Raw genomic sequence first — 72,089 nt, forward strand, 5'->3', positions numbered from 1 at the left:
ACTTTGCTGTTTCTGCTAGAACAAGTTTGAAGACCTATTTAATTCCATGTTGATATCTGTGAAAGAAAGACAAAGAGATATTCCATAAATTACATTTAAATATATCAGTAATAAGTTTTTAAAATGTAAACTTCTTGACCTACATGCCTTGTCTTCCACATAACAATCCAATAAAGCTCTTCCAGAAAATAAAGAGGACAGATTGTTAAATTATTTTCTAACATAGCCTTTCAAAGTATGAAGTGATAAAAAGGTTGTAGAAGAGAAGACGACTTTCCAATATTCCTCATTAAAACTTGAACTAATATTGGCTAATTTAATTCAATAATATATATAAGATTATAATATCTAGTAAAGTGGTATTTCTTATGCATAATTAACTTTGATTTAATATATAATTCTAAATCTCTACAAACATGGTAAAAATGAAGACGTTTTTGATAACCTCAAAAAATATTCCAACACATTTGAAGAAATTTCATCCATAATCATGATAAATGCTCTGTCATTTTAGAGAACCCTGATATCTCCTACTCTTGCTAACAGATTTCTGGGTTATATCATAAGGTCATGATTAGTCACTAAATACAATATTATCTTCCGAAATTCACGAACAGAACAACAACAACAACAAAAAGATGTCCTCTTGGTCTTTTCCATACTACCTAGATGGGATTTTCAGATCAATCAATTATGCAAGAAAAACAAGATGATAATAATTTTGAAAGAAACAGCGTAGATATTTTATAATGTAACAATATGAAAAACTCAAGTTACTTACAAACAATATCAAACACACACTTAGTGTGTGAGTGCATCTATGTGTATGTCGGTATTAGCAATCACTCATAGAGATTAAATATGAAGGAATATAACTTAAAATAACAGTTAAAAAACAGAGACTGGAAGTAGAGAAATGGTTCAGTGTTTAAAGAAACTGGCTGCGTCAGAGAGAAACAGGGTGTGATTCCCAGAACAGACATTAGGGCAATTCATGCACATGGTACACAAACATACAGGCATGCAAAACCTCCATAAACACACAATCAAAAGCAACAACAACTATTGTATGGTGAAGCATCTTTTGGGTATACAACCAGGAGAGGCATAGCTGGGTCTTGAGGTAAAGCTATTCCCAATTTTCTGAGCAAGAACCAGATTGATTTCCAAAGTGTTATAAAAGTTTACACCCACAGCAGCAATGGAGGAGTGTTCCCCATTTCCACACCCGCAGCAGCATGTGCTGTCACTGAGATTTGGATCTTAGCCATTCTGACTGGTTTGAGATGAAATCTCAGAGTCATTTTGACTTTCATTTCCCTGAGGACTGAGGAAGTTTAATTGCTTCTTGGACATTTGAAATTCTTCTATGGAGGGCTCTCTGTTTATTTCTGTGCTCAGTTTTTATTGATTATTTTGTTTTATTGGTGTTTGACTTCTAGATATCATTACAGTTTTTTTTGGATATTAGCCCTTTGTTGGATGTAAGATTGGTGAAGACCTTTTCCCAATCTGAAGACTGTCATTTCATTCTATTGACAGTGTCCTTTGCTTTAGAGAAGTTTTTCAGTTTCAAGAGGTCCTATTTACTAATTGGTCATCCTAGAGCCTGAGCTGTTGGTGTTCTGTTCAGGAAATTGTCTCCTGTGCCAAATAGTTTGAGGCTCTTCCACACTTTCTCTTCTAATAGATTTAGTATACCTGGTGTTCTGTTGAAGTCTTTGATCCACATGAATTTGAGTTTTGTGCAGGAAGATAAATATAGATCTATTTTCATTTTTCTACATGTAGTAGAAAATCTACATGTAGACATCCAGTAAGACCCACATCATTTGCTGAAAAATGCTGTCTTTTTCCATTGTATGCTTTTAGCTTCTTTTTCAAAAATCAAGTGACCAAGGGTATTTGGGTTTATTTCTTTTTTTTCATTAATTACACTTTATTCACTTTGTATCCCCCCCATAAGCCCCTTTCCTCCTCCCCTCCGATCCCACCCTCCCTCCCCTTTCTGCATGCATGCCACTCCCCAAGTCCACTGATATGAGATGTTCTCCTCTCCTTTCTGATCTTAGTCTATCAGTTCTCATCAAAAGTGGCTGCATTGTCCTCTACTGTGGCCTGGTAAGGCGTGGGTTTGTTTCTTAGATTTGATTCTTTCCCATTGATCAACCAGTTTGTCTCTATGCCAGTTTTTATTACTATTGCTCTCTAGTATAGCTTGACTTCAGGAATGGAGATACCTTCAGACGTTCTTTGATTATATAAGATTGTTTTAGCTAATTTGGATTTTTTTCATTTTTCCATATGAAGTTTATAACTGTTCTTTCAAGGTCAGTAAAGACAGGTGCTGGCATTTTGATGGGAACTGTGTTGCTTCTGTCGATCGCTCTTGGTAAGATGGCCATTTTTACAGTGTTATTCCTACTGATTCATGAGCATGGGGCATCTTTTCACTTTCTGATACATAATTCAATTTCATTCTTTAGAGATTTGAAGATCTTGTAATACAGATGCACCATAAAACAAGGACACTTGCTGAGCTATGTTCATAGCAGCTCTGTTCCTAATAGCCAGAAACTGGAAACAACCTAAATGTACCTCAGCCAAAGAATAGATAAAGAAACTGTGGCACATTTACACAATGGAATACTACCCAGCTATTGTAAACAAAGAAATTGTGAAATTAGCAGACAAATAGATAGAATTAGAAAAGATCATCCTGAGTGAGGCAACCCAGAACCAGAAACACACACATGGTATATATTCACTTATAAGTGGCTTTTAGGCATGTTGTACAGGATAAGCACACTAAGAGGCACAGATCCGAAGAATATAATATAGAGGATACAAGGGAGGATACATAAATCTCACTGAGAAGGAAAGATAAACTAGACAGAGGTGGTATCTGAAGAGACAAGGTAGGAGAGGTGGTGCAGAGGGATAAGAGGATGAAGATAAGACCTGGAGAGAGCAAGGGAGAGAAGCCAGAAGGCCTGTAGAACAAAGAGAAACTGAGGTATCAAACTGGAGATCTTAGTCAGGATAGGATCCTGAGAGGATACGAGAGGTCTTCAAGCAGAAACTTATAGTAACAGAGGCCATAGAGATGGAAGAGGACACCACTAATTAGACAAGTCTCCTTGCAAAGGAGGGGAACACTAACACACCCACAAAAACTTCAACCCAAAATTTACTCTACCTATAATATTTGCATGGATAAAGATAGAGCAGAGATTGAGGGAACACCCAACCAAAGACTCACCCTTTTGGAGAGTGCCAACCCCTGACACTATGAAGGATTCTCTGCTAAGCTTGCTGAGCTTGCAGACAGAGTTGTCCTCTGAGAGGCACTATACACCACTGCCTCAAAACAGATGCTGAGACTCACAACCAAACATTGGGTAATGCATAGGGAGTCTCGTGGAAAGTAAGAAGAAAAAGGTAAGGATCTGGAGGTAATAGGAGCTCCACAAGAAAACCAACAGAGTCAACTAAGCAGGACCCAGAGGGGCTTGCTGAGACTGAAGCATCAATCAAGAACCATGCACGAACCAGACCTAGGCTCTATACAATGATGTAGCAGCTGGGCAGTTTAAGCCCCACTTGGGTCCTCTAGTAAGCGAAATGGGAACTGCAGGGGACAGGGACTCACTTACAAGCTTTTTGATCTCTCTCTCCTGCAGGACTGCCTTACCAGGACACAGGGGAAAATAATCTGCTCAGTTCTGATGCAGCTTGAACTGGGATGGTGAGAAAGGGAACACCCCTTTAAAAAAGGGGGGGGGGAGAAAGAAGGACGAGAAAGGAAGGGTGTGACTAAGAGGGTAGGAGAGGAGTTTGGGTGAGAAAAGCTGATTTGAACCATCTAGCTAGAATTCAGAAAGAGCTAGAAAGGGTGAGCTTATTCAGCAGTAAGCCTCTGAGATGACTCTTATATCAGGCAAAAAAAAGTTACTTTTGCAGTGTAATATCTTATTATTTAACACTACTCCTCTTCCATAGTTGTCACTGAATAGAATCTGCTGTACAACCCAAATGAGCCAAGAGCCAGATGTGAATACAGCAATGACATATGTATTACTGCTAGAAATTATTTGATATTGTTAGCATCCATCTTGGCAGGTTTTGTGGGGTGGTGATGGACAGAGATGAGTGCATTTTCCTTTCTTTCTTTCTATTTAAGACAATCTTCTCTCCAGTTAATAAGTTTCAGTGTTGTAAAGCTATAAAGCTCTGTGGATAAAAGGTGGAAACAATTCAAAAGGTACTCATCCCCTCAGTGAGTCCTAAAACTGCATCTACATGCATTATTAGCAGCTAATGGTGCATTTCATGTTCTCCAATTTTGCTGTGCTAATGGCTTCCTTCAGGGACAATTCAGACAATTAGAGAGAAGCACAATACAGAATAATATCACTCTTCAACACCTTGTGAATCAGGGAATAAACTCAGCATTGTCATTAGCAGAGAGGAGAGAATTTAATTATCTCAGAGAATCTTAAATTACATATCTATATGAACCCATACACATATGTAAACTTAAGTAAGAATTCTTAGTACTTTTCTTATGTATATCACATGTTAAAGTTATGAGATAATTACTATTTACATCTTGCACATAGTAAAAAATACTAAACACTGAGATGTTGGCTTAATGCTCATTTGACTTTCAGGCTGTTCAATAAAGATGTGTGAATATAGGAATGGAAAGGCAGCTTGGATCCAAACAATAGCTCTTTTGTGATTAGTTTTATTTATTTAATTTAAATTTAAATTATTATTATCATTTATTACAATTTATTCAATTGTATCCCGCACTAGCCCCCTTCATTTCCTCCCAGTCCCACCATCCCTTCCTGTTCAGCCCCATGATCCCTCTCCTAGTCCACTGATGGAAGAGGACCGCTTCCCTACCACTTGTCCCTCGTATAAAGTCCAGGTGGATCAAAGACCTCAACAGTAAACCAGATACACTAAATATCTTAGAAGAAAGAATGGGGAAGATCCTTGAATGCTTTGGCACAGAAGACAATTTTCTAAACAGAACACCAACAGCACAGGCTCTAAGATCAACAGGCAATAAATGGGACCTCATGAAACTGAAAAACTTATGTAAAGCAAAAGACACTGTCATCAGAACAAAATGGCAGCCTACAGATTTGGAAAGGACCTTCACCAATCCTATATCTGATAGAGGACTAATATCCAGAATTTATATAAAAATTCAAAAGTTAAACACCAACAAACTAAGCAATCCAATAAAAAAAATGGGGTATACAAACATGGTTGAGCAGATGTCCTTTTTTATACTTGAGCATATTTTGGATATATGCGTAGGAGTGGTATAGCTGGATCTTGAAGAAACACTATTCCTAATTGTCTGAGAAAATGCCATATTGATTTCCAACATGATTGTATAAGTTTACATTCCCATCAGTAGTGGAGGAGGGTTCCCTTTCTCCACATCCTCTCCAGCATGTGTTGTCACTTGAGTTATTCATCTTAGCCATTCTGATGGGTGTAAGGTGAAATCTCAGGGTTGTTTTGATTTGCATTTCCCTGATGACTAAGGACCTTGAACATGTCTTTAAGTGTTTCTCTGCCATTTGATATTCCTCTATTGAGAATTCTCTGTTTAGCTCTGTATCCCATCTTTAAATTGGATTACTTGATTTGTTGCTGTCTATCATCTTGACTTCTTTATATCTACTGGATATTAGGCTTCTATCCGATAAAGGGTTGGTGAAGATCCTTTCCCAATCTGTAGGCAGTCATTTTGTTTTGAAAATAGTGTCCTTTGCTTTACAGAAGCTTTTCAGTTTCATGAGGTCCCAGTTATTGATTGTTGCTCTTAGAGCCTGTGCTGTTGGTGTTCTGTTCAGGAAATTATCTTCTGTGCCAATAAGTTCCAGGCTCTTCCCCAGTTTTTCTTCTAACAGTTTAGTGTGTCTGGTTTTATATTGAGATCTTTGATCCACTTGGACTTTATTTTTGTGCAGGGTGATAAGTATGAATCTATTTGCATTTTTCTACATGTAGATATCCAGTTAGACCACCACCATTTGTTGAAGATGCTATCTTTTTTTCCCACTGTATGGTTTTGGCATCTTTGTCAAAAATCAGGTATCTGTAAGTGTGTGGGTTTATTTCTGGGTCTTGTATCTGATTCCATTGATCCACCAGTCTGTTTCTATGCCAGTGCCATGCAGTTTTCCTTTTCTTCTTTAATGCTAATATTGCACATATTTTATTACTTATCGCTCTGTAGTATAGCTTGAAATCAGGGAGTGATGCCTCCAGAAATACTTTCACTCTAAAAGATGGTTTCTTTTTTTGTTGTTGTTGTTTTAACTTTTCAAGACAGGATTTCTCTATGTAGTCTTGACTATCATGAATTTGCTTTGTAGCCCAGCATGGCTTTGAATTAACAGAGATCCACCGTCTTCTGCCTGCCTGAATTCTGGGATTACAGGCTTGTGCCAGTGCATTAAGCTGTGCAAGATTGTTTTATCTATCCTGGATTTTTTAATATGATATTTAGTATTGTTCTTTCAGGATCTGTACAGAATTGTGTTGGAATTTTTATAAGAATTGCATTGAATCTGTAGATTGCTTTGGTAAGATGGCAATTTTTACTTTGTTCATCCTACCAGTCCATTAGCATGGGAGGTCTTTCCATCCTTTAATATCTTTTTCAGTTTCTTTTCTTCAAAGATTTGACATTCTTACTGTACTTGTCTTTCATTTGCCTGGGTGGAGTTACAACAATAAAATCTGTACACCTAAAGAAAATAATCAAGAGGGAGGACTCTTGCTAAAATGCTCAATCCTTATCCACAAAGTCAAAGAGAATGGACATCAGAGGAAGGAGAAAAGAGGGAACAAGTCAGGAGCCTGACACAGAGGACCTCTGAAAAGCTCTACCCTGCAGACTATCAATGTAGATGTTGAGACTTATGGGCAACCTTTGGCCAGAGTGCAGGGAATCTTAGGAAAGAAGTTGGAAACAGTAAGATCTGGAGAGAACAGGAACTCCACAAGGAGAGCAACAGAACCAAAAAATCTGAGCACAGGGGTCTTTCCTGAGACTGATACTCCAACCAAGGACTATGCATGGAGATATCCTAAGACCCCTGCACAGATGTAGCCCATGGCAGTTCAGTATCCAAGTGGGTTCCATTGTAATAGGAACAGGGACTGTCTCTGACATGAACTGATTAGCCTGCTCTTTAATTACCTCCCTCTGAGGGGGAAACAGCATTACCAAGCCACAGAAGATGACAATGCACCACTCCTGAGGAAACCTAATTGACTAGGATCAGAAGGAAGGAAAAGAAGTCGTCCCCTATCAGTGACTTGGGGAGGAGCATGCATGCAGAGGGTGGAGGAAGGGAGGGATTGGGACAGGAGGAGGAAGAGAACCACAAGGGGGGATACAAAGTGAATAAAGTGTAATTAATAAAGAAAAAAATTGAACCAAAAATAAAGAAGAAAAAAGATTATGCATTATTATTTCTGAATATTATGAAGGTTGTACTTTTATTAATTTTTTTCTCAGCCCCTTTATTGCTTGTATACAGGAGGGATACTGATTTTTTTTTTTTTTGGAGAAAATTTTTTAACCAGCTCTTTTCCTTAAGATGTTGAACAGCTGTAGAAGTTTCTGGTAGAACTTTTGTGGTCACTTATGTATACTATCAAGTCATATGCAAATAGTAATACTTTGACTTCTTTTCAGAGATTGGGAGATTTGTATCTCCCAATCTTCTTTAGTCATCTCAATGCTTTAGATAAAACTTCAAGTACTATATTGAATAGATACAGAGAGACAGATGCCTTGTCTTGACCCTGCTTTCACTTGATTTGCTTTAAATTTTTCTTTATTTAATTTGATGTTAGTTATTGACTTGCTACATATTGCCTTTATTGTGTTTAGGTATGTGCTTTTTTCCCTAATCTTTCTAAGACTTTTAACATGATTGGATTTTGGATCAGTGTGTCAAAGGCCTACAGACCTACACACAGGTCTTGAGATCGAAACCAAACAGAGATAATGAAACTAAAAGACATTATGAAACAAATGGATGTAATATATATCTACAGATTATTTCACCAAAACACAAAGAATATATATTTTTCTCAGCACCTTACAGAAATTTCTCCAAAATTGACCAAATACTCACTCACAAAGAAAGCTTCAACAGATACAAAAAGAATTGTAATGACCCCTTGTGTCTTATCAGACCACCGTGGATTAAAGCTAGACTTCAACAACAACAGAAAACTTACAATAGAAAGCCTTCAGTTAACTCAAGGAAACTAAACAATTCTCTACTTAATGACCAGTGTGTCCAGTAAGAAAGAGAGAGAGAGAGAGAGAGAGAGAGAGAGAGAGAGAGAGAGAGAAATTGAAGACTTTCTAGAATCCAATGAAAATATCAAAACTTATGGGACACATGAAATCAGTGCAAAGAGGAAAGTTCATAGTAGTCCTAAGTATCTGCATATAGAAATTGGAGAGAGCTCATACTAGCAGATTAACAGTAAACCTTAAAGATCTAGAACAAAAAGATTCAATCACACCCAAGAGGAATAGATGGCAGGAAATAATCAAACACAGGAATGAAATCAGCAAAATAGAAACCAACAGAAAAAATACAAAGAATCAACAAAACCAAGAGCTGGTTCTTTGAAAAATAAAGATAGACAAACCCTTAGCCAAACTAACTAAAAGGCAGAGATCAAATCCAAATTTACAAAATCAGAAATGAAAGGTGGACATAAAAACAAATACTGTCCAAATCCAAAGAATCATAAGTTCTTAATTCAAAAGAGTTAGTCTGATAGGGAAAGGATAGGAGCTCCACAAGGACCAAATATATCTGGGCACAGGGTCTTTTCTGAGACTGACATTCAACCAAGGACCATGTATTGATATAACCTGGAACCTCCACTCAGATGTAGCCTGTGGTAGCTCAGTAACCAATTGGTTTCCCAAAGTGAGGGCTACAAGGACTATTTCTAACAGGAACTCAATGACTGGATCTTTGGTCTCCCCACCCCCGAAGGGAGGAGCAGTCCTGTTAGGCCACAGAGGAGGACTTTGCAGCCAGTCCTGAAGATACCTGATAAAACAGGATCAGATGAATGGGGAGGAGGTCCCCCCATCAGTGGACTTGGAAAGGGGCAAAGTGGAGATGAGGGAGGGAAGGAGTTACTGGGAGGGAATGAGGGATCGGGACACAGCTGGGATACAGAGTTAATAAAAATGTAACTGATAAAAAAAAATAATAAATAAATAAATAAATAAATAAAAATTAAAAAAACCAAAAAATGCAAAATCTAGTGAAATGGATGATTTTCTTTACAGATATCACTTGTCTACAGAATCAACTCACCTTAGCACATAGGGGCTCACAGAGACCTAACCACCCACCAAAGAGCATGCATGGGATAGAACTAGGTAGGCCCTGTTCTCATATGTAACAGATATGCAGCGTGGTCTTCACATGGATCCCCTAACAAGAGGAGAAGAGGCTGTGTCTGAATCTTGCCTGCCTTTGGATCCCCTTCCTCTAAGTAGACTGTCCTGTCTAGCTTAAAAATAAGAAGTTGTGCCTAGTTCTACTGCATCATGATGTGCCAAGCAAGGTTGATATAAATGTCAGGCCTCTCCTTTCCTAAGGAAAGGAAGGCAGAAATGAGGGTAAGGGAGAGGATGGGGAAATGGGAGGAGAGGAAGGAGAGGAAGCTGTGATCAAATGTAAGGTTAATTAATTAAGTAAGTAAGTAAGTAAATAAAAAAGATTCAGAAAAGAAACTGAGGAATATATTTGTCCTGAACAAAATTTTATTTTATTTTCTTGGAAGAGGGCAGTGTAGGTTTAAGGAGTATTTATTTCACTTTTGGTCTTCAGCTGCTTAAGAGGAATAAGTAACTTATGAGTAGTTCTGTGATAGGAAGGCTTTTGCTCTGTATTCTATGTGCTCTCTGAGAAAACAAGCATGCATTTATATCAACTTTTCAACTTAGTTAAAATTATTCAAACAAATATTTAAAAAATGTTTTGGCCTAAAGAGCTTAAAAAATCAGAAAAATGGATTAAACATTTTTTTTCCTGATTTTGGGTAATTCAGTTCTGTCACAGTGTTTAGGCTTTCCTAAATTGAATAAATATCAATTTTTACCAAACCAACTTTTACCAAAAACATTTCAAAGAATGTCTTTCGTGACCTACTGATATTTGGATCTAGAATTCATAGAAATGAATTTATTTCCCGACCATATAGAGTTCCCTTCAGGATGAAATAATTACAAGAAAATTATAATAAGTGATGGTTTTACAAGAGTGCTTTCAAAATGCAGAGAACACTGTCTACATTTGTTTCTAGCACTGGTCGCTCAACCCAATCTCACTTCCTTAAGTTGAAGACCACTATGTAGAACACTTTCACCAGCAAATACATGTAGAATAAAGGTAGACACAGTTTGAGTGGGGATAGTTTTTACACTGTCATCCACAAGAGGTTCTCACTGACAGTGGTGGTATATAAATACACAAAATCATCCATTCAATTTATGGTCACTAATATAGATGTTTATTGGTGAGTTCTTCCTGTGAAATTGGGTACTAGGTTTAGAACCCAAAGAGAATTGAAAACTATATTCTTCCTATTCATCTTTTTTTTTCTTTTTCTTCAATGGACAAAGAAAAGGAAAACAAAGTGGTCATTGCTGCAGAGAGTAAGTCATATCGAAGATTGGTTAGAAAGATGAAGCACTGAGATCTTTGTGCCTTCGTAGAATATCAAGTGCAAACCAGTCTCACCCAAACCAGATTTTACTGTAGTGAGTTTTTCTACAATGATGTATGAGTTCTTTACCTTCGTTAAGTTAGAAAATAAATTAACAAACAGCAGCAACGACTACAAAAAACAAAGCACTATCAGAAATGAGCTCTGATTTCATCCACTTTACAACTGCCGCTGTTATAACCACTTTGAATCTGGTCATTTAAACGTAAGACATGTAGATATGTTTCCAAATATATTTCCATTAAAGTCTAATTGTTATTATTCTTAAAGGCTACTGGGATATTTGCCATATGCCGTTGTATGCACCCACTCGTCCATGATGGACAGCTCTAACTAAACTTAGTGAATTATTTTTTAGAGACATGAATTTAGTGGGCAAAGTCTGTTGGAGGATATGTAGTAATTGAAGGATGAAAATGGAGGCAATATATTCTTTGTATATATGCATACAATTCTCAAATATAAAGAAATAAATATTGCCTCTAACACAGAGAGATATTGTAATTATAAACTATAAATATGGCCTTTCTTTTTGGAAAAATATTCTCAAGAAGTATTGACTCATTTTCATAATAAAATATTCAAAGAATATATATATATATATATATGAACTATTCAAAGAACTCCAATAAAATAGTCCTATATTTTTCTTTCCAATATATAATTACTGTAGCAATGTTGACAACAAAACAGTGTAGACTGCCATTTTGCTGTTCAGTGTTTCCCATGATGTCATCTGGGCAGTCAGCAGCAGATTAATGGAGACAGTTGGCAGTGCTTCTGGAGATGCTGGAGTGGCCACCTTATCTTTCTGTTAAACACCTTCCCCTATTTCTCCCTCCTCTTTCTGACACTCTTCTTGCTGTACTTCTCTTGACAGAAACTTGTGCTTCTGCTTTTTATATGCAATGCCAGAGGTACTTCCTGTTTTTCTTTTTTTCAAAATCAGCATCATATTCTAAACTTCTCTCTTTCTCGTTCACTCTCTCTCTCTCCACACACACACACATACGACACTATACACATAAAAATATTGAACGGACCAAAGCTATAGGACTTTTACACAGCACTATATCATTTTGACTTAGGTCATTATATCAAATTCAAAAGACCTAAAGTTTTAGAAGCAAAGACATACCTAGTTCCTCCAAGGTTTTTATCTAAGTTTGATTTTCATCTCTGAGTTGCTGGTAAATAGAAGAATGCTAGTATCAAACTTATCTGAATCCTGCTATACAATCACTGTTCTAATTCTTCTAAAGACTGCATCACTGGCATCAGAACTTTCTACTGGACAAGAGAAATATTAAGATTGATGCAGTAAATTCTCATAATGGCTTTTATTGAAAAATATAGCTTCTTTATCTTTGATCTTATCTCACTTGGATGATTTTTTTAAATGTGTCCTATTGTGATTAATGAGAATTTTAAATAGAAATTTCTGTTTTAGAAAAATGTTCCAACCTCAATTAAAAAATCATCAAAGCCCAGGTTCCCGCCTTGGTAATTAAATACAAATATAGCATAACTATGATGGTAGTAGTGCTTAAATTATCTGTGTCTATGAGTGTGCAGATGCCTGCTTATACCCAGGCTCATTACAGTGATCTTATATTAGAAGAATATCTTTTATCCAAGGAATCACTCAACATGACAAAACTGATTCTTAAATATCCAGAGATATGTGAGATGAACCCTGATAGGAATTACACAGACATTCAAATTGTTAGAGTTTTTTTTTTTTTTAGTCACTTACCACCCAAATAAAATAATAAACAATATCTGTGATTCTGCCATTTGTCATTATCCCCTCCTCTTGAAAACTCTCTCTCTTTCTCTCTCTCTCTCTTTCTGCCTGTGTATAAATAATATGACAGTAGGAAACAGTCCCAAATATACAAAGAGACGACTCGTTGATATTTGAAAGTATTCAATTAGAATCACCTAATTTGTGTCGCTGACAATTCTATCTTATTTGGCCAACTACTGCTTAGCATAACAACGCAAAGTGTAACAACTTTTAAAGAAAAGACATTTTTTTTTCTGTGTCATGGCAGGAAAAATCTCCCTGTCCAGAAAATCAGATGATCACAAAAGGACCTTCTTTATTTACCGAATGTCAGATGTAACATAATAGATAATATGAACAAGGAATCAAAATAAATTATTTTGAAATAACATTTTGGCAATACTCACAAAGCACTTCAAGTAATAGTAGGAAGAAAACAGTGGAAATATGGAAATATGATAATTTCTTATTATTTCTTGCTAACAGCTCATTACATTTTTCTGTAAACATTTTAAAATGTCTTTTCTTCTGTTCCTTGGTTGTGGCCAATAATATATTTTTAGAGACTCGGGCTATTTTTTTTTCTGTGTCATGTATCTAAATTCAAATTGTAACAAGATCTGTAATGTTGTTAAATAAAAGAACAATGGAAAGCACTGAGCTAAGAGCTATTGCTTGTTAAGCTCTTTAACTCATTTTTTCTTTTTTAATTTTATTTTCTTTTTTCTGTTTTTTTTAATTTTTATTAATTACAGTTTATTCACTTTGTATCCCCACTGTACCTCCCTCCTCCCCTCCCAATCCATGTCTCTCTTCCAGTCCACTGAAAAGGGAGGTCCTCCTCTCCTTCTATCATGGGAGTGTCATCTTAAGGCTGCTACCCCCTCAGCGGGAGGTGATCAAACAGCAGGCCAATCAGTTCATGTCAGAGACACTCCCTGTTCCCAATACTATGGAGGCCACTTGGCTAGTGAAAAAAATGGGGTACAGAGCTAAACAGAGAATTCTCAATAGAGGAATATCAAATGGCAGAGAAACACTTAAAGAAAAGTTCAAGGTCCTTAGTCATTAGGGAAATGAAAATCAAAACAACCCTGAGATTTCACCTTACACCCATCAGAATGGCTAAGATGAATAACTCAAGTGACAACACATGCTGGAGAGGATGTGGAGAAAGGGGAACCCTCCTCCACTGCTGGTGGGAATGTAACCTTGTACAACCACCTTGGAAATCAATCTGGTGCTTTTTCAGACAATTAGGAATAGCACTTCCTCAACATCCAGCTATACCACTCCCAGGCATATATCCAAAAGAGGCTCAAGTACACAATAAGGACATTTGCTCAACCATGTTTGTAGCAGCTTTATTTTTAATAGCCAGAAGTTGGAAACAGCCCAGATGCTCCTCAGTTGAGGAATGGATTCAGAAATTGTTTTACATCTACACAATGGAATATCACTCAGCAATAAAAAATGAGGAAATCATGAAATTTGCAGGTAAATGGAGGGAACTGGAAAATATCATCCTGAGTTATCCCAGACTCAGAAAGACATACAGGGTTTATACTCACTCATAAGTGAGTATATTAGACATATAATATATATACATATATATATTTTTTATAGTATATATATATATATATTTTATAGATTTTAGTATGTTTATCCTATATTATATGTCTAATATATGACATATAATATATGTCATATATTATATATTATATGTCATATATTATATATGCTCTACCCTGCAGGGTATCAAAGTAGATGCCGAGACTTAAAACCAAACTTTGGGCAGAGTGCAGGGAATCTTATGAAAGAAGTGGGAGAGAGTAAGACCTGGAGAGGACAGGAGCTCCACAGAGAGCAACAGATCCAAAAAATCTGGGCACAGCGGTCTTTTCTGAGACTGACACTCCAACCAGGGACCACTCATGGAGATTGCCTGGAACCCCTTCACAGAGGTAGCCCATGGAAGTTCAGTGTCCAAGTGGGTTCCATAGTAATGGGGACAGGGACTGTCTCTGACAAGAACTTATTGGCCTTCTCTTTGATCACCTCCCCGTGATGAAGGAGCAGCCTTACCAGCCCACAAAGTTAGACAATGCTGCTACTCTTGATGAGACCTGATAGAGTAGGATCAGAGGAAAGGGGAGGAAGACCTCCCTTATCAGTGGACTGGGGGAGGGGCACAGGTGGAGGAGAGGGAGGATGGGGTTGGGAGGAAGGGGGAGGGAGCTACAGGGGGATACAAAGTGAATTAACTGTAATTAAGAAAAATAAAAATAATTAAAATAAATAAATAAATATGTTGTGCAAAATAAAAAAAGAAGAGGAGGAGGAAGAGGAAGAAGAAGATTGATCAATGGGATAGAATTTAAGAATCAGAAATGAGTTAACATTCCAATGAACAGTTGATTTTTGACAAAAAATATGTCAAATACCTGCAAAGGAAAAAATCATATTCAACAAATGCTATTGGCTTAATTGGACTCTTGCATGCAGAGTAATCCAAATAGATCCGCACTTACCATGCTGCATAAAAATCAAGTCCAAGTGGATCAAATACCTCAATATAAAGCCAAATATACTAAATTGGGTAGAAGAGAAATTGGGGAATAGCTTCGAACACATTGTCACAGGAGACAACTTCCTGAACAGAACACCAACAACTCAGGCAGAAAGATCAGCAATTAATAAATGGGATCTAGTGAAACTGAGAAGCTCCTGCAAGGCAAAGAACACTGTCAATGGGACAAAATGGAAGCCTACAGAATGGGAAAAGATCCTCACCGACCTTTATTAGACTGAGGACTGATATAAAAATATATTAATTTGCATTTCCCTGATGGCTAATGAGGATGAGCATTTCTTTAAGTGTTTTTCTGCCATTCGATATTCCTCTGTCGAGAATTCTCTGTTTAGCTCTCTTCCCCATTTTTTAATTGGATTACTTGGATTGCTGCTTTTCAGCTTCTTTAGTTCTTTGTATATACTGGATATTAGTCCTCTGTCAGATAAAGGGTTAGTGAAGATTCTTTCCCAATCTGTAGGCTCTTTGGTCTCCCCACCCACGAAGGGAGGAGCAGTCCTATTAGGCCACAGAGGAGGGCTTTGCAGCCAGTCCTGAAGATACCTGATAAAACAGGATCAGATGAATGGGGAGGAGGTCCCCCCTATCAGTGGACTTGGAAAGGGGCACGGTGGAGATGAGGGAGGGAGGGAGGGACTGGGAGGGAATGAGGGATCGGGACACGGCTGGGATACAGAGTTAATAAAATGTAACTGATAAAAAAATAAAAACAAAACAAAACAAAAAAAGGCACCTGAAAAAATATATATATATATTAAGCACTCAATAAATTAGACACCAGTAAAACTAAATAAGCCAATTTAAAAACGATGTACAGAGCTAAACATACAATTCTCAACAGAGGAATCTCTAATGGCTGAGAAGCAGTTAAAGAAATGTTCAACATCTTCAGTTATTATGGAAATGCAAATCTTTTTTTTTTTCCTGAACTATGCACAATAGAGTTTTATTTCAAATTGATCCCTCTTAAGAATAGGCAGTTCAGGGAACTGTTGTAATTTTAATTAATTTATTTTTAATTAGTTATAGTTTATTCACTTTGTACCCAGCTGTGTCACCCTCTCTCTTCCCCTATCAATCTCACACTGGCTCCCTCATCTCCTCCCATACCCCTCCACAAATCCACTGATAGGGGGTTTCTCCTCCCCTTTCCTCTGACCCTAGCCTATCAGATCTCATCAGGACTGGTTGCATTGTCTTCCTCTCGGAGAAACAGTCAAAAGAAAAGAAGACATTGAAATTAATTAAAAGTTCATTGCTGACCTTCTATACCCAGAAATGACAGATGGATTAATTGCAACAATGTCTAAATAAAAAAAAAATGCTATTTTATATAGAAGATGCTACTGAATCACACACACACAAAAACAAAATGCAGATATTGACAAAAAATGTGACCAATCATAGCTGAGATAAATTCCAAATACAGGGAATGAAGTGGCAGATATCCCTCATTAAAAATGAATTAGAGAAAGCTCAGAAAAAATATTGGCAATTAACATCAGTGATTTACTTGTCAGTATTCAAAGAACTTCATTTTTATTATTCTGGGAAGAATAAAACATGATAGTCAACATGATTCACTGTTGTAGAAGCTTGGATGTTGTCTAATCAAAATGACTATCAGATGAAGAAATGTTTTTGGTGCTTCAGACACTGGGACACTTAGATAACTGGGAACTATTGGAATGGTCTTTCCTGGCCAGTGGATATGAAGTAGTTCTTGAGTAAGTTTCAACCTGTAGATGTTGTGGTTTGACAGATGGCATGGGTAAATGGTATTACAGTTGTACATATGTGTAATATACATTATATAGCTGTACATTATATTTGATATATTATATATATTTAAAATTATATTCATATATAATTATAGTCACATATATATATATAACTTTTAAATGTGATTTGTAACATGTTCCAATATGACCTGAATATCAATATGTAACCTGATCTCATCTCTAACACTGAATCCTCCTGCCTCAGATTCCCAAGTGTTGATAAGGATAAGATAGACATAGGCCAAGTATTGCCAGGTTTTCAAATTATGCGAATGAATTTTAGTGTTTTAAATACAAGAAAAGCCAACATGATGTTCTATTACCGAACATGTATGCTATGAGGTTCTCAAACATATCTTAATGTAACACATAGATTAAAAACTCAAATTTTACTTGAAAGTTCACAGAAAATAAGAAATCATTTTAATGACTTTTCTCTTTAAGAAGATTTTTTATATTATTTTTGTGTTTCTTCTTTTTTTTTTTTTTTTTCAATGCAGTTTATTCAGGAACATTGAACAATCCTCGGACCCCGGGGAAAGCCAGCCCACAGCTTAAATAGCCTCTGGGTAGCCAACCCAGGCATGCCACGGGGGCAATGCAGATAGGTCCACATACATGGAAGCAAGCCAGATCCTCGGCCTTAGCCAAATGTGGAGTTGTTCGTGACAGAGAGCACTCACCATCTGGAAGGTGGAAGGCGGAAACCAGCTCCATCTTTAAGGCATAGCATTCCGCAGCTCTCTACAGTTCCCCCTTTTTGTTTTAGACGCATCAGGCAAGAGTAGAGGTCTGATCTCTGATATTAGAAATAAATTGGGACTTTGTACTGATGTTCATTTAGGTGTCATCCACCCAAAGAGCATCAGACCAGTCCGATACCTTTTTCTCAGAGGCGGGACCTGGGGCATCAACCCGCATGCAATCAGACATGCTCTTCTCTGGGTCCAAAGCGGCTGACCCTGAGTGCAGTGCTTAGCCTCGCATCCTGAGCGTATCATTTTAGCTTTTTATGGTATCCAACCATGCTTGGGGAGAATGTCCTGCTTCAATGGCTGTAAAGGCCTGAATGATCATGGCTGCATCACACTGTTGTGAGACTCTAATCTTGCATATATACCACAGGCAAACCAAGGAGACCAACACCAGAAGGCCTGCTAACACTCCATGCCCGCCCATTCCTTCAGATGATTCATGGCTGCAGCAATCCATGATGATAATCCTGTGGCTAGTCCTGCGTCCACTCTGGTAGAATTTACTGTGACAATGGCCACTCTCAGCTGCTCCATCGTAGTATCGAATTCTCCAGTCCAATTACCTAAAATATAGCTCGACAATTGTTTAGACAGATTTGCAGCGCAGGAAAAATTCTCATGTTGTATGCTAGTGACACAAAGTCCAGCATACTTTCATTGACAGCCAGGTTGAGCGATTTGCCATAGGGTATCAATTTGCTCCTGCAAGAGGTCAATCCTCTGATTGAACACCATCAAGCTTCCTTTTAGTTGAGCATTAATTCCTTTATGCACAACATTGGCTAAATGATTATTCAGGGTCTGAGCAGTCTGTCCAGTATGACTCATGGCTAATGCCCTGGTGGTAGCTCCAACAGCCGTCAATGAGATGGTAGTAACAATGGTGGCTGTAGTTCCAAGATCCCTTTTCTGTCTGAAGAGAGTCATAGCGTGAGGGGCATCAATGGGCATAGGCACCCAGTGAGGCATGCGAGTAACCAGGGCATACCTAACTTTACTAGCATTCCAGCATTGGGCAAAAAAGCAAGTATCATTACCACAATTACTTGGCTCTATCTGGCTAATAATGAATAAAAATGGGGGATATAGACAAACAGGTGTGGGCTTATAGGAAATATTATGAGAAGCCTTAACCCCTCGTTGGAACATCCTGCGTCAGTTCTAGAACTAGCAGTGGTGGTGTCCGAGGTCTGAGTAGGTTCAGGAGACCATTGCCCCCAGGGGCGAGACGTGCTCCATGCCAATTGACTAACTCCAAATGCTCAACCTCATTAGCCATTAGGGAAATGCAAATCAAAACAACCCTGAGATTTCACCTTACACCCATGAGAATGGCCAAGATCAAAAATTCAAGTGACAACACATGCTGGAGAGGTTGTGGAGAAAGGGGAACCCTTCTCCACTGCTGGTAGGAATGTAAACTTGTACAACCACTCTGGAAATCAATCTGGCGCTTTCTCAGACAACTAGGAATAGCGCTTCCTCAAGATCCAGCCATACCACTACTGGGCATATATCCAAAAGAGGCTCAAGTACACAAAAAGGACATTTGCTCAACCATGTTTGTAGCAGCTTTATTTGTAATAGCCAGAAGCTGGAAACAACCCAGATGCCCCTCAACTGAAGAATGGATGCAGAAATTGTGGTACATCTACACAATGGAATATTACTCAGCAATGAAAAATAAGGAAATCATGAAATTTGCAGGTAAATGGTGGGATCTGGAAAGGATCATCCTGAGTGAGTTGTCTCAGAAGCAAAAAGACACACATGGTATATACTCACTCATATAGACATACAACATAGGACAAACCCACTAAAACCTGTGCATCTAAAGAAACTAAGCAAGAGAGAGGACCCTAACTAAAACGTCCAAACCCCATCCAGAAAGGCAAAGAGGATGGACATCAGAAGAAGAAGAAAACAGGAAACAACCTAGGAACCTACCACAGAGGGCCTCTGAAAGCCTCTGCCCTTCAGCCTATCAAAGCAGATGCTGAGCCTGATGGGCAACTGTTGGGCAGAGTGAACGGAATTTTAGGTAAGAACTGGGAAATAGTAAGAGCTGGAGAGGACAGGGTCTCCACAAGGAGAGCAACAGAACAAGAAAATTTGAACATAGGGAACTTCCCAGAGACTCATACTCCAACCAAGGACTATTCATGGAGATAACCTAGAACCCCTGCACAGATGTAGCCCAGGGCAGTTCAGAGTCCAATTGGGTTACATAGTAATGCGAAGAGGCACTGCCTCTGACATAATCTGATTGGCCTGCTCTTTGATCACCTCCCTCTGGGGGGGGGGGGAGCAGCCTTACCAGGCCACAGTAGAGGACAATACAGCCACTTTTGATGTGAACTGACAGACTAAGATCAGAAAGGAGAGGAGAACCTCCCCTATTAGTGGACTTGGGGAGTGGCATGCAAGCAGAGGGAGGAGGGAGGGTGGGATTGGGATGGGAGGAGGGAGGGGCTTATGGGGGGATGCAGAATGAATAAAGTGTAATTGATGAAAAATTTAAGAAAAAAAGGGAAAAAAGTAATTTAAGAACCTTAAATGACTTTCAAAATTGGAGGAAAACATGGAGTTTACAAATACTTTTACTAGAATAAGATGTGTAGCAGAAACAACCACTTGATTTTTGGCATATACTTACATCACATACATTTATTTGGATTTGTGGCATAAGATATTTACTAGAACTAAATTATAGAAGAGAGACATAGATTAAATGTAGAAATTTTCAGTTTCAACACAGACTATTACAAAATCATCTGAGATTATTCAGGGTGACAGGGTATACAAAATCCTGACATATAGAAATATTATAGAAATGCTTTCATTGATATGTACCACAATAATTAAAATATGTCAGCGTATCTTAAGAGCAATAATCAAAGGATGAGAAGGAAAAATAATCATGAGAGAAGAAGTAAGCAGGCCTGTGGTATCGGGAGCCAAGAATGAAGTGATTTGTGGAGGAATGACTAAATCAAATACTGCTCAGCATTAGGGGGACATTTCCAAATGATCATGCAAGCCATAACACCTGAAAGGTGAAAGAGGGTGCTATAAGTAATCCAGGAAAAGCTAGGATTTGTAGTCAGACTATTCGAAGATCAAGTGACATCTTCTTTAATAATTATGTTCAACAAAGTAGAAGTCTTAATCATGAAAAGAATAATTTCAAAAATTTTGTAGTGAAGAATATTCAAGGACAAATGAAAAGATGTGAAAGGTAGTAGGTACAGAGTACAGATAAATCCAAACACACGAAGAAGAGAACGAGCTGACATTCAGGCTGGTGGGTGTAAACACAGAAGGAGTGCTTTCATATAGGTATGTATGGTGTATTTATGTGTACATATTTTTCCCACACTAGACACCAGAGAAACGCAAATAATATCTGCATTGGCTTTCCATCTCATGTCATTCTTTTCTTAATTGAAACAGCTAAGCTATTGTTTCTACCTTCTAAATCAGCATATACTGTAAGCCAGCAATCATACTGTAAGGCAGTCTGTGCCCAAGAGGAGTATAAAAGTGAAAAACTTCCATGGGCTTCCCAAGGCTAAGAATCTGTATTTCACATGTGTATGTTTTAGTGCTGGGAACTTGCTCAGTGTCATTTGGAATATTTTGTCCTTTACCTCTAAACTAGAATTTAGCACCTTGGGAAAGTTAAAGTTCTCAATGTTTTTGGAACCTAAGATGTTATTGCTCTGATATGAAAGCTTATCCCATGGACAATATAACTTCCCAGCCTGACCAGGAAATATCCATTAATCACTCTTCACATGAATGCAGAAGACCATGAATACATACTCCAGACAAAGTTTAGAAGCTGGCATTTTATCAGCCAGCTGTTGATGACCTAAGGCGAGCTTGAAAATCTCTCTGCTTCATTTCAGTATTTGTTGCAATAACAGATGTTATCCTATAAGGCACTTAGAGCAATGTGTAGATTGTGATTGACGTGGACTACAGTAATTCATGTGTTAATCTTTAAGTAATAAATTTGGAAACTAATTTATTTTTTAATTAAATTTTTATTTTTAAATAATTTTTGTTTTTATATTAATTAAAGTTTATTAAATTCATATCCCAGCTGTAGCCCCTTCTCTCATTCCCTCCTAATCCCACCCTCCCTCCCTCATCTCCTCTCATGCCCCTCTCTAAGTCCAGTGATAGGGGAGGTCCTCCTCCCCTTCCATCTGACCCTAGCTTATCAGGTCTCATCAGGACGGGTGGCATTGTCCTCCCCTGTGGCCATCAAGGCTGTTCCCCCCTTGGGGGAGGTTGGTCAAAGTGCCCACCACTGAGTTCATGTTCCCTTACTAGGGTACCTATTTGGATACTGAACTGCCATAGGCTACAACTGAGCAGGGGTTCTAGGTTATATCCTTGAATGGTCCTTGGTTGGAATATCAGTCTCAGAAAAGACCCCTGAGCCTGGATATTTTGGTTCTGATGCTCAACCTTATGGAGCTCCTGTCCTCTCCAGGTCCCACTATTTCCCCTTCTTTCATAGGATTCCCATCCTGAGTGAGGTATCCCAGAAGCAGGAAGATACATACAGTATATACTCACTTATAAGTGGATACTAGACCTATAATATAGGATAAACATACTAAAATATGTACACCTAAAGAAGCTAAGTAAGAAGGAGGTCCCTGGGAAAGACAAATGGGTTAGACATTTGAAGCAGGAGAAAACAGGAAACAGGACAGGACCCTACCACAGAGGGCCTCTGAAAGATTCTACCCAGCAGTGTATCAAAGCAGATGCTGAGACTCTTAAACAAACTTTGAGAAATTAATTTCTTAATGTTTAATAATGATGTAATTTGACCTAATCATGAAAAACAGAGATAATTGTGTTTATTCTATTCTCTTTGCCCCATCTCCTTCCTAATTTACAGTCTCTGAAATCATCAAATGTGTATGACTTGAGAGACCAAAAGATAAAGTAGCAGCGAGTAGCAGTGATCTTTAAGACGGTAGAGTAGGTGCGGTAAAGTAGTTAGTAAATGCCCTGAGAGGGAGAGCTACCTCGCTGCCTTCTTTCCCCAACCACTAGAGATACAGTTGCTAGGAAACTGGACCCTCCCCCTAGGGAGGGACACCTGGTCATTAATGGTCTGGGAACCTTCTTATAGCCAATCGATTCAAAATGTAGCATCTTGACCAATAGATGCTTGCCAGGCAGGAATTGCCCCTGCCTTGGGCATGCTGGGATGGATCAGAATCTATATATATCACCCAACTAACCTGGGGCAGCGCTCAGCTTCCACCGCTTCGGTGGTGGGTCTGTGTAGGCCCAAGCTGCAGCTTGTAATTTACAATAAAAAGACCCTCATGTGTTTTGCAACGGAGTCGATTCCTGGAGATCTTTTGGGGGCTCGCGAACTGGGTGTAACAGACCTTTCAATTTGAGCTGAATCTCTTTGGGTCTATGCCACACTAGAAGACGTGCCCGAAGAGGCCACTAGAAGAAGTTAGACTCATTGTGATTTTACAGGTGAGAAACCAAAAGATTACAAACGGCTATTTTAATGTTTAAGGCCTGAACTAGCTAGGTGGGTCATTTCCAGTAATGCCCTTCTTTCTTTTCTGGCCCACTAGAGATAAAGTTGCTAGGAAACTGACCCCTCCCCCTAGGGAGGGACACCAGATCATTAATGGTTTGGGGACCTTCCTATAGCCGATTAATTTAAAATGCAACATCCCTTTTGCCCAATAGATGCTTGCTAGGCAGGAATGGCCCCTGCTTTGGGCATGCAGGGAGGGACCGGAATATTTAAATCACCCAACTAACCTGAGCACAGGGCTCTAGGCTCTCACTGCTTTGGCAGTGGGGGGTGGGGGGGGGGAGTGAGCCCAAGCTGCAGCTTGTAACTTATAATAAAAAATCCTCATGCATTTACAGCGGAGTCTATTTATTCCTGGTCTTTTGGGTTTCACGAACTGGGCACAACAACAGGATGTTGTGAAATGCCATCATAGTTTCTCAGACCCAACCTTGGATTATCTGGAAGAACACCGTGGCTTAAGGGCTAAGGCATCTCTACATACCACAGGTATTGATTAGTAAGTTGTCTGTGACATTTTGCAAACTTGCAATCCTGTTCTTTTTTGATTTGCTTTGTTTTAAATTTAAGGAGCATGTATTTTGCAGAAACAAAAGCATATAAACTCTGAAAAGAAGTTTAATTTAGTTTCAAAATGTGGCTTTACATATAAAGGAGCAATACTTGGAAAACATGGAGTTAAACCAGTGTTAAAATAATAAAATACCAAGTTGGTAATAAAAATATGGAAGGAGGAGTTAGGGGAAAGAAAGAATGTAATAAAAACTCTGTATAAAATTTTAAATAGAAATTAGAATAATAAAATAATTAATAATAATATATGGTTGAATTATGATAAATAGTGCTGTTTCTGAGAAGTAAAGAGAAAATAATTTGAGTTAAACTGTACATGGCAAGTGGTCCTTGTACACAGGGATAAGCACTGAAAAAGGCAGGCAAGTTAAACAGGCAGGCTTTACTCTTCAAAGGATGATGTTTACCTGAAATCCAGCCAGATTACTGGGAAAGGAGGTAGTTTATCACCTGCTGATCATTTGTTATCCATAGAGCAAAGCCTCCCTCAAATCCCCCCAAATACTTGTTTGTTTATTTCAGAATCACCACTGTATCTTAAGCATTGCTTCTTAGTCCATAAAATGCATTCTTATGAGAAATATCACTTGTACTTTACAACAGCATAAGTAACTTTTGTGTTATCTGTAGGGCCCAGGTAATCCTCACTCCAAAAGGCATTATGTTTACCTCAGTCATCATTAGTAGACCCCTCTCTTGGGCATTGTTTCTGAGCCAACAGAACCCATCTTTATAGAAGAACCCATATATTCTTTGTAAACAGTTTCAATGTAAGCATGTCTTAAGCTTTGATGTATACCTGGTCCTCAGTTAATTGTCATAAGGAGTCATTTTTTTTTGTTTTTATTTGTTTGTTTGTTTTTTCCAAAATTGTGCTGTACTTAAATATGGCTAAAATTAAACATTTTGTGTCATACTCCAATAGTTTGGTCCAGCAGCAGCTCATTCAGTTAGGCTGAATTACATTTCATTCTTGCCTCACCTGGATCGTTTCCCCTTCAACCACGGCACTTGAAGCGAACCCCACATGGAATAACAGGAATTAAAAGTTGGTGTCTTGATAATCAACAGGACATTACTCTTTAGATACTGATGTTCTATAAGAGGATAGATGATATCATAATTTAACCGAGGATTGGAAATCACAAAGCACATATGTTGTAGACCACCCGTTGGGGAAGCTGGAGTGTATGACTAGCTTTTATCACAACTCTGTCCTCATCTACATCTCATGCTTTCCCAGGGTTTATGGATATCTAGTGCTAATTATATCATCCTATTTCTCACCTCCAATCTCTGTCCTCTCCTCTTTATATATGTGTATGTATGCATTATTGTACATATGTATTATCTATCTATCTATCTATCTACCAATCTATCTATGTATGTATGTTTCAATCATCTATCTATCTATGTATCTATCATCCATCTATCCACGTTTATCTCTGTCTTTCCCATTTTACTCCTGTTAATTCAACTTCAGGGTATATATTGCTTGCATAAGTATCTTCCTTATTTTTAACTATTTATTTATTTTACATGTATATAAATGTGCCTGAGTGTATGCATGTGGACCACATGTATGCAGGTATCCATGATAGAGTTGGAGTTACAGGTGGTTTGGAGCTGCCTGGATGCTATGAGCCAAACCAGGTTCTCTGCAAGAGCATCACGTATCTTAATCACTAAGCCACTTTTTCAGCCTCAACTATGTTTTATTCTTTAAATGTGTTTACAAAATAAACCATCTAATATTTTTGCTGTTGGGGAGAGAAATTTAACTAAGGTTATGGAAATTATAAAAAAAATTAGTCATTGAGTTGTTTTATACTCAAAAGAATGCCTCAGCCTTCATATTCATATTTTGAGGACATGATCCTTTTTTCTGGCTACACTGAAAAGTATAAAATTAACAGACAACCTAAAAATTATTGAATTGTAATTATATTCATTATACAATCTGAAACTTGTATTATCGTTTCACTATGTCTTTAGTAGGCAATGTGAATAAAACTAAAGATATAGACAAGAATTGAAGAAGTGAAGACTAACATATTCTAATATGGAAAGGGTATAACTCACTGGATATTAATTCATATAAAAAGTGCTGTAGGTAACTAAGAACTGCCGAGAGTGGGAAACAGTCTTCCTCAGAGACTGGTTATCTGATCTCAAGTTTTCAGCCCTGAAATCATATACATATTAGTAACTTAAGTCACACAAAATGGAGTGATAAAGAGATCTCTCTGTCATAAAATAAGTCTGTTTCAAGCCCAAAGAAAAAGAAGACAGCATGGCATCTCATAATAGATAAAATGCACTAAAATTAAAAGCCTGAGGAAATTCCCCAGAATATACATAATACAGTGTAGAAATTTTTCCGCAGATAGATGTCTAAGGAATAATTAGGTAGTACCCTTAACATCTCAGAAGAAAGAAAAGTTATTTAAAGATGTCTTCTAACTGAACCAGCACAGCACTAACAGGACAGAAGAACAAGAAGATGATGATCAAGACACAAAATCTAAGCTGGATAAGATGACCGAATTCCTTGGAGAAACTCTGACCAGAGAAGGAAAGAAAGAAGGTCAGGCCACTGGAGACAGCATCATCCTCCAAGAAAAACCTACACCATTTCATGACTTATAAATTGGTAACTTTTATTAAGTTCTTTTGTTAGGACAAAACTGACCCCAAATTTTATTTTATTTTAGTTTAGTTTAGTTTAGACTGAAAGCTACTGTTTATCTTCTAGATTAGTTGTGCATTGCTGAAAGTTTCCATTTTGTAATAAAAAAACAACAAATGAAACAAAACAAAACAAACAAACAAAAACCAAAAATACATGCTGCCTTCTGAGTGAGTATTACAAGGTGAACTTACTCATTTATTTTTCAAGCTATCAACAATTGATAGATTATGGGAGAATGGAAACCAGATTTCATTAACGATGAAGTTTGCTTTAGACAGCTAAAATATTAGCTGTGTAGAACAGCTGTGTAGAAAGCATAGAGAATTATAGTGGGAAGAGACTTCTCTGTGAGGCAGGAGAAAGGTGACAAGATATTGGGATATGCTACATCCTTCATTTCCCTGTTGGTATGTAACAGAGTTATATAGACAAATTTTTTGTTGACAATATAAAATATTATCTTGCATCAAATTCCATCTCCATGTATTTCTTTGATGATAAATCCTATATGTGACTATCCAAACGCTCAGATGAACTATGTAAAGACCATGACCTTAGGAAAACCTTGCCTACAAACTATGTAAGAAAATAATTATTAAAAAAAAACTAATAATTTCAATGGCAAACAAAAATAACACAAATTTTAAGATTGGTTTGAGATTAAAAATATTATATATTTACTGTTTGAAACTTATTAAGGTAACACATCTAAACAAGAAATGGTATTCTGTATTCTTAACTTGTATTTTCCTAATCAATAAACTTTTATTTGCTCATTGAATTGTCTATTTAAAGTACCTGCTCCTCCCCTACTTTCTGACCCTAGTCTGTCAGGTCTCATCAGGACTGTCTGGATCCTCGTTCTCTGTGGCCTATTAAGGCCACCTCACTGGGACATAGGGGGACTGTGAGCAGATATGGGAGGACCATATATGGAAGGTCAACCAGGATACAAAGTGAATAAATTGTAATAAATAATAATAATAAAGAAAATATTAAAAATAAGACAACTAACTAAATAAGTAAATAAAACAAAAAAGTACCTGCTCTATTAAAAAGAAATTAGAGTTTGCATATTCACACTTTCTTTTCTGCAGCTGTGTTCAGGCACATCGCTAACTCAACATATAACAGCATTTTCTCAAGCTACCATTTCTCTGGTTTATTAACATAGTGCCATGGTTTTTCTAATGTAGCTCTTCAAAAGCACACCAATTTTATGATATTCTTTTGAGTTTCAAAGTAGAGCCTTGCCTTTAAATACTTGATTAATGAATTTAAATATGCCAATTTCCTGATTTTATATGACACTGTAATAATTACTGGAACACTTTACATAATAAATGCAAGACAGATTAATGGAATTTACACATACATTGATTTTCTAATACACTATATTTTCAGTGAACGCTAAGAAATCTGTGACATTCAATTTGAGATAAATAAATTGTCTCTTCTTAATTTATACAAATTACTTGAATGGATTTTTCAGTGACATAAATCATCATCAATATAATTTGGTCATGAGGACAAGATGTCATATATATGTACTTATATTGATAAAAGAATAAAACTTGGAATTATTAAAAGAATGCAGTCTTCAGACCTCATCTTTACATGAGTCCCTATCACTTTTTCTTCTTCAATAGTTTATACAATCTTTTCTTGAAGCTGCCTAGTTACCATGGTTCCTGGGCAGGTCAGAAGTGATTTACTATCATACACTATGGCAATGTTATATTCTGAAGACTTTCTTTAGTTCTGGAATCTTATAAATGAATTGGAAAGAGAAGTTAACTAGAATGAATCCAGAGAGCATAACAAGGATGTCAAGAAGAGTGTCTCCTTTTTGGCCTAGCTAAAGGAATGTAAAGTATTTAACTTCTAGAAGCAATGGCTCAGTTCAGATGATAGCTAATCAGAGACACTGTCGTTAAAAGTTTAAGCTTATTCCAAATCTCCAGAGACCTCAAGAAAAAGGGAGATAAGGAATTTAATATATGTGTCAGTCCTCTAAATGAGGACAGACAGTGAGGAGTGGACACAATAACTGGTCATGTTTCATTAGAGTTCAGTAGCCATCTCACTATTCGCTGGAATGTGAGATGCATCTGTGAAGACTCATAATTTGAGAGTACATGTGCATGTTTGTTTGTGTATGTGTGTATGTGTTTGTATGTATGTATGAATCTGTGTGTGTGTTTGTGAGATAGAGAGAGACAGAGACAGAGGCCTTAGAACAATAACACTAATACTTTAGCTTGTTTTATTTAACACTTCTTTTGGGTTTGGTAATGTGAATTAACTTACTTGGTAAGAGTTAAGCAATAAAAAACTAAATTAATTAAAATAAATAAATAAAAATAAACAAAGAATTAAGCAATATTTCTAGACCTGTCTTATACCACCAGCTCCATTTAGAGTGTGAATGAAGCCAGACCACCCTGCAATTACACAGAAGAGATAATCCCATAGAATTCCAATACCATTGTTACATTGGTGAGCTAGTGACATGGGGCATGAGTAGGAATGTGAATTACGAGCTTCACAGATTAGCCTAGACAAATTTGCCAATGTTCAGAATTGAGGATGAATCAAGGATTATTTCTTTAAAGGGCTCTGTTTCGAAGTTGTTTGTTTTGCAAAGATACAAATGAAGGATGTATTTTAAAAGAAACTAATAACCATATGTGGAAAATGTTGTACATGGACAGAGATGGAGAGAGTGGTAACAGACTCCAGTGCATGTGAGAGAGCAAGTGCTTATGCTGGACCTCGATGGAAGAGCACAGCATGCAGATGTCACACAGCCAGGAACACTATGGACAACATGACTCAGTGTTATCTATTAGCCGAACGGTGGTCAACCTTGGTAACAGCAAATGTAAAGTAGGATTTTTTTTTTTTGACAGGATATAGAAAGTAGTTAAAAAGTGAGAGGACAGATAGAACAAACTGTCCCTTCAAAGAGCACCGAAGTAACAAGATTAACCATGAGGATCCAGGTGTCAGAAATCAAAAATACTCCCTTCAGTAACTCACATAAGTGGTTAGAGAGGAGACACAAATGCAGTAGGCTCTTCCTTCAAACTGCTTTAGTCTTTTCACGGGAAAAGTTTTAAACTTTTTCTTAAATCTGGAGCATACCAATTACTTCAGTCTCTATTTCACAAAATCCTTAAGAACGAAGTATAGAAAAATATACATGTTCGCATGTGTCATATGCACATATACATACACACAGATACATACATATACACTACCACAAATACCTCCCAAAGAGAAACACCATCACCAACAAGAACAAGAACAAGAACAAGAACAAGAACAAGAACAAGAACAAGAACAAGAACAAGAACAAGAACAAGAACAAGAACAAGAACAAGAACAGGAACAAGAACAAGAACAAACACCACCACCAACGAGAGTATTTGGAAGCATCATGTCCTTTTAAAAGGTTAAAAATCTATAAATATATTCTTCAAATTTTAAACCAGTGCCTATATATTATCAAAATACTCATTCCTTGTTAAGTCAAGTATTAAAATTCCTTAAAATCTCTGGGATTTGCAAACACTGCCTTTTTTTATTTTCTTTTTTTTTAGGTAAATTATTGAACAACGTCTCTTATCTGGCAGGTTAGGACAACACGTACAGCAGCTGACAGGTAACAGCGCAATTCGCCCTCTACAACAATGAATGTTTGTCACAAATTTAAGATATTTCACAGTGGAAAGAAGAGTCATCATTCTTGAGGGAGACAAAAGAATATAAGCCATTTAAAAATGGAAATTTTTACAATAGAAATAAGACCGTTATAGGATATGGCTGCAATGAAAGAATGTATTCGTTTAACACGTTTTCTAAAGATATCAAAAGCTTGTGTCAAATGAGGCTACACCCCAGATGGATGTCCAATGATACAGCAAATGTAATTAGTTTCCCACTAAGCATTAAACAGATTCATCATCTAATAATCTGTTTCTGTAAGCAAAGACCTTTGATTCTAATTTGTGACCTCCATGGAGAGTCTGGTGGTGCCACCACCTAACTTTGAGTACAATAGTTATTTTTAATATTACAAATATTGTTACACAATGTTGTTATGTAAAATTTATTAACCTAAGTGAAAATATATGATACTAAAATAACTTTGTTCTTTCTTATTTTCTTCATTTTTGTTATGTTTATATAATTAATATCTACAACATTTGTAAATTTTGAGCATAAACCTCAGAATACTTAGTTAATATTAGATTATATAGTTATCTAATATAAGAAGAACTATGATAAAGGTTTCTAGTCAAAAATTTTCGTAGTGTTTTTTAACTTGATGTAACTTTTTAAAGATTCTCACCCTCTACTATTTGTATATAATATCACAAGTAAAGTCAGATGTACATGAAAGACAATTATTACCACTATCTCTCTAAAGAGGCTGGCATTGGTTTAGATTATGAATGTTGGCATGAGGATGAAGATTTTATTTTATTACAATACCATACACCACTCATCTATGAAATACACATAAATGTGAAAATTATTAAGTGTGCATAAAAATCTCTATCATTTTCAACTGTTGTTTGAGTAAATATTACACAGTGGTTACTCTTTTAAAAATTTAAACAATTTAGAGCCTGATATGAGCCCCCTCCCCCTCTCCACGCAGGCCTACCCCAACACCCCTCTTCTCCCATTCCTCGTCATCTGTCATCTTTTTTTTTTTTTTTTTTGTGGAAGGGGGTACCAGCTCTCCCTAGCACCTCAAGTTACAGCAGGACTAAACATATTATCTCCCACTGAGGCCAGACAAGGCAGCCCAGTTGGGGGAAATAGACCCAAAGGCAGTCAATAGAATCAGAAATAGCCCCTACTCCCATTGTTAGAAGACCCACATGATGACCTTGCTGCACACCTGTTACATATGTGTAGGGGGTCTAGGTTCAGCCAAAGCAAGCTCTTTGGTTGGTGGTTCAGTTTCTGGTTGGTGATTAGTTTAATCTGTAGGTCTTCTTCTTTTGTCCTTGAAACCTCAAATCCCCCAATCCTTCCTCCCACTATTCCACAAAACTCCCTGAGCTCAGTTTATTGTTTGGCCATGGGACTCTGCATCTGTTTCTATCAGCTGCTGGATGGAACCTCTCAGAGCACAGTTATTCTAAGCAGCTGTCTGCAAGCATAACATAGTATCACTAACAGTGACAGGAGTTGGCCCTCTCCCATGAAGAGGTTCTCACGTGGGTTCCCCACCTACTTCCATTCTCTCTCTCGTGGTACTCCCCTCCCAGTGTGGGGAAATCAGTGATTACTTTGAAATTATCATTAAGCAGTATATATCTATTACATGTGACTTAAGTCAAATTAATTTTTTTCTTTTTTTCCAATGGAAAGATAGTTTTTGGAGATTATTTCTTTTACTTTTGAGATTAACATAATTAAATAATTTATAGCAATTATTATTTTTTTCCATACACTCTTATATAGCCTTTCTTATTCTCTTTCAAATTCATGGTTTCTTTTTCCATTAATTGTTGCTACATACAAACATTTATATTAATATTTTCATAAATATAACCTGTTTGGTCTTTATGATGTTACCAGTATATATGTGTTCACAGTCGACCATTTGGCATTGGATAAGCAACTGTATAACTAATTCCCCAGAGAAGTCAATTTCTCTCCCAGCATTCCTTAGATGTCTATAGTTCTATGTGAGTGTTGAGGCCTTGCGGTCTTTCTCCTATCCACTCAGGCATGTCAATTGCTGTTGAATTTTTGTTTAGGAGGTTCATCTGGTGAGATTTTTATGGCTGTATCTTATGACATTATAAGGAGACAGTCTCATGGCCAAATTCCTGATCATGTCCATTCCCTCTTCCACAACGTTCACTGAGCCTTAATGCAGACATTGTCTTGAAGATATATCTTTTTGATTGATTATAGTTTTCTGTAACTGTCTACATCTGTTGCAAAGGGAAGTTTCTTTGATGAGGGGTAAATACTACACCTATATTATGAGAACAGATATTCATAATATAATGAATATAATATAATTCTGTTGGTGTATTAAAGTGGTTGCAGTAGGTTTTCCTCAAGGATCCATGGCCTCACTAGCTTTGGTATTTTCGCTATATTTATACTAGACATGGTCACAATTAATTCTTTGTCTCTGTATAAAATATTCATATGTAGTTTAAATTATATTTTCTCATCTTGGCTAACAAATCAAATTCCAAGAGCCAAAGACCATTTAGCAAATATGTGAAGACCAGGAATGAGCTCTCCTCTTTTAAATTGTTGGTCAGAGTTGTACAAGAGACTCCCAGAACATTACATGAGTATTGCCTGGTTTTTGACTAGAGATAGAAGAAGGTATGTCCCTACTTCTGAATATACAATGCTCTTCAGTCAAAGATCAAGAGAAAATGACCTGAATACTTCCTCTCCAAAATACCAGAAGACACCATACAAGCTTCAAAAAAATAAATCAGAAAAAAAAAACAGTCCTACCCAGCTATGATACTTATGATCAACAACAACAACAACAAAAAGCAACAGGATATTTTAACCCTAAGGGTTCAGTATTGGCAAAAACACTTAAGTTCCAATACACAAAAAGAGAATCATGACTACCCTGAAATTATTAGCTTTACCTGAAATTATCAGCTTTGCTTTGCCAAGTCCTATTTACATGATATTCTACCTTACCACAGGTCCAGAAACAATAAACAAACAAAACAACACACCAGAAACAACAGCAAAAATAAAATAAAATTAAATATCAAAAATGACCTGGGATATTTTGAAAATGTGAACCAAAATAAGTAATTCCTCTGTAGGCACAAAGCAATTAAATAAATTATGTGAAAGATAAATGAAGTCAAAATGTCACTCAATATCTTTGCCCATAACTTCATGAGTCTCTACATGCATCCTTTTGGTAAACTCTTTCCTTGTATGGATCTTTTTGATCTTGTTATCACTACTATGACCTTTGATGAACTAGTGCAACTATACTATCATTTTTACTTTCCAAGTTGTTCTTTCCTGTACCTGTAAATGTGATTTAGTTCTTTCCCTAATGTGTTTATTGATATTGTGTTTGAGACAATGACCATTTTTTACATCATCAGAAAAAGAGCATGCTCTTCAATCATATTTTTCTTTTAACCTATAACTACGTTTTGTTATTTTTAATATTGTTCACAACACTTGCTCTCACTAAACTTTCATTTTCTCCGCCTATCTTCTTCATATAATGTAAAGGAAAATAAATTATTCACATATTTTGTTTGTTGATGTGCTTAAGAGATCACAAGAAATGCTTTCTATGCAGTTGGTACTTGTATTTGAGTAAGTGGAGAAGCTTAGAGTGATAGTCAATAAGCAATGCTCATGAACATTTTCAGAATATTTCATATTGAATAATGCAGAATATATACATAATATACTGTAAGAAATACTACCAAATAACACCTATTAATCAAATACCAAAGACAGTTTGGTGTGCCTACTGTTACATAGTTTGTGGTTATAAAGAGATTTCGAAGTGTTTTTATTCAAATGAATTGAAGGTTCAAATTTTATGAATCTGTTAATGTTGTTTTCAGGAGTCAAGCATTTCGGTGGATATTATAACTACGATAAGAGTGGCTTTTGCCTTTGGTGCTGCGACATGCAGCATGGTAGAAAATGATGCTTTCAGGGTAAGGCAAAACTGAGGTGAAATCTCTGTCATTTTTTATGAAATGACCTAGGCATTGTGTTGTGCCTCATGTTGCTTAATTTATTTGAGTTTTCACTTATCCGGTCTTAAATGTGTGTATCAAGTGTATCTACTATATCAGTTTAGGTTTTAAATAAGATGATTATGGAATGAGTAGCAGCCTAAATTGGTATCTAAAATAAGACCCGGTGCACAGTATTATCAATACAACTTACAGTTCCTGAGCAGTGATTGTAGCCTAGGTACTCTCTCTTTGGCCTTCTCGCATGATCTCGTCCACTTCATACAATAATCTGCTAAAGGAAGGGTTACCCCTGACATTTCACACACGAGAAAGTCAAGGTTCCATTTGGGATCATTGCTCTGCCTCAAATCACTGGGTTTGGAGACAGTGGAAAGGAATTTAAACTCAAGCAGTTTTGTGCAGTAAAATGTGAAGTACTTCGTACTTAGACAACACACACAGGATTGTATTAGTTCTATTTTCAAGTTCCCTTTGACAGAGGAAGCCTTACACTGCATTGAATTTCAAAGCAGATTATATAAAACAATTCTTTCCACTTTGGTTTTTATTTATTCATTTTAAAGGTGTCGAGAAAGTTCTTTTCTTTTTACATTTTTCCTTTGTTATCTCCTCCAAGCTATTGACATTTAACACTCACACAGGAGGAGGCAGAGCTGGTGATTTCTATATTCTTTTCTTACAAACACCAAAATCAAGAAAGAAAACCTTCTGAAAGTATGCTTGAAGTTGCTGTGGTTACAAGAGCAGTCACAGACGTAGGCTGGCATGGAGCACAAGCACAGGAAGGCAAAGAGAGGTCTGGAGGATGTTAGAAGGTGAAAATCAAAGGAAAATATCGTGTAATATGGTCTTTGTATTTAAAGCAAGCATATGTATGCCTTAAAGTACATCCAACAAAATAATAATTTCACATTGCATATTTAACCAGAATTGAGTAAAATATAATCAAAGAGGAAATCCAGTCAAATTAATGGAGTTGTGAAGTTAGCATTGCCAAGCAATAGTGTTAGTTATGAAGTATAATAATCTCTTGATGTATATTAGTTCTTCCGTCTTTCAAATTCAGGGCCTTTTTGCATTAATTGTTGCTACATGCTAGATGTATACATATCATATACATATATGTTTCTAAATACATACAAGTAAACTGATAAGTCCATTTAATATTATGAATGTTTTCAGGACTGACCATTTGATACTGGATTTTCAGTGTTATGCTCTTCCCTTCGGGAGTTTATTGTTTCTTCTCTCAGCATCCCTCAGTTACCTGCAGGTTTTATTTAGGGTTGAGGCCTCATATGCTTTCCATCCTCTACTACGCCATCTTTCAAATAAACACTCTCTAATTTTTTGTTGGGTCATTTTTTCTGATTTCCTCTTCATAAGAGCATATATATGAACCCAGAGAATAATATCTTTCTGTTCCTCCAGCAATTTTCTGTTCACGACTGCGGCTTATTAAACATCTATACCCTTTTGTGTCATAAAGGAGAATCCATTTGCACAGGCAGCTAAGCTTTATTGTCATTTTATTTCTGCCTAATTTCTTCTTCTTCTAAAGCAGTCACATACTATTCTAGTTGTCTTTGAGATATACGAAAATACCTGAGATATCAAGAGGATTTCATAATGCATAGACATACATACAATTTCCCGCTTTTCAAATTTTTCCCTCAGATATGCCAGAGTATGACATTTGGTTGGGAATTTAACATAAATTAACAACTTTAGAAATGTTGTTTCATATATTGTATGTTGTATTTCAAATGTATCCCTCAACATTGTTTCTTAAGAGAGCACAAACAGTTCCTTAAGAGTGCGAAACAGACATCTGAAAAGAGACCTGCATGTTGGGATTATTCTTTGTAAATTGAAGCAATTTACCTTGTTACATGCAATTTCATCTACTAGGACATGTGAAGTACCTGGGAAATATGTAAATATTCTTGTACCGTCCTAATAAGTCACAGACGTAGCCTGCACTGATCATATACATCTTTTTTTTTCAGCATTTGATGCTATAGATCCTTTGATGAGAAAAGGGAAAAATGCTGAGTCCTATGAGAGAGCAAGGTAAGTATATTTTTTAATACAGGATTGAGGCTATTCCTTCCTGGCATTGATAAAAGCAATCAGAATTGTTTCTTTTTCTCATTAATAATTCAATAAAGTACCAATTTTGTAGTATTTCCAAATTGCAAAAAGGACACCATCCCCAATTCCTCCTATTTCCCTGGTATACTCTTCCCATTTGGCCCAAAAAGACAAGCATGGTATGTACTCACTCCTAAGTGGAGATTAGTCATAAAGTACAGGCTAGCAATGCATCACATCACAAACTCAAAGAAGCTAAGTACAAAGGAGGGTCAAAGAAGGCACACTTGAATCTCACTGAGAAGAAACAAATTTGACATGGGAGTTGGAATGGAAGTCTGGGTGGGGAAGGGATGGGGAAGAAAACAGGAGGCCTGAGGTGCTGAGAGGGCATAGGGAGATAGTAGTAGCAGAGGCAACTTGAATAGATGAGCATTTCTGGAACAAGCCAATGGAATCTATGAGAGAGACCCTTGCTAAGACTCCTCATAGGGGATATTAAGCCTGAACCAGCCACCTCTTGTAACCAGGCAGGACTTCCAATGGAGGGATTAGAACACCAACCCAGCCACAAAACCTTGGACTAACAATTTGCCCTACCAAAGAATGGGCAGGGATAGAGGGAAAGACCAACCAAGCTCACTCCTGATATTATTGATAATATTCTGCACTGCTAGCAGACAGAAGCCTAGCATAAATGCTGTCAAAGGGACTTCATGCAACAACTGTTAGACACTTATGCAGAGTCGCACAGCCAAGCATAAAATGAAGTCTGCAGAATACTGATGCAGACTGGGGTGGGGAATAGGATTGAGGGAGCCAAAAAGATACCTGAAAAAAAAAGGTCAGATAAAAGGGGAGGCGGTCCTCCCCAATCAGTGGACTTGGAAAGGGGCAGGGAAGAGATGAGGGAAGAAGGGTGGGATTGGGAGGGAATGAGGGAGCAGGATACAACTGGGACACAGACTTAATAAAATGTAACTAATAATGATTAAAAAAACAAAACAAACAAACAAACAAAAAAAAAAAAGAAAACGGAGAGTCAACTAACCTGTGGCCATGAGGGCAAAACTGTCAACAAGAAAGCATGAATGGAATGAACTTAGGACTTCTGTAGTATGTAACAGCTGAGTATTCTTTTGGAAATTCCAAAGCTGGAACAGGGACTGACTCTGTACTGCCACTATTACATATAGATACTTCTGAAATTTTAGGTTTTCTAACATTCAGGACCATACTCAATCATTTAAATAAAATCATTTGTGCCCTCCATTTCCTGTAAATCATGTGGATTCCTTTAGAACAATCACCCTCAGTTATTCATAATATCTGGAATTGATATTAAATATGTATCAGTATATATTATTGAATAAAGTATTTGTTGAAAATCAATGTTTGACAATGAGAGACACTTGAAATATGTTTTCAATAAAAAATAGCAGCAGACATATCAACAAAAATTTTTCTCTCATTATCATTCCAATATCTCCCTTTTTTATTGGGGAACATTCATATTGGAAATGCCTAAAGCATATCATGTTGCTGTAAAACTCAAGCACATTGACCCATGACATTTTCAGAAACCCAAGTGGACAGATCAATTCATTTTGGAGAAATTCATGAACATCTGCTGGCAATAATTTCTAATGACTTTATTTGATTCTGACACATTATTTCGTAACCCCATTATATGAGCCCATCTGTGAGAATGGCAGGGAGCCCTCCAGCAATATGGCAAGCTTTTGGCGTCTTGGCAAAGGTAGATGTAGAGAGTGAAGAGAGTAACGCTGGCCAGAAGGATCACTTCTCAGATATGCCTTCTGTAAATATGTCAACTTGGGGGAAAATAAGTTACTACAAATGGGATTTTGATGCAAGTCATGAAATGAAATAAAAGTAGACTAATAGTACATTGGATTTAGTAAATGAATGGAAGAGATGGCATTTTAAAAAGCAATTCTGGTAGAATATTAAGATCAATAACAACCTAGAGTTTTTTTTTTAAATACACTCTTTTGTTCTCTTTTTTTATTATGAATTTTGAGACATAGTGTTATCATGAAGCCCAAAATTTCCTGTGTTGGATTGTGAAGCACTTGCTACTTTATGTGTTGAACTTACAATGAAATTTCTGCTTTAACCTTCTGAGTGTTGGGACTACAGCCCACACCAGAACAGCTGGCCAAACAAATAAACAGAAACAAAGAAACCCCAAAATCAAAACATGTAACTGAGAAAACTGAAAATAAGGAAAAAGTGACATATTTATTTTTGACTCATAAAATCCATAGAAATACTAATGCCTTATTTTTTGAAAAATAAGTACTGAGAATGTAGAAATTATCTTCTTTGCTTAAAAATATAAATATTTAAATAAATTCTGTAACACAGTAGCCTTTTATAAGATCTACTTAAATAATAAAGATTTCCATTTTAAGTCCATGTAAAAATTGTAAAGAGAGTAAAGTCAGAATCGAACAGAAAGGGTTCTGAAAAATAAATAAACAACACCCAGGAGGCATACAACTTCAGAAAAGTGGTCAGGTGTACAGGAAACAAAGCCCTGAGTTAGCAGAGCCATTCTTTATCTTCTTGTATCTTTTTAAAATGCAAGAGAAAAAGAACATAAAAGAGGTTGAGGCAGAAATGAATTAAAATGGAGGGAAGAAGAGAGGGAGAGAAGTGAACAAGATAGAGTAAAAAAATGAGAGAGAGAAGGAGGAGGAAGAGGAGCAGAAACCATGACAATGATGAGTGAAGTAATTTTTTTAAAAAAAGTAGTGCCCATGAGCTTATACCATATTTTCTTAGCCTTATATTTGTTAGAAAAATATAAAACAAACAAACAACAGTAAATTATCACTTCATACTGAAAAGAAGGACTAATTACAAACACAATAAAGTAAATGAGCCAGAAAACACAAGGGGTTTGCTAAGGATATAGAGAATTTGGAACTTCTTTGTACCTTAGACAGAAATGTGAAATTGTAAGCCAAAGGGAAACAGTTCATAAGTTCCTGAAAAAAAAAATCAGAAGCTAACCCCATAACATCTCACCAACATGACTGTCCAAGCATGAGTTTAACAAGGATGAGACCAGTGGACATGCTGAACTGGAAGTGGAGAAGACAACAAGAGCTCAACCCCACATGAAGAACCATAGACACCTGAGGAGAGCTGGGAGTGGAGAGCTGGTCCTTCCCAGGCAAGAACACACAATTGGTTCTCAGCACCAAACAATCAGTGCTGAAAATATAGGTACCAAAACATTATAATGGAGTGATCAGATTATATTTAGGAATGTACATATAAATATACATATATTCATACAATAACAATTAGTGAAAAAGAAACCATGAATTTGAAGGAGAGTAGGGAGTAGTATATGGGAGGGTTTAGAGGGAGGAAATAAATGGAATTTAGAAGCCCAGTATGACAATAGACTACCCAAGCAACTGTTCACATGACTCACAAGCTTAGTCAGAAATAATGCCATTTGTCTACCAAAATGATTCTTGGGAAACACTAAAATTTCTATTATCAAACAAAAGACTATTTTATTTTATGGAGAGACATGTTCACAAATATGAATCTCACTACTTTGACTCAATAACTGTTGTAGCTACATGTAAGCAAAGGAAGACTGTTTGAGACTGCTTCAAAATAAAGGAGTAATCCATTAACCAAAAAGTACTTATTACATTGTCAATTGCTTCATAAACTATCCAGAGAAGAATATGAATTCATATTCACCATTGCCAAGAGCCTCTGAAAATATATATAAATCTCAATGAAAGAAATAAGAATAAAGTATAACTGAAATTATATTCCACAAAATTTCTTCAGATCAAATTTTTATCAGGGAATGTATTTCAGTTGTTAGAATTTCATAAAAGACAATCCTAAGTTAAGTTCTGTTAGGCCAATTTTAAGCTTCATTCACTCTGAAACTTAAAGAGTTGCTGCAAAGATTGTGGAATATACTGTACAACTAGAAAAATGCAATGCACCCACTGTTCAGTAATTGCTCAGAAAACACACAGAGGTTTGCTAAACCTGACCAGAAGAATGTGAGCAGTAGAAGGGGAAGAGATGACAAAAGGTGTGAAAGAACCAGATGGGAGAGAGAAAAATCAAACCTACAATGGTAAAGTCTACTTCTTTCCCTCTATTAACAAGGCCAAATATGAAGAAAGCAAAACAGTCTATGCCACACCTTCACTACCTACCACCCAGGAGCCTGAACAGCCTGGCTGATTCAGCTTGACTTCTTCAGCAATCTACAGATTCAATGCAATTCCCATCAAAATACCAACACAGTTCTTCATAGATCTTGAGAGAAAAATTATCAGCTTTATATGGAGGAAAAAAAAAACCTAGAATTTCCAAATGATCCTGTACAACAACACATCATCTGGAGGTATCTCCATCCCGGATCTCAAGCTGTACTAATGAGCAACAGTAATAAAAACTGCATGGTACTGGAATAAAAACAGAATGGTGGATCAATGCAATTGAATAGAAGACCCAGAAATAAACCCACACACTTATGGACACCTGATTTTTGACAAAGATGCCAAAACCATAAAATGGAAAAAAGATAGCATCTTCAACAAATGGTGCAGGTCTAACTGTATGTCTACATGTAGAAAAATGCAAATAGATATATACTTACCATCCTGCATAAAACTAAAGTACTTGTGCATCAAAGAACTCAACATAAAACCAGACACACTAAATCCCTTAGAAGAAAAAGTAGGGAAGAGCCTTGAACTCATTGTCACAGGAGATGATCTCCTAAACAGAACATCAACAGTACTGGCTCTAAGATCAACAATCAATAAGTGGGACCTCATGAAACTGAAAACCTACTATAAAGCAAGGGCATTGTCATCAGAACAAAACAAAAGGCTACAGATTGGGAAAGGATCTTCACCGACCCTATTTCTGACAGAGGGCTAATATCCAGGATATGTAAAGAACTAAAGAAGTTTAAGAGCAAAATATCAAGTAACCCATTTAAAAAAATGGGGTACAGAGCTAAACAGAGAATTCTCAATATAGAAATAATGAATGACAGAGAAACACTTAAAGAAATGCTCAACCTCTTTAGTTATCAGGGAAATGCAAATCAAAATTACTTTGAAATTTCACCTCACACCCATCAGAATGGCTAAGATCCAAAATTCAAGGAATGATGCATGCTGGAGAGGATGTGGAGAAAGGGGAGCCCTCCTCCATTGCTGGTGGAAGTGTAATCTTGTACAACCACTTTGGAAATCAATCTGGCGTTTTCTCAGTCAACTAGGAATAGATCCAGCTATACCACACCTAGGCATATATCCAAAATATGCTCAAGTATACAACAAGAACATTTGCTCAGCCATGTTTATAGAAGCTTTATTTGTAATATTCAGAATCTGGATATAACCCAGAGGTCCCTCAGCTGAGGAATGGATACAGAAATTGCGGTACATTTACACAATGGAATACTACTCTGCAAATAAAGACAAGGAAATGTGCAGGCAAATGGTGGGAACTAGAAAAGAACATCCTGAGTGAGGTATCCCAGAAGCAGAAAGACACACATGGTATATACTCACTCATAAGTGGTTATTAGACATATAATATAGGATAATCATACTAAAATCTGTACACCTAAAGAAGATAAGCAAGAAAGAGGACCCTGGGTAAGATCCTCAATCCTCATTCAGAGAGGAAAACAGGACAACCATCAGAAGCTGAAGAAAACAGGGAACAGGACAGGAACCAACCACAGAGGGCCTCTGAAAGACTCTACCCACCAGGGTATCAAAGCAGATGCTGAGACCCATAGCCAAACTCTAGGCAGAGTGCAGGTAATCATATGAAAGAAAGGGGAGGTAGAAAGATCTGGAGGACACAGGAGCTCCACAAGGAGAGCAAAAGAATCAAAGAATCTAGGCCCAGAGGTCTTTTCTGAGACTGATACTCCAACCAAGGATCATGCAAGGAGATAACCTAGAACCCCTGCACAAAAGTAGCCTGTGGCAGCTCAATTTCCAAGTGGGTTCCCTAATAAGGGGAACACGAGCTGTCTCTGCCATGAACTCAGTGTATGGCTCTTTGATCTCCTTCTCCTGATGGGGAGGGGCAGCCTTACTAGGCCACAGAGGAAGACCTTATAGCCAGTCCTGATGAGACCTGATAGGCTAGGAATGGAATGGAAGGAGGACCTCCCCTATCAATGTACTGGGGGAGGGGCATAGGAGGAGAAAAGGGAGGGAATGAGGGAGGAGGCTAAAGCTGGTATACAAAGTGAATAATTATTGATAAATAAAAAAATAAAAATACTGGTAAGTACATTATGAAGAAATTAACATATACGTTTAAGAACACAAAAATGCCTTTCTTAAGTCTGAGATGGCATATACATAGCATCTTTCAATTAAAGGTTAATTCACTCTCACATTATGCCATTTTATGCAAATTCAGAAAATATTTGAATAGCTTCCTTCTTTACATTCTTTTTGAAAAAATGATGTATCTCCCTTAGTTAGGTTTTTAATTTATAAATATAAATAAAGGAAATGTGTTTACAATTATATTCTAAGACCTTTTCACTTGCAGAATATCTTGACAATTACCTTTGTTTCCTAAATAGCATGATTACTCTCAAGTTGTTCATACATTTAAAAAGATCATACTGCCCTAAAATGCAAATAACTACTTCAGTCAACGGTATGAAGATAAAAAATTTCTCCTGGGTGAGAAGATCATTGAGTAGTGTTTCTGACTGTAAGATGGTGTTTTAACTTAAAGAAAAGCAACTCTCAAGTTCTATGTTTACTTTCTTTAATAAAAGATAAGAAACTCCAGGGTTTCCTCTATAAGGAAAGTTATAAAGCAAATAAACAAAAAACACAGCCAGTATTGTCACCTCCCACATGTAAAGTGAGAAAATAAAGCACTAATTAGAAAAGTTAATGCAATCTCATTTGGACAATTAAAATAAACATGAAAAATCATAATTTGAAGACTTCTTTGAGATAATATCATTTTTACTGAAAAATCAATAATTATTGTAAATAATTGAAAGTGTCAGTGTGTTAATAAACAATTTAAAAGTATGCAACTCACTAAATGCACACTCAAATACTGTATATCACTGCATACATTTATTCCTACTTGAATCTAGATAGATGACTAAATATATAATTTTAAACACAGAAGAAACTTATATTTTTCTTTTTCTTTTATTATTATCATTTATTATAATTTATTCAATTTGTATCTGGGCTGTGGCCCCTCCCTCCACTCCTCCCAATCCCATCCTCCCTCTTTTTTCTCCCTCTATGGCCCTCCCCTAGTCCAATGATAGTGGAGGGGCCCCTCCCCTTCTATTGACACTAGCCTGTCAGGTCTTGTCAGGATTGGTTGCATTGTCTTCCTCTGTGACCTGGCAAGGCTGCACACCCCTGCCCCTCCCCCACCAGTTCGAGGTGAAAACAGAGCCTGCCCCTGAGTTCATGCCAGAAAAATTTCCCTGCTGTCTTTACTAAGGACCCCACTTGGAGACTGAGTCTATGGGCTACATCTGAGCCTGGGTTTTAGTACCTTTCCATGCACTGTCCTTGGTTGGTATATCATTCTCTTCAGGGCTCCCAGGCCTTAGTTTTTATGGTTCTGTTGGCCTCTTTTGAAGCTCCAGATTTCCTTATTTTTAATTGCTGACTAGTATTCCATTGTGTAAATGTACCACAATTTCTGTATTCATTCCTCAGTCGAGGAACATCTAGGTTGTTTCTGTTTTCTGGCTATTAAGAATAAATCTGCTAAGAACATGGTTAAGAAACTGTCCTTGATGAATACTTCAGCATATTTTGGATATATGCCTAAGAGTGGTATAATTGGATCTTGAGGTAGCACTATTATTAATTGTCTGAGAAAGTTCCAGCTTGATTTCCAAAGTGGTTGTACAAGTTTACATTCCCACCAGCAATGGAGGAGGTTTCCCCTTTTTCCACATGCTCTCCAGCATGTGTTGTCACTTGAGTTTTTTATCTTAGCCATTCTGATGGGTGTAAGGTGAAATCTCATGGTTGTTTTGATTTGCATTTCCCTGATGACTAAGGACATTGAACATTTCTTCAAGTGTTTCTCTGCCATTTGATATTCCTCTATTGAGAATACTTTGTTTAGCTCTGTGTGGAAGAGCCTTGAAGTCATTGGAACAGGAGACAACATCCTGAACAGAACATGAACAGCACAGGCTCTAAGATCAATAATCAATAAATGGGACCTCATGAAACTGAAAAACTTCTGGAAAGCAAAGGACACTGTCATCATAATGAAATGACTGCCTACAGATTGAGAAAGGATGTTCTCCAATCTTACATCTGACAAAGGGCTAAAATCCAGAATATATATATATATATATATATATATATATATATATATATATATATATGTAAGAAGTTAAACACCAACAAACTAAGTAATCCATTTTTTTTATTTTAAAATTCACTTTACTTCCTTGTTGTTGTAGCCCCATCCCTCCTCCCCTCCAAATACCACCCTCCACCCTCCTTACCTTCTTCCCTTTTCTGAGGAAAAGGAGAGCTCCTTTTCCCATCCAGCCCAGATCATCATTTTGCATCAGGAATGAGCATGTCCTCTTCCCCTGTGGCCTAGCAGGGAAGTGCCACCAGGGGTAAGTGTTCAAAAAAGCTGGCAAATGAGTACATGGCCAATGCAGTTCCTACTTGCCTTACTAGTGGACCCACATGAGGCCTAAGATGCCCATCTGCTACATGTTTGTAGGTGCCAACATTAAATTAAACACAGAGAAAATCAAAGCAATCTAAATTCAACTTTTAAAAGCTTGATCAGTATTGTTTTCTATGTGAGATTTCTCTCATTCTATAACAATAAAAATAAAAATACCCCCTTTAAAATACAAGATTTCAAAACAGTAAATAGAATCAGTTGGTCCTTGGTAGTGATTTTAAAAACTACAGAGTTGAAATAAATCCAACATTATAAAATTTTAATTTATCTAAATCAAACAAACATACATGGAAATTTTATAGATTTTTAGCAATATTTTAATATTCTGTTTTCATTTTCCAAATTCCTGTAGCACATTCATGAAAGTGTAGTAAAGAAGATAATAAATGTATTGTTTCCAGGACCAAGGAGACAAAATCACTTTCTACAAGTACATATCCACACTACATTCCACACAGCCACTTCCTCTCAGGTACCAAATCCAAACTAATATAAAGTCTTTTCATCTCTGAGTCAGGATTAAAGCAGTTGCCAATCTTGTTCTATTCCTTTAGCACTATCCTTAATGAATATTTCAAGAGATGTTCCCTTTTTGACATCTTTCTCTGTAGGAATGCCATCAAACAGAATTGCTTGATGTAAAGTCAGTGCCTATATCCTTTAAGACATTAGCTCAAATGACATCAACTAATGTCATGAAGTTAAGAAAGCCTGGTGCTCTAAACAAAAGACTCAAGACATAATTGTTCCTTTTGTTGTTTTTTTTTTCATACTGCTTTGTGAATCCCTGCCAACCGCCCCTCCCATCATCCTACATCAGTTCTAATTATGATCAGAGGAACACTGTCCATGAACATAACATGACATGAGAATATGTGCATTCAACATGAATCAGGATCTCAGATATTGATATAATTTGTTGAGTTGTTACTAAAGCTTACCCTAGTCTGGGACTTCAGAAATTCAATATTTTTCTTATTCCATAATATGCTGCTATTTACTTGTCATCTTCACATGTTTATTTTAAATTGAGGGATTTAATTGTATAAACACTCATTTAGTTCAGCATTATCCATATGATATTTCCAGGTAGTAGGTAGAAATAGCTTTCATCATTCTCCTCACTCAGCAACCCACTTTGCCCCAGGCTTTTCCAGTCTAGTACTTCCTAAATAACATTGGTAAGTTGCCAGAGTGGGAAAGTATATGTGGGGACAATAAGAACAAAGTCATAAAAGAGTCCCCGGGTATTCTAAGCCCTGGCTCTTCCTGCCTTTCCTGTGTATATTACCTAGATATTCTCTAGGTATCATATGAGACCCTCAAATACCAGCCTTTCAAACTCCCTTCTAAAAGTCACTAGAAGAGAAATCTCATCCAAAACCCTAACACAGACGTGCAGATAAAAGAAATGTTGGTTTCACCAACTATGATCTTCTCATTTTTTTTTTTGTTACTGGTATAGAGGTCTTTGTGTAAGGAGAGATTTGTGTGAACTATTAGTCATAGTCATAACTATGTCACAGTCATAACTGTAATATAGAAGAGATATTTTGCCTTCTTTGTATTAAATGGGTGCTAGGATCTATAATTTGATCCAAAATATTTCACAGAAAGGATTTCTTGCCTAATAGTTTTTGTTTTGGAGAAGGTTTCTAGTAATGAACTTCACTTGCATTAAGAACTTGAGATGGTCTAAGCCATTTTGATGGGTGCAATGTGAAATCTCAGGGTCGATTTGATTTACATTTCCCTGATGACTAAGGACACTGAGCATTTCTTTAAGTGTTTCTCTGTCATTAGATATTCCTCTACAGAGAATTCTGTTTAGCTCTTTGCCTCATTTTTTTAACCCCTGCTCAGATGTAGCACATGGCAGCTCAGTACCCAGGTGGGTGGCCTAGTAAGGGGAACAGGGACTATCTCTGATATGAACTCAGTAGCTGGATCTTTGATCACCTCTCCCTGAGGGGAGAGCATCTTTGCCAGGCCACAGAGGAGGACAATGCAGTCAGTCCTGAAGAGGCTTGATAAGGTAGGGTCAGATGGAAGGAGAGGATGACCTCCCTTATCAGTAGACTTAGTGAGGGGCATAGGAGGAGTTGAGGGAAAGGGGGGAGCTGGGAGGGGGGAGGGAGGAGGCTACATATGGGATGCAAAGTGAATAAACTGTAATTATATAAAAAATAAAAATTTAATAAAAAATATTGAGATGGCAGTAGCAGCTTCCTAAAGTACATAACTCAGTGCAGACCAAAAAGTCAAGTCAATACCTGCCTAGAGCTTTCAGCCCTATAGGCTAGTGCTTTTTGTACAGGAAGGGGCTCTGCATATCAAAGGAGAAATATAAACAACAGCCCAGCAACAAGCCCTTAGGTTTACAATGGTATTCTTCCTTCAAGATGTCCTAGTACACTAGTGGCACAACTGTGGGATTAACCAAGCAATATCTGATTTGACATAGGTCTACTCCATGAGATGGACCTCATAACTGACATTGCTTGGGTGGCCACAAATCTGAGACTAGATAGCCCAGGGACCCAGGGTAAAACCAAGAATTGCTGTTCTACTAAGGAATCTAGCAAAACTGACTCCTAATGACAGTCTGCTGTATTCACAGACTAGTGCTCTGCTCAGCCATCATCAGAGAAACTTCTCCTACAGTAAATGGAAACAAATAAAGAAAACCACAGCCAGACAATATGCAGAGCGAGAGATCTTGGATCACACAATCCTTAATGAGATATTTCTGTCAAATCCTTCCCTTAAGGGCTCAGCAGAGCCTATAGAAGGGTATGTGGAAAGAATGTAAAAGCCTGAGGGGATGGAGAATATAAAGGAAACTAGCTTTTCTAAACAAAGCAAAATTGACACATACATGAACTCAGAGATGGCAGCGGCATGTACCTGGCCTGCGTGGGTTGCACTAAATAGGGTCCTCGAACTAGAGAGGATACAAGCACACATTCTCCCATCACTAGCCCAGAAGTATCTCCAATCGATAATCAGTTTTCTAATAAAAACTTAGTTTTTTCATGGGGTCTCACTGACAAAACAAAGCACACTGAGGAGCGCACTGCATGCCTAGCACCAGCTGGCCGACAGAAAATAAACTAAGCAGCATACTTGGAAGCGCTTTCCTCATAGTCAGCGCTTTTCTGTAGGTTTTTCTTTAACTTTGCCTAATGCTTTATTTTTATATATTTTTTTCATTTTAACATGTAAAGGTATGTTATATATGTATACACATATAATGTATACTTATATATTTATGTTTTATATAATTTACATAATTGCATATGAATGCAATATATATTATATGAATATAATATAAAATATATATTATAGAATATGTTTATATTTTATAGTTTACATATATATGTATATATATGTTTCTCTCTCTTTTTACCCCACAGTTGTATCTTCCATTATAAAGTTTTCATGGGATTCTGAGTGTACAAATGAGTGGGTCTCTATGTGTATATATGTTTCTTGTGCCTTTTCTTGAGCTCTTTTTCTTCTGTTTGTTTGTTTTGTTCTATTCCAATTTGTTAGTTTTGGGTGTTTTGTGTTTTTTTTTCTGTGTTACATTTTGTTTTACTTCATATTAATGTAATTCATTAGAAGTTTGTTTGTTTTGTAATGAGACAAAAAGGAGGTGGATCTGAGTGTCAAAGGAGGTGGAGAGAAACTGGGAGGAGTAGAGGTTAGGAAACCCGTAATCAGAGTATATTATGTGAGAAAAAGTCTATTTTCAATAAAAAGAAAATACAACAGAACAAAGATAATTGCTCTAAATAGTCTTCAGAGGAATGTTAGTACAGAGCAAAGGAGACCACGGTCTGATATCGCGCACTCCTCTGCAAGAGTACTTCACTGTGTCTGTGTAACTGCCTTCTAGATAGCTGAACGGTAATGCAGGTCCAAGGGCAACACCTAAACTTCAGCCACGGCATTTGTTACTCTAATTCTATAATCGATTTATTTCACTTCTCTATGTTGCACCGTTTTCTAATCTTTCCTAAGGTCTTAAATTTTTACAACCAAACCTTTAAGTTACATCCTGAACTCTGCAGCATGACCTGGACCATCGGCTCTGTTTCTCAAGTGTTTTCACTGGTCTTTTTAGAGCTGTCACACAGTTATTGAGTCAAAACTCTGCTATTATCTTAATCAAATGGGAAGGCTCAGTACAACTTCCTTGTAAAGAATCTGTAAGACAATTTGCTCCATTGGTTGATTATACAAACCAGTTTCCTATAATCTGGATATGGTTGAAAACTATCATAAAAAGTCTCTAAATCTTTGATTGTTCTAAAAGGATGCAAGCTTTTCTGTTTTAATTTGAACTAACAACATTTTTCTAGCCAATTTGCTCCTTTGTTCTGCATCTGCATGCAATATTCTCAGAAACATTTTGCGTGTTGCAGAGGATAAAGGCCTTGCCTTCGGGCAGCTCCCGCGGACCTGTTGCCACTCAGTTGATGACACAGGCAGCACAACAGCATAGGCTACATGGCGGTGTAGGATTGTAATGATCAGCACTGTAGAAGTTGCCCTGGGCGAGGCAGGCTGCCTTTGCCACTTCCCAAACCTAGCAACAGCTTCACAGTGCAGTACTAATTGCTTTGGTTTTAGAGGTCAGAATTCAGATCCAGACTTCTCAGGCCAAGGTCACACAACTTGCTAAGGACAGTCAAGTATGTCCGACTCCCATGCAGGCACAGTTTTTAGCCAGCGAACTGATTGATGACTCCCGGTGAATTAGCATTTCGATATATTGTAATCTATAAGTAATGAACCACATCTTTGAGAATTCTAAGTATTGGTAATTATCTTATGGAAATACACTGCTAAAAATGGGTGGCGGCGTTAGCAGTATATTTCCAAACTTTAAAGGTTGTTGACTCTCAGAAGGAAGAATTCACACAGGGACATGCTTCATAAACTTCTGTTACAGAACAAAAAGAAAGATGTGTAACACGATGGAAGTATGTATATTACATATTTAATTTTACAATACGCTTCTTAATACATAATGTTTTCTTTAATCATTACAAATCCATGCAGACAGGAGAAAGCCTGGTTTAAGAAATAAGCTATGAGAGATTTCCTTTGCAATAACAACACTGAAACTGAGAGTGCTTTCATGACTTTCTGAGGTCATACATCAGCTCATCAGACAGCTCAATACTCCTTGAAGTATACAACTCTCACTTGGTTGGTTCACACCTGTGTAACTTTGAGTCAGCATCCTTAACAAATTGATGTGTTTGATCAATAATTCAAAGAACTACTTATTGAACAGGGCAAAGGGTAAAGGAAAGTTTAGATGAGTTCCTTCCTAATGGCATGTTATAAAATCTCATGCAGCAGGGGTAACTAAACACATGTAATCTTACGTAGTCCTCCAAATAACATAGACCAAAAACTGCCAGACATTACCATTCATGAAAATGCTAATAAACACATTCCATCCCAAGCTATTTAAGCAAAACTATTTCATGAAAAGTGTGATATATTACCATAAGCACATTTTAGGTCCAAAATGGGAGAAAACAATAGGAAAGTGCTTTTCAGCTAAGTAAAATTATCAAATTTGCTTGTTATTTTCCACAAAAGTATATATCCTGCATGCTGTTTTAAACATACTAATTCCCAACAAAGTAAGTGGAAATTGGGGAGTGATTTTATGCAGATGGGTACAGAGAAGAGCAGAAATGAGCACAGGGAGAGGTGGATGTTTGCTCATGAGCTGAGATGTAAGGTTTTAATATCGCTCATCTTACATGATGTTCTAAAATGCGACCTTGTTAGCTCTCAGGTAAAAATTTGTCTTGCCTTTTGTCTATTGTTGTGTCCTGTTTGTCTGTTGTCTCTTGGAGGCCTGTTCTTTTCTGAAAAAGAAACTGTTAGAAAGTTGACCTGGGGTAGAGGGCAGGGTGCGGGAGGGATCTTGGTGAATAGAGGGAGGGAAAAGTGTGCTTTGGATGTATTGTGTGAGAGAATAATCTATTTACAATTAAAAAGTGTTTATCCATCTATTCAGTGAAAAATGAGTCATCAACCAACAGCTTTAATCAACAAATTATACTGGAAATTAATTATATTCTGTGAGCTCTGGATTATGTTCCTCACTGGTTGGGCCTGGCAGTTTCTGATTTCTTAAAAGTCTCTAAGCATATCCCATGTAATACCCACTGATAAGTGTGTATTACCCAAAACCACAAAACCTCTCATAAATTCTCAAGGTTTGTATGAACAAACCTTGAGATTGTGACAGTATGAAAAGTTAGAGATGGAGATAGAGCTACTCAGGACAGTAAAGAGGGTTGAGCAATAGGGACAAATGGTGAAAGAGGAGATAGAGACAAGCAGAATGAAGGAACACTGAAAACATAGAATAAGTTAGCTTGGTTTCATAAGATATTTCCTGAGAAGAACCAACAAATAAGACTCAACCAAAAGTGAAAAGTTTAGGGTTGGGGTGGTTTGTTATATATCATTTTTATTTTTTATTTACTACAATTTATTCAATTTGTAGCCCCCTCCCTCATCTCCTCCCAGTCCTGCCCTCCCTCCCTCTTCTTCTATGGCACTCTCCTAGTCTACTGATAGGGGAGATCCTCCTCCTCTTTTATCTGACCCTAGCCTATCAGGTCTCATCAGACCTGGCTGCGTTGTCTACCTCAAGATCCAGCTATACCACTCTTAGACATATATCCAAAATATGCTCAAATATATAACAAAGAGGTTTGCTCAACCATGTTTATAGCAACCATATTCATAATAACCAGAATCTGGAAACAACCCAGATGTCCCTCAACTGAGAAATGGATACAGAAATTGTGGTACATTTATATAATGGAATACTAGTCAGGAATTAAAATCAAGGAAATCATGAAATTTACAGGCAAATGGTGGAAACTAGAAAAGATCATACTGAGTGAGATATTTGAGAAACAGAAAGATATATATGGTATATACTTACTTGTAAGTGTATATTAGACATATAATAGAGGATAAACATACTAAAATCTGTACACCTAAAGAAACTAAGCAAGGAGGACCCTAGGGAAGAGGCTTAATCCTTATTCAGAAGGGCAAATGTGATAGACATTGGAAGCAGGAGAAGACAGGGAACAGGACAGGAGCCTACAACAGGAGGCCTCTTAAAGACTCCACCCAGCAGGGTATTGAAGCAGATTCTGAGACTCTTAACCAAACTCTGGGCAGAGTACAAGGAATCTTATGAAAGAAGGGGGAGATAGAAAGACCTGGAGGGAACAGGAACACCATAAAGAGACCAACAGAACCAAAAAAAATCTGTGTTCAGGGGTCTTTGCAGAGACTGATATTCCAATCAAAGACCATTCATGGAGTTAAACCAAAACCCCTGCTCAGATGTAGCACATGGATGCTCAGTCTCCCAGTAGATTCCCTAGTAAGGAGAGCAAGGATGTCCCTGACATGAACTCAGTGTCCGGCACTCTGATCACCTTCCCTTTGTAAGGGAAGCCTTACCATGCCACATTGGTCTGTTATATTAACAGTGGATAATAATGTTAAGTGAAAAGATCCTTAGAAAATTTTCTTTCTTGATCCAAGTTATCACTGTTATCTTCATTGTCTTTAAAGGAACACTAATCTAACGTAGTTTAAGGCATTGCTCATGAATAAATCTGATATCTGTACAATATTCATCACATAAGAATGCTAGCCCCACCAATGATAATCAAAGAATAAAACACTGGTATGTTAAAGTCAGCTTATAATTTACTGATATGCAATCCATCTTCATTAACACTATCAGAACACTATTTTGTCTTAGGTTACACTAGTAATACACACATATTTTTCCATTTTCTCAAGTACAACAAATACCTGTGAGATGCTTATAATCTTTAAGAAGGAAAACAACAGAAATTTTTAAGCTCAAAAACTCATAGATTGCTCTCCTTGTGGAGTTCCTGTGCTCTCCAGGTCTTACTATTTCCCACTTCTTACATAAGATTCCATGCACTCTGCCCAACAGTTGGCCATCAGGCTCAGCATCTGCTTTGATAGTCTGCAGGGCAGAGCCTTTCAGAGGCCCTCTGTGGCAGGTTCCTAGCTTGTTTCCTGTTTTCTTCTTCTGATGTCCTTCCTCTTTGCTTTTCAGGATGGGGATGGAGCGTTTTAGTAAGGGTCCTCTCTCTTGATTAGTTTCTTTAGATGTACAGATAGATTTTAGTAGCAACAGAACCAGAAATTTGAACACAGGGTCTTCCCAGAGACTCATACTCCAACCAAATACCAGGCATGGAGATAACCTAGAACACCTGCAGAGATGTAGCCCATGGCAGTTTAGTGTCCAAGTCGGTTACATAGTAATGGGAAGAGGGACTGCCTCTGACATAATCTGATTGGCCTGCTCTTTGATCACCTCCCACTGAGGGGGGAGCAGCCTTACCAGGCCACAGAAGATGACAATGCAGCCACTCCTGATGAGATCTGATAGAGTAAGATCAGAAGGAAGGAGAGGAGGACCTCCCCTTGGGAAGGGGCATGCGTGAAGAAGGGGGAGGGAGGGTGAGATGGGGAGGGGAGAAAGGAAGGGCTTATAGGGGGACACAAAGTAAATAAAGGGTAATTAATAAAATAAAAAATAAAAAATAATCATAGATTAAGCCATCATTTAATGGAAGTATTTACCAATCTTTCTAGTTATATTTCATTTAGAAAATTTAAAGATATGGAGATTTGGTCTTTCTTGCTTTTGGTGAACTCACAGTCCTCTAAAAAGTCTGCAGAGAAGGCAACTAAATAACTGAACATAATTGAGTCCCACTAAGCCTGAAACTCTAAATATTTAACATTTGATAGTATATGTATTAGATCATTTGAATTCATAATTTTGTTCTATCACTCCATGAGTATTTTTTTTTTGCCTCAGATGGGAAGTCATATGACTAACTTAGAGACCCTGAGTGCATCACTATTAATTAGGGAAGTCTATACTGATAATAGAAAAATGTTCATGCCATTGAGTTCTGTAGACTACCAAAAAAAGAATGTAGTTATTTTTAATGTGGTAGAGGTAATGGTGAGAGTTAATTTTCACTGGAAGTTTACCATAGAATTTTAAGGTTGAATATTTTGAAACAAGACATAGTTACACACACACACACACACACACACACACACAAAATCCACCCCAAATCTGACTCAAGCCATAGTATTCAAAGAAGAATGATTCTTCTCCCCCAAGTAGGTATATAATAGTTAATACTCCCTCAGTAAGGGGTGGACCTTCATGCACTGACAGTTGATAATTCTGCAGTTAGGGGCAGATTGTCATCAGCTCCCCCACTCCCATCCATACTGTATCAATTTTTACCTACAAAAATATATGATTGGATACCAGACTCTTAAATTTTCAGCTTGTGCAAAATGGGCTGTTTTCACATATCTTCCACAAATATGAAAGAAATGAAGCACATTCAGTATAATAAATGAACTGTCACTCTTCAATGCAAAAGGAATGTGTGCAACCTCACATTGCAGTAACCTAGTCACTGGAGGAGTGGGTCAGTGTGGAGCACTTCCCTAATACACAGAAGAGGTCTTTGAGAATGTGAAGGGGAAAACATTCTAATTATGTTTCAATTAAAATAAAATAAAATTAAATTGGAATAGACTTTGTCTTCTTAAATTAATGAAGGTAACATAAAAAATATATAAAAATACCAAAACTGAAATGGGGATTCACATGGAGGCTGGTGATAGACAGTAATAGGCATGCAACCACTTGTGGGAGAGGAGTAGAGGAAAGCAGGATTAGATAAGGAAGATTAGGTTGTAATACAGTATTAACAATGCCTTCTTCCCAGGGTGACATTTGTCTTTGTGATAGATGACAGAGATTTTATGATAAACAAGTTAGGCTGCACGTCACATCCTTGTATCTACCAGTCACTCAGCAGAAAATCATAATGCCTTTAAAAGGGCAGGTGACATCAGCTAACACAGTCCCAGTTACAACTGCACTGAGGGATCCTAGAAAAGAAGACATTCTGAAGAGGATCTGAACTCATCATGCAGAGCTAAGGTTATATATGAGACAATCTGAGAGGTCAATGGAAAGCAATCACTACCTAGATTTGTAAGATGAAATTAAGAGAGGGGCTGAGAAAAGAGATTCATAGTAAAGGAAATAATCAATACTGATGTCCTGAGGCCTGATGGTGCAGTGCGCCTGGGAAACTGAACAGAAGCAAAAATTGTAAACACAAAGAGGAAGAAGCTGAAGTCATTGGCGGCGGAAAGGCCACTGCAATAATTTTACTCTCGGCTTAGAACTGTGTCGTGAGACTAGCAAGAGACCACTGAAATGTTCACCAAGGCAATGAGGGGGTGTAACTATGAGCAGATTTTTGTGTTACTATATGCACCTGCCTGCTAGGCTGGAACATAGATTTATGAAAGGTTTCTCTAAAACCTCCACTGATGTCTTTATATTTAATGTATTCTTTGAGAATATGATAAAGACATACAGTGAAATATAGTCATATTCAGGCCCCATTTATCTGTTCTGGCTTAACTTAGATTCCTCATATGTGTTTCGTCCCTCACATTGTGTTTCCAACCTCAGGTTCTCTTATTTAAATAACTCACAAAGTACAGTCAGTGCTGTTTACAAGTGCATGGGAAACGTGACAATCCACTAGATTATTGGCAACCAACCAGTAACCATTCTTCACCCAAAGAATAATTTTCTCTCCTCTAGTAGCTGTCAAGGGTCAATAGCTTTTCATTTGGGGATGAAGTCTCATGACCTCTCACTCTCTGCTAGAATTTTAGATGACTTTGATCTTGGGCAGGTGGGCATATTGTGAACTCAGGAGGGCAATAACAACATCAGGGAGCACCTGACAGGGAGCACCATTTCAGAGCATTCTTCCCCAAACTCCAGCTCTTGCATCCTCCCCGTAACATCTGCTACAACGTTCCATCAGCCTCGGTAAGAGAGTGATATCAAATGTCCTATTTAATTCCTGACAATTAGTGTCACTGTAAAATTTTACAGCAGTAAAATTTTGCAAATGTTTACAGTATCAATGAGAATCATGAACTTAAACTACAATGCTAAGATGTGATTTTATGGAAATATGGATATTATTGTATTAACAAAGAATTCTAATATTGAAACCTGAGATTTATACTAGATGTCATTTAATAAATATGGCAATTTTTAAAATGAATTTTATCTCCAAATTATCATTTCAATACTACCTATGATCTGATTTTTTTCCTCTTCAATTTAAGTAGTGTCTCTGCTTTATCTTACTTAAACATTAGTGTGATAAGTCTCTTCAAATGCAGTGAAAATATCCCTGTATATTTCAAATGAAGGTTCAGACATCAACCATATCATTGCAGGAAATATGAACACAAAAGAAAAACATGAAGCTTATGAGTAAGTATGGGCAGGGAACTGGAAAGGTATTTCCAGAACTATTTCTGACTCTTCTAACAGTTGCCACAATCTGTACATTATATAAAGAGTTTTGAGAGTTTATTTCACCCCTGAATTTTAATTAGGTGTCCCTAATATCCCCCTTTTTAAAATAAACTACCTTCAGAGGGCTTTTTCTCAAAATAGTTAGAGAGAACAAATGAGGTGAGCAGTAGCTTTCAGGCCTTAGCATTCACATGTGTGACAGGCAGTTCTAATCACCTCCACACAGTCACATGTCCTTGAGATAACAAATGCATTTGTTTCTCCAAATAGAAAGACATAGAGTAATGATGGAACTGTTTTTTCAAGGCTGAGTCTGTGTTGCAGTTTCCATCTGAGTTAACAATGATAAGAAGGAATGAAAATGAAAGTAGTAGGGCAGTTAGATCTGACAATAGAAACTGGTTATCCAGATTCCCCTTTCAGAGCTCTCTTCTAGTCCCAGCTCTTAACTCTGTGTCTTCCAGAAAAATAACTGTGGTAGGTAATTGAAATGGAGAAAACATTTACTCTTTACCTGGTATTTGACTGCAAACCACTCTAAGAGCAAAACAGAAACAATGTCATTGCCATCTTTCTTGAGGACAGTCAGTGTTTGACCGCTGTATGAAGAGTTATATTATGTTGTAAATTTTTACACGTTCACTGAATATCCGTTTAATCCTGCAACCTGCAAAGTATTAGATGGGCCAAGACGATTCCAATTTCAATGAGAAAACTCAAGCTTAATGTTGCTTAACATAAAAAATGGAAAGTGAGGGTATTCTAAGCAAGAGATAGAAAACTACAGTATCAGGAAGGTAACGTCTAATATACAATACTTAAATATTTGCCTTTACATATAGATATCGATTCATCCATTCATTTATTCTTGTCATCTCCATGTGATGTAGTTGATTGCCATTTGTACAATGAAAACCACCAATTAGCTAACCTTTTTATAGGTGTTGGTTCAGAACTCATTTCTTAATCAGCCCAATCACTATTTAGCCAATTCTTCTGACAGTCTACTTATATTACTGTCTATGCCAGTATCTTCTGGAACAATAATAATTATAGTGATGACAACTACTTATATTTATATTACTATGGATTTATTAATAATGTATTAAATCTAGGTTTAGGGAATTTAAATTATGAGTCAAACATCTTATGGTAAACATGATCTAGATATAACCAATCTCAAAATCTGAATGACACCTCCTATATCTTACTTAACAAAAAATATGCTGAAAAGTTTATCGTAGTGTATGCTTGTGAGTGTGTGTGTACATGTGCCTACATATGCATATGTATATGTGAGCATATATGTGCAGGTTTGTGTATTTTTATGAATATGTGTCTAATGCATTTAATCTTATTTCTAGGTATTTACAGAATATAATACACATTGTAAGATGTATATTTTGAGAAAAGAAGTGAATGGATAGCTGAAGAAAATTTTAAAATTTTCTAAGAACAAAGAAGAAAATTTGGTACTAAATGGTACTATTACAATACTATTGATATATTTACAGGCAAGTAACTTAGCTTCATTAGTTTGATATTTGAATATCAAATTAAGAAACAGTCTTAAAGAAATGGGTATTCAACTGACATGAATGGAGCAATGGAAAAATTAAGAATTAATAGAGAGACCAAGGATAGATATAAACACAAAAGAAGAGAGATCTAGGAGAGAAAATTTAAACTTAAAAAAGTCACAAGGAAACATATAGTATGTGATGCTAGGTATATATATATATATATATATATATATATATACACACACATATATATATTCTCAATTAGGTTTCATATATATATATACATTTATTCAAGTTATGCCATTTGGGATGATAATGCTTCTCTCAAGAGCCACAGATTATCTTACTAAACCCAAGAATTAGGTTTTGAAGCACCATTTCAAGTTGTTGGTCAGGGGAGTCCACGAGATTCTCAAAACAATATAGGCTACATTTTGCCCTTGCTTGCCTCCCAGAAGTTGAAGGTAAGTCTCTATTTCTGAATGAAACCATTTTGTCCCAGGATTGGAGCTAAGTCTGTCCTGTAAGCCTTCTTTCCTGAGAACAAGCCTTCATAGTCCAAGATGGTGCTGTTAAAGCTGTCAAGGAGTGTAACCAAGCAATAATCCTTCCCTTTGTGCTGCTTATTAACCACAGCAATGACCACCTGGCAAGAGATCTCTAATGATTCTATAGTGACATTCACATCTTGCTGGTAACTAACAGCTGTCTGATTGGATTTAAGTCTCGCTCAAGAGAAGAGAAACCATCTTGTTACGAGAAACCTAGCTAACTACCTGGAACTAGTGAGGTCATGGATCTTAGAGGAGAACCTCAATTTAGCTATTTGCTAAACCAAATCTAAACCAGTGAACAACAAAAAATGGGTTAGAGTGGCTAAAATCCACCCCGTTATAGTTTCTGCTAAGCCCTGTACTTTGTAAAGTATAAGCCTTGTTTTTTGATGAGTTCAGACATGTGTGAGTGTGTGTATACATATATATGCACATATATATACATATCAGCACACACACACACACATATAGAAAAGAATAGTAACGGGGGGCTCGAGAAATGGCTCAGAGATTATGAGCACATGCTGTACAAGCCTGAATATCTGAGTTCAGCTTCCAACATCCAAATTAAAGCCAGGTGTGGTTCCAACCCCAGCAATGACAGAGGTGAACGAAGGAGGATCACTGCTTGCTAACAGTCTGGCTGAAAACAAGAGTTCAGGGTTCAGCTGAAACCCCCCTTCAAAAGTAACAAGGTGGACAGTGATAGAGGGGGGTACCCAGAATCCCTTGCAGGACTTCATATACATACAATTGGGCACATTTGCACATACTTGTACTTATACAGTAAAAATGTACACATGTGTATGTATGCATCTATACATGCAAAAGTAAAAAGAACAATCATATCATTAAAGGTAGCACTTTTAGAAGCCAGCATATTTCATTCAATTTACCAGCAGTTCTTATTCTCCCACTGTGTGAAGTTTCCTCTTGTTTTTTCTTCTTCACTTCTGTGTATGTTTCTTTTTAAGATCTGGTGATGTTATATTGGCATTATACCCTCTGTGTTGAAGCCATATTGATAAAATTTGAACTTCAATGAAAGGTTTTAATTATAAATGGAGTTAAAAGTATTTCCCTTCTAATACGATCATTTCTTTTGATGTGTGTATTCTGTCAGCTTTCTTCCACTTATTCACTAATGCACATTCTTTTGTTTCTTCTGTCTTTTGTTTCTTCTTACATTTCTCTGTGCAACTAATAGATCCATCATCATTCTGTATAAGAAATATCTCTGTCCTTCAAACATCTCTAATCATCCATAGGCCAATTCTAGATGAAATTTCTGCATTGATTTATAGTAAGCCTTCAACCATTGCCCTAAGGAGACAAGGTAATAACATTGCATTTTTGAATAATTGGTTCAGAAAATCTGCCCCTCTGCTGCAGGATAAAAGAATGCAATTCATGCTGTATCTCATTTATTTTGACAGTGGTAACATTCCAGGTTTGATTATACAAGATGAAGCTGCTAAGATGAAGGCAGAAGGTAGGGAAGGAGGACAAGTCATGTCATAGCGTCCCAAATATCATTTAATTCTACGTGTGCTCTGTGTTTGTGCAGAGCATCCTGGTGTCCCTCTGTGTCTTACTCTGCAGTGGAAACATGAATGACTAACACGTAGGCTCTGTGTCTCTGGTGGTGTCTGTCTCTGAAACTGCTTCTTCATCTATGGTTTAGAACAATGTTATATCTGCATAGAAATTAATCCATAGGTAACAAGGGCATTGGAGTGTAGGCACAAGACTTCCCATTTCATATTATTAAGATTCTCTCTCTGGTTCAATGTCAAAATAGACAAAAAATAACTAATAAATTTGAAGAAAATGAAGATAGCCCATGAATAGATAAATAATAAAGAAAGCAACATATAAAATTTTTGATTTAACCATGAAAATACTATACTCAGAAAAAAACTAACTAGAAGTGGTATATTAGGAGTAAGGCAACAAATTTGGAATTGAATGAAAACAATTTATATATTTTACACATGAGAGAAACCATGTCTTTATCAGTTTGATTTATTTTGCTTGACATTGTGATCTCGATTCTTTAAAAATATATATGGTATGATTTTGTAATTCTTTATGAATAAATAATATTATATCATATTCATGTGTCTCTCTGTGGTATGTGTGTGATGTTATTATTTATTCATTCATTTTTTTGTCTGATACCTAAGTGGATTCCGTACACCAGGCAAAGAATAAAAGTTACTTTTATATCTATAGACTCATTTTTGTATGCTTCTTATTTAATGGAAAAGGTGAAAGCCAATAATGTTGCACTGGTCACTGTGAGCTCTTTCTTGAGCAAGAAAAAAAAAATATATATATATCTTATAGGTACTTGCCTTAGTCAGTGTTCTCTTACTGTGAAGAGACAGCATGACTAAGTAAAGTCATATAAAAGAAATCATTTAATTAGGGCCTGGCTTACAATTTCAGAGGCTTAGTCCCTTATCATCACAGCAGGAAGCATTGTGGCATGCAGGCAGGTGCTGGAGCAATGGCTAAGAGCAAGACATCTTGATTCACAGCAGGCTGCGAGGCATAGCGACAGGGCCTGTGTGGGAATTTGAAACCTCATTGCCCACTCCCAGTGAAAGGCACCCTCAAACAAGGCCACAGACCAGAAACCTTCTAATCCTTCTCAAACAGTGGCATTCCCCAATGACTAAGCATTCAAATATATGAGCCTATTCAAATCACCACAGTGCTGGAGCACATATAAAAATGAGAATTGCTAAAAAGGTCCTTTTTTCTTGTTATTGGCTTGGAACTGTAAGATCTTATTTTCCACAATGAGTATTGTTTCCTATCGTATGTGTAACACACTCATTTCCTCTATGGTATGCACCCTTGTCTATTCTAGGGTAGGTGAGAAACCCCAGCTAGTCGCTCAGGAGTATTGAAAGTCCATCAAAAGAAGAGATAGATTCTTCAAGGAGCCTGGCCAAACTCAGAATTGAGGATCTTATAACCTCAGTGCTTGGACTGACTCATTTTCAGTTACTGAGTGTAACTTTTTATGTTTGGTTTATTTTGTTTTACTATTTTAGAGATTTTTTTGTTTTGTTTTGTTTTTTGTTTTCTTTGGGGAAGTTGGAAGGCTGGACTGATAAAAAAAAAGATGGAGAGGTGAGTGGAATTGGGGTTTATGATATGAAACTCACAAAGAATCAATAAAAAGTTGAAAAAAGGACATTAGCATCTAGATTTTGACCACAGCCATTTGTTTTGTATAAAGCTCTCTTTGACACTTCTCTGTCAGACTATTCACCATGAAAGAGAAAGTTCACTTCATAAATTGTCTAAGGAGGTTTAGTTGAATACCTGAATAATTGCAGACTCTATGTGGACTTAAATCACAAAACTTAGTATAAAAATTTTCTCCCAGAAGACAGTGCAGGCAGGTGTATGCTTTTGTACAAAATATGGAAACTCAACAATGAGCCAAGTTTGTTCATAGCGAGTGTTTATGCTTATTGTTTATTTTATTTATGAGTGATTGTGCTTACCTTTGAAGATTAGATGATGTGGGGAGTATCTGCCAATACTTAGCTGATGAGTTTCGGATATCTTAGTACAGTTGTGAATTAAGACAGAGGTGAAAAACCACCTACTGGAGGGCGGCTCTGTGAAAACAATTGTTCTGGTCTCTCTTCTGTGAGCATAACACAATATCCTTAGGAATAACCTCATTGACATCTGGCTCCCGGACACTCAGAAAGTGTAGGGCATGGGCTCCCTCTTGTGGCTGGGCTTTCGCTTAGCTCAGTCAGTGGTTGGCCACTCCCAGGAGCTCTGAGCCCCCATTGCTCTAGTGCATCTTGTAAACAGTGTAAGTTGTGGGGAGCAGCTTTTGTAGCTTGGTTGGTGTCCCAGTCGCATCACACCAGTTCAAGCCCCATATCCTCCACTGCTGGCAATCCTCTTTATGATCACCCTCAGAGGCTCCAGAAAGTTTCCAGGGCACTAGGCATGCCATATAAATACCCAGCTACTTTACTTGTCTTTCCCTATATTTTCTCCCTCAGCCGCTTCCATGCCAACCTGATCCTTTGTATTCCCAAACCATATTGTTGGATTTAAATTCCTCTACATCTTCCCCCTTACTGTTTAAGCTAAAAATAGCACACAGAATAATTATTACAACAGAAACAATTATCAATCCCATAAACTTAACATTAATTAACTTAATGTCCTTATTGAAGATCCATTGATGCAATGATCCTTCATAACTGAGTCCTGATCATCTGTCTTTTAACAAATGCCCATTTCAGCATTAAAGTTTTCCAATCTGACAGTCTGATGAACAAACTGTTCTTCTTCAGCTGGTTTGTTGAGCTGTTCCCTTTCAGGGAAATCAGCTTTCTGCATTTCTCCCTTCCTTGAGTTGTGCCTTTCATGTGGAAGCTTCTCTTACTCAGAACAGATCTTTATCAATTTTGATGGAACACATAGTCACTCATCCCTTGTGGAAATACAGGCAAACCTTCCCCAATGTATCACATTCCCTGACTTCCATTTTGATGTTTTTACTTGCCAGTGTCTTCCAGGTTATCTTATTCTCCCTTTCTCTTTATCAAGTACAATTAGATCTTTATGAACCCAAACATAAGCTAGAAAATTAGGCATTTCATTCCATGCCCAGCTTCCAAGCCAGCTCTCAGGGATTTTCATCTATTGTCAATAAGATGTCCATCTTGATCCTCACTTCCATCAGGTTCACAATTAAGCACTTCCTCTTTTCTTTATCCTTACTATTGGCTCTCAAGCCTCTGTATTACAGCTATTTTATTTTTATTGTACCTATTTTTTCAACCTTTTCTAAGGGGAAATATATAAACATTGCAACTAAAATCAGGGGTTTACCCAGTAGTCACAATTGCAGTAAGTACTGTGATGGATTTTTTCAATGAACTTTTCTTTCTTTAGTTGCTACACTTGCTCCTAAGGAATCAGCAATGAAGTTTCCCATTTTTTTTAATACAGGAAAAGTTTATCTATTTAATTAAAAATATCTTTTAGGGTGGCTTACTGTGATTCACTGTCTCAGAGGCTCCTGTGTCATTCCTTGTTCTGGGCTCTGAGGCTTCCACTGCTTCAGTCTCCCTTTCCTCTCTGGATGTCCAGCTGAGCTTCAAGAAATGATGTTTCCAGGTAAATTTCTCCTCTGCAGCTTCCTGTCAGATGTCTTATGTCCTCTGTGATGTTTCTGTCACATGCCCTCTGCTTTCTGCAATGCTCTTCGGCTCTCTTCTTCAACATGTTGGGTGCCAGATGTAGAAATATGTGTTATTTGTCTGACATAATTGTCGCAGAGACTTACTGCCTCTGTCTGCTGAAAGGACTAGTCCTAAAAGCTTCTAGCCTCCATACAATCTTATCGAGGTCTAGAAATTTTTCAGCCTCTGAGATTTATTGCTGAAAAAGATCACCCATTCTATTTCTTTCTGAATTCTGGCTGACTTGTTCAACACAGCTTTTCTGGATCAAACTCCTCTCTAAGCTGACTGGTTCAAACTGGCTTCTCTGATTTATAACTGAATTTCTCTGCTTGACTTCAAACTAAATCTAGCAATCTGTTCTAATCTTCTTGTTCCTTCTCAGTCTCATTCTGTCTTCATCTGTGTCTAGCTTACTTTCTCCTTAACCTGTCTCTGTAGAACTCTTCTGGTAAAATGGTCTTTCTCTTTCCCTCTGCACTGCTCTGTCTTATTGTTGCTTCTCTTTCCTCTCTGTTCTCCTGAGAGTTGGGCAACTTCAGTTCTGTCAAATCTTTCTCTGATTCATCAGATTGTCTGCCTGTCAATTAGATATCATTTTAATACATGGGTGCTTCCTTCTCCAAAGTAATTTTCTCTTCATTGTATAGGATTAAATGTATGTATTAAGGCTGTGTCCTTATTCCAGACAGAGGGATTAAAGGTGTGTCATTCCAGCCAGGTCACTCAGATCTAGATGTGATCCCTTCCCAGAGCAGCCATGTTGCTGGATTAAAATTCTTCTACAGAGTGTGGTACTTGTTCCTCTTGCTTGTGCTTCATCAGAGCTTGCTGTGGCTAGCAAAGGATAACGCTTGTAGTTGACACATTTTGTTTCGGTGCCTTTGGGATAATTATTTGAGTACATTTTTGTGAGTCTACTTTTGGCCTTATTGGCTGTAACATGAAGGATAACAACACTTATCATATAGTGTGGATATCAATTTAGTAACTATCATGATGATACATTATAAGTTTCAGAAAAACTTTACAATAGAATGTATTATTTATTACTATTGATAAATTACAATTTAAATGAGTATCTGTGTGTTAGTATTTCTGAAATGCATAAAGATAACTAGAATTATTGTACCAAGAAGATGCTTTAAGAGAAACTCCATCTGAAGTAAAGCTGAAAGTCAGTTTTACTTGTCCTTTAATGTCCATCTAGTACATTCATTGAGAATTAATCTAAATAGCAGTAAATGTATGTGGATTTATTTTCAATTACAGTTATACATTCTTATAGACTACTGTTGAACATTTCAACAAATATATGCACTGTTTAATGTGCAGATTAGTGTATTTAATATGACCTTAGTTGTACCAGTGTTACAGAACCAAAAAATCTGAGCACAGGGGTCTTTCCTGAGACTGATATTCTAACCAAGGACTATTCATGGAGATAACCTAAGACCCCTGCACAGATGTAGCCCATGGCAGTTCAGTATCCAAGTGGGTTACATAGTAATGGGAACAGGGACTGTCTCTGACATGAACTAATTGGCCTACTCTTTAATTACCTCCCCCTGAGGGGGAAGCAACATTACCAGGCCACAGAAGACACTGCAGCCACTCCTGATGAGATCTAATTGCCTAGGATCAGAAGGAAGGAAAAGAAGACCTCCCCTATCAGTAGACTTTGGGAGGGGCATGCATGCAGAACTTGAAGGAAGGGAGGGATTGGGATGGGAGGACGGAGAGAATCACAGGGGGTATACAAAGTGAATAAAGTGTAATTAATAAAGAATAAAAAAAGAAAGTGGAAAAAACATTAAATATGCTGCGTTCTAGATACTCTAAAAAATCAAATTCACTGTTGTCAACAATAACTCTACCTTAATTATTTAATTATCATGTATTAATTTTACAAAATTGTGAGTTCTAAAATTGTATTTTATTCAAGCAAATCATGTACTTTAATATATAACTCAAAACATCATAAATCATTCCTTCTATCAACCCCTTAAGGTGTTGGCCATCTTTTCTTCACATGTTTCCATGCCCTTATAAAGTTCTAGTAATTCCATGTTCTATTTCTTTAAAATACACTTTAGCTTCCATATAAATAACTATTATATAGTATTAAAAATAAAATTCTGCCAAGTGAAGCAGTATGAATGAAACTGATGCTCATTATATTAAGTAACTATGTCAAGCACAGTACTTTATGAGGGAGGGCACTACAGCTGGGATACAAAGTGAATAAAATGTAATTAATATAAAAAATGAAAATTTAAAAAAATCTCAGAGCTTCTTGTTGATTGGTTCCTGCTGTTGATTCACTTAATATCAGCCCTCTCCCTTCAAATAGTATTAGCCTTAGATGGAAAGAGGAACTTCCTAATCTACAAATGGACTTACCATGATTTTCAAAAACAAAATGATACAACAAAAAAACAAAAAAAGCAACAACAACAAACAAACAAACAATTGAGACAGAAGAAATAAGGGCAGGTACAGAAAAGAAGGCTTCATTGGCTCACCAAAACCTAGTTCAAGGGAAATGTGTCATTTATCTGAAGACATTCAAATTACCTTGCGGTTCTGAGTAAAGCATGAAGGGCTGATAGAGAAAGTGATAGACAAAGATCCAAGGTAAAGGTGAGCAAGACAGGGTTTACTTTTCTTATTCATGTGTCAATATTTAATAACAAAGGATCATTGTTTACCACAAAATCAAATGCTTGTCATGAATCACTGTGCTCCATAACATTATTTTGAAAACAAAATGAACAGAAAGTTAATTTTTTTTGTGAGAAAAAGCCCTCTATATTTTGGCATATATATATATGATTGATGCAGACATAAAAAAGTAGATCATGATATAATGTTTGATGATATCATCTGTTATTTACTAATATGTATATCTTCACAATGTGGGGTGCAGTGTAAGAAGGGTATTTATCACACGCCCAGGAAAAGAATAGCTTGATTTAGAGTGTATTAAAGCTTGAATCAGACATAAAGCTCCAGTAATCAAATCTGTTGTCTGTCACCCTCTCTGGACAGTAATCATATACATTATGAGTTTATCAGGTCTTATGATTAAAGTCTATGTCATTCTAATTTCGAGTCATGGTCAGTCTCCAGAACATCCTTTTCAGGTTTCTACAAACCAGTTTTTTATTTTATCCGAAGGGGTCATCTTGAAATGGAACAATGAAGGAACTATGTACAAGGCATAAAATTGGAAGGTATAAACTAGATTTTAAGGTATTATTTATAAGCAGGAAAAAAAAAATTCTTCCATTTCAACTTTAGCCCATATTTAATTTTGAACAAACTGTAATTCAAATGTAATTTTGTTTATAATGCCTCCATCTGACATTTTTAAAGAAATTTGAGTAAAATTTTAGAAGTTTTTTTTTTTTTTTGCTATGTTTTATAAAATAACACTATCTAGGGTAAACTTGATGTTAAATTTGAAACTCCAAATTTCTTTCTGAGAGAATAAGATTACCCTCATCACTGGCATATGAAAAGCTGAAAATCATGTTCTTGTTTAAAGAGATGAAATGTGTGGCCTAGAAAGGCTGTTCCTCCCTCGGGAGTGGGGGGAGGTAAAGGAGCCAGTCCTTGAGTTCATGTCAGAAATAGTTCCCCATTCTTACAATGAGCCTTCTGCAAGGCTATGTTTGACTAAGACAACTTCAGTGGAACACTATAGGTCCAGATTCTAATTGCAATTTATACTGAGTTGTTTCTAGCACACATCCCTGGCTACCGAGCAGCCCTTCTTTGCCCAACCCTGTTCTGAGATAATGTCCTTGTGAATAACATTAAAACCTTTTGGAATATATTAACTTAACAAAATCCTGGCTGCTACCAACCAAAAGCTCTAATTCACCTGATAATATCAGATTTCAACTAACAATATTCTATTATGCAATTTTTCTTTTTTTATATTTTTTTAAAAATATTAGTTTCTTTGAAATTTCATATGCTATATTTTGATTCTATCCCTTTCACCCAACTCCTCTCAGATCCTCCTTTACCTTGTTACCTACCACATAACTTTGTATCTATCTATCTATCTATCTATCTATCTATCTATCTATATATTTCATCTATCTATCATCAATATCTATAAACTATATATAGTTGATATATATATATATATATATTTACATATCTATTCAGCTCCCCTGAGAGCTGTTGGACACCAGCCCACGAGGACAAAGGGAGCAGTAGCAATGGATGGGGATCAGGTGGTCATGAGTATGCCAGACAAGACTCTGGAGAGTCAGGGTCAGAAAGGCAGCTTCTTTTGTTGTTTTAAGGGTGAGGTATATAAGGGTTCTTGGCTTTATAAAACTTATGGATGGGAAGGACTGGTGGGTCATAACACATTAGTAATTATCATATGGACAAGAAGGGCTGATCGATCATAACATAGTACCTAATTATACGGGCAGACAAAGGAGCTGGACATTTGTGTTGAGCCATGTTTCTCTGCAGACATCCATCTGTGCACAGAGACCCTCTCCAGATAAGGTCAATCAGAGAAGAGGAAGCCCTCTGAGATAAGGAGTCCTCCATTTTGTGTCGATCTTCTTGAGCTATAGGGACATGGTACATTGCCATCTTAATAGCAGGGTCTTCCAACATTTATCCATCTACCAGTCTCTATCCTTATCTGTTTCTCCATAAATCAAGTTTTGTTGGCCAACAACTAATAGGAATGAGTACTGCCCTGGAGTGTGATCAGTATGTAAGGTGTCATACCATTGAAAATGCATTTTCTATATGACAATAAGGCTTTTTCCAGCCACAGTGAGTGGGACACCGAAACATTAGACTCTCCTAGATTGTGCAGGTGCCTACTATCCATGTCTGCACGCAAAACTCAGCCTGGATTCTTCTGCTTCCCTAGATTTACTGTGTTCCAGAGATCATCAACCTTCACACAAGACATCCTCAGTCAATGGAGATCTGCCTCGGATGCAGATGTGTGAATACTAAGCCTCATTCTTCTAATCTATGAGAAGTGTCATCAAATGGGAATGTTTAAAGATTAAACAAAACAAAATAAGCTCAGATATGATACATGCTAGTTTTTTGATGTCTAACTGCATCAAACATCTTAAGTTTATTTAGCTCTTTACTCTTTCTTTGTACGTTTTCAGAGTTCAGTGCTATATACAGTCCTTAGAAACTGATTGATAACAGATTAAAACAAACCTGATAAATGGTGTGCATCAGGCTATTATTTTAAATTTACTACTGTCCTTAAAGGATTTGTGTTTTTTTTCAAACGTAGATTCTGGCTGGTCTGTTGTTTTATTTTCAGAATTATGTCTTACTATATATTTTAAAAGACATATAAAAGCCACTTATTAAATTTATTCACATTCAGGAACTCTAATAAAAAGAATAAAATGGTTCTCAATAAACAAGCAAGCAAAAAAAAAACCCACTTATTTCATGATTAGCAATAGCATAGGACAGTCCTCAATAATTTTCAAATAAATAGGGTCTTGTGTAAACAAATATAATAGAAACAGTAAAATTTTCCTTGAGGTACAATTATATATTCTCCTACAAATTCTTTTAAAACTTTCTTGTTAGAAAGACAAAATTTTACTTAATAAGCAATATAAATACTAGAATATAATCATATTGCTAAAGCAAGAAGATATTTTAATGTGTTATATTTTCCTATGAAATTTAGAAGTGCCGTGTAATTAATTGTAGAGATTAAAATGACCAAATATTTAAATCTGTAGTAATGATGTTTTTTAACTTGGGTCCTGGATCATTAGCAAATACAATTGTGATATAACCATTGTTCATAAAAACATAACAAATAACTAATTAAAAATTGTATATTTCAACCAAGTTAAATCTAAATTAAAATGGAAAAAAAACATTAAGAAGACATTGAGAAAATATTTTACCTTAATGTCAATACACTTTTCAATTAAGGAAATCTTTTATCATTTTCAACTTCACATAATATTAATTGTGAAAGCTAGATTCTACTTTGATCTTGAACGAACAGAAAGCGATGGCAGTCAAGAGGTTACAGACTCTGAACCTGCAAGTTCTTTCCCTTTTCAGGAGAGTTCTAAACTTTGCGTTGGAAAGATGCAGCCAACTCTTTACATCTGCCTTGGCTAGCTCCTGGTTTTAAGCCAGTGCATGGGGTTGCTGTGGAATTATCACAATACAAAAATTAGAAAGATCAGTGCAGACTCCATGAACTCCAAGCACCAAACAGTCCTGATAATTTTCCTAGACTTACACAGTCTTAGAACTGTGTCTGATATTAATGGCAGTGCTAGCTGTGGAAATTGTAATTATTAACATAATAGTAGAAAGCAATTATTAGGACTTAAAACAGCACTTGTTCTAGGGGGTACATTTATATAAAGTTTGCCAAGTGAAAAGCACTTTAATTGGACTAAGGGTAAATTTTGGTTTGAGTCCCAGGCAAAATCAGGTGATTCTAGGAGTCAGAATATAAAAGAGGACAGAAGAAACAAAGGTTGTGTGAAAAATCCATTTGAAGAAGCATTTGGGAAGTCAATGTACAACTATGTGCCTGAGTTTTATCATAAAATTAAGGCAATAATATAATAAAATTTATTATAATCTCGAGTCCATTTTAGTGTTTTGTATAAGATGAGCTAATATAATTTTTCATAGACATTTCATGTATGCATAAATGAGACAAGGATCAGGGTCACAGAAGAATAAATATATCCTATCAAGTAGGTGGGCCTATGGCTATAGCAGTAAGGAGCAATTTAGTCAGGATGTGACACATCTGACTTTTGTACCATGGCTCATCACTCTAGAAATGAGTAGAGAGTTTGCCAAAGTGCCAGCTAAAATCAACAAAAATTCATTGATGTCTCAGAGTCATAAATCTTATTAATAAAATGGGATCAGTAGCCTAACTTGATTTTAAACATTGAACATGACAGAAGAAACAATAAGCTATATAAGAACACATATTTTGCAAGTAAATTTCTGTGCAAGTATCACTAGCCTAGAAGGAAGTTCTTCAAAGGTTAACTAAACTACCATTCTTCATTTTTAACTGCCTGCTATACCCATTAGCAAAACATGCTGGACAAGAGTTAGTTGCAGTTACATGATTGCTACTAAACTCTTATCTCATATACACAAACACAGTAAAAAGAGAAAAAGTAAAAAACCATTTAGCCTATGCACTCTCTGTTAAGGAGAGTTCAGGCCTTCCCATCCTTTGGCAACTCTAGGTGAACAAATGGCTAAATGATTTGCAGATAGAACTGGAGAAAGAAATTCACTCTTTGGCCCTTTGCCATGGCTCAGATGCTTATTGATGTCTCTGTAAATGCTTAGCTCTGGAGATTTCCATGTTTCACAGAAGTCAAGATATTCATGGTTATGGTTTGGATTGACTCAAGAGGTTAGTAATTACAACACCCATTTTTATTTAATTAAACAAACACAAAACTTCCCCCTTGCTAAAGGTATTATCACTTGCCAGTTATTTAATTACCAGAGGCTCCATAGCTGAATTGTTTTTTAATTTTAATTTTTTATATTAATTATAGTTTTTTTACTTTGTATCCCAGCTATAGCCACCTCCCTCCTTTCCTCCCTATCCCACCATCTTTCCCTCATCTCCTCCCTGCCCCTCTCTAAGTCCACTGATAGGGGAGGTCCTCCTCCCCTTCCATCTGACCCCAGTTTATCAGGTATCTTGCTGCAATGTCCTCCTCTGTATCTTAGCAAGGCTGCTCCTCCCTCTGAGTGGGTGGGTGAGGTCAAAGAGCCCTCCACTGTAGAAGACCCAGAAATAAACCCACATACCTATGGATACTTGATTTTTGACAAAGAAGCCAAAACCATTCAATGGAAAAAAAAAAAAAAAAAAAAAAAAAAAGGACAGCATCTTAAACAAATGGTGCTGGTCCAACTGGATGTCTACATGAAGAAAAATGAAAATAGATCCATATTTATCACCCTGCACAAAACTAAAGTCCAAGTGGATCAAAGACCTCAACATAAAACCAGACACACTATATCGGTTAGAAG

Source organism: Meriones unguiculatus, chromosome 1, assembly GCF_030254825.1.
Source record: "Meriones unguiculatus strain TT.TT164.6M chromosome 1, Bangor_MerUng_6.1, whole genome shotgun sequence".
NCBI classification, from domain to species: domain Eukaryota; kingdom Metazoa; phylum Chordata; class Mammalia; order Rodentia; family Muridae; genus Meriones; species Meriones unguiculatus.